This window comes from Esox lucius, chromosome 3, assembly GCF_011004845.1.
Source record: "Esox lucius isolate fEsoLuc1 chromosome 3, fEsoLuc1.pri, whole genome shotgun sequence".
Classification (NCBI taxonomy): Eukaryota; Metazoa; Chordata; class Actinopteri; order Esociformes; family Esocidae; genus Esox; species Esox lucius.
Window position 1 is genome coordinate 12,833,046 of NC_047571.1, and position 72,089 is coordinate 12,905,134.

At 39.3% G+C, this 72,089-nt stretch overlaps 2 protein-coding genes across 3 annotated transcripts; one reads left to right on the top strand and one right to left on the bottom strand.

Annotated features, from left to right (window-relative positions):
• The first annotated feature begins 13,963 nt into the window (after positions 1–13,963).
• On the top strand, positions 13,964–18,991 carry en2b (engrailed homeobox 2b). Its single transcript, XM_010894038.4, has 2 exons — positions 13,964–14,812; positions 16,879–18,991. Exons 1-2 carry the CDS (start codon positions 14,347–14,349, stop codon positions 17,214–17,216), a joined length of 804 nt encoding a protein of 267 aa, XP_010892340.3. The 5' UTR covers positions 13,964–14,346; the 3' UTR covers positions 17,217–18,991.
• Positions 18,992–23,287: 4,296 nt separating this feature from the next.
• Positions 23,288–34,009, bottom strand: cnpy1 (canopy FGF signaling regulator 1). 2 transcript variants are annotated; one of them, XM_010894039.4, is made up of 6 exons: positions 33,696–34,009; positions 30,380–30,482; positions 28,871–28,986; positions 25,541–25,750; positions 24,527–24,623; positions 23,288–23,449 (listed from the first exon to the last, which is right to left on the bottom strand). In XM_010894039.4, the coding sequence occupies exons 1-6, from the start codon at positions 33,870–33,872 to the stop codon at positions 23,409–23,411; spliced, it is 744 nt and encodes a 247-aa protein (XP_010892341.2). In that variant the 5' UTR covers positions 33,873–34,009; the 3' UTR covers positions 23,288–23,408. The 2 variants fall into 2 exon arrangements, with proteins under 2 accessions (XP_010892341.2, XP_010892342.2); XM_010894040.5 differs by lacking the exon at positions 33,696–34,009 and adding an exon at positions 33,496–33,684.
• Positions 34,010–72,089: the final 38,080 nt, after the last annotated feature.

A 72,089-nucleotide genomic window follows, 5' to 3' on the forward strand; every position in this document is an offset into this window, starting at 1 on the left:
TGCCACAGACTTTCCAGGAGCTCACTGATGCCCTGATCCAGGTCTGGGAGGAGATCCCAGAGGACACCATCTGCCGTCTCATTGAGAGTATACCTACAGGTACAGTGCATACAGGCACGTGGGGACCATACACACTACTGAGTCACATTATGACTTGCCATGATGATTTTCACGCAATCTGGAACAGCCTGTGATTTTAATGGTTTACTTTGATTTTCTGAGTTTGAAACCAGCCCTCAATCAGTTGGTGATTTTGGTTTCCATTTACTGTTTTTGCATCATTTTGTTCTCAACGAATTACACAATGTACACTAACTAGTACTGTTTTGATCTTTAATATATAATATATTTATTTAATTGATGCCCAAAGTGTGATTTAAGTGTTCCCTAAATTTTGTTGGGCAGTGTAGTTATTTCCATAATGATTTAGTTTCAGGTAACCATATCCATTTGATCTATTAAAACTGTTGAACTTAAAAATAGACAGAAGAGGAAAAGAAATGAAAGACTACTTGTCTCCATACGATTGTAAGTACATTGGTGGTGGGAAATGTATGTATACTACTTGTTTGTCTACACACTCCTGTTAAAATGCCAGGTTCATGTGATGTAAAAGAATTAGACAAAGATAAATCATGTCAGAACTTTTTCCACCTTTAATGTGACCTATAATGTGAACAATTCAATTGAAAGACAAACTGAACACATTTGGCACATCTTGATGTGGCAATATTTTCCCACTCTTCTTTGCAAAAGTGCTCCAAATCTGTCAGATTGCGAAGACATCTCCTGTGCACAGCCCTCTTCTGATCACCCCACAGATGTTCAATTGGATTCAGGTCTGGTTTCTGGCTGGGCCATTCCAAAACGTTTATCTTCTTTTGGTGAAGCCATGCTTTTGTGGATTTGAATGTGTGCTTTGGGTCATTGTCGTGCTGAAAGTTGAACTTCCTCTTCATCTTCAGCTTTCTAACAGATGACTGAAGGTTTTTGCCAAAATTGCCTGTTATTTGGAACTGTTCATAATTCCCTCCACCCTGAATAAGGCCCTGGTTCCAGCCTGAAGAAAAACAGCCCCAAAGCATGATGCTGCCACCACCATGCTTCACTGTAGGTATGGTGTTCTTTGGATGATGTGCAGTGTTGATTTTGCACCAAACATACCTTTTGGAATTATGGCCAAAAAGTTTAACCTTGGTTTCATCAAACCATAACACATTTTCCCACGTGCTTTCGGGGGACTTGATGTTTTTCTTTGTAAGAAAGGCTTCCGTCTTGCCAACCCACCCCATAGCCCATTCATATGAAGAATACGGGAGATTGTTGTCACATGTAGCACACATCCAATACTTGCCAGAAATGTTATGTAATGTTTAATTTTGCTGTAGGCCTCTTGGAAGCCTCCCTGACCAGCTTTCTTCTCGTCTTTTCATCAATTTTGGAGGGACGTCCAGTTCTTGGTGATGTGTCTGTTATGCCATATGTTCTCCACTTGATGATGACTGTCTTTACTGTGTTTTATGGTGTATCTAATGCCCTTCTCCTTACTGATATCTTTCAACAAAGAGATCCCTCTGAAGCTTTGGAAACTCTCTGCGGGCCATGGCTTTTGCTCTCAGATGCATCTAAGAAAATGTTGAATTTTATTTGTGATTAATCAGAGTCACTTTATGATGGCAGGTGTGTAATGACTTCTATTTAACATGAATTTGAATGTGATTGGTTAATTCTGAATACAGCCACATCCACAGTTATAAGAAGGTGTGCACACCTATTCAACCAGGTTATTGTAAGATTTTTATTTTTCATTTTTCACCCTCAAAGATTTCAGTTTGTTTTTCATGTAAATTGTTCACATTATAGGTCACATTAAAAGTGGAAAAAGGTTCTGACATGATTTATCTTGGTCTCATTCTTTCAGTCCTTCACGGCGTAGTGTGTTACCAATTGTTTTCTTGGTGACTATGGTCCCAGCTGCCTTGAGAACATTGACAAGATCCTCCCGTGTAGTTCTGGGCTGATTCCTCACTGTTCTCATGATCATTGCAACTCCACGAGGTGAGATCTTGCATGGAGCCCCAGATCGAGGGACCTTGAAAGTTATTTTGTGTTCCTTCCATTTGCGAATAATCGCACCAACTGTTATCACCTTCTCACCAAGCTGCTTGGCAATAGTCTTGTAGCCCATTCCAGCCTTGTGTAGGTCTACAATCTTGTCCCTGACATCCATGGACAGCTCTTTGGTCTTGGCTATGGTGGAGAGTTTGGAATCTTATTGATTGATTGCTTCTGTGGACAGGTGTCTTTTATACAGGTAACAAGCTGAGTTTAGGAGCACTCCCTTAAAGAGTGTGCTCCTAATTTTAGCTTGTTACCTGTATAAAAGACATCTGGGAGCCAGAAATCTTTCTGATTGAGATGGGATCAAATACTTATTTCACTCATTAAAATGCTAATCAATTTATAACATTTTTGACATGCGTTTTTCAGATTTTTTGTTGTTATTCTGTCTCTCACTGTTCAAATAAACCTTCCATTAAAATTATAGACTGATCATTTCTTTGTCATGGTCAAACGTACAAAATCAGCAGGGGATCAAATAATTATTTCCAACACTTTACACAAAACGTACCGTTTTCACACTCACAGTATTCAAACTCAATTTAATTTAACAAAATATTCAAATCAGAGTGCTTTCATTGGTTTAACAAAGAAAATATAACAGGGCCTACAATTTTCTTCCTGTATAAATTCTGCACAAATTTCCTGGTGTTAGGAAATATACTTGTTATTTCAAATCATGCTAATCCGAAGCATTGATATAGCATAAATATTGTGAAAATGATATCATGTAGATTTATATCAAGTTAATATCAAGTAAAATATAAAAAGTAATAACCTTACCATTTAGAAAAAGCTTTGTTTTATGCAATGCAACTTACAAGGGAAGTAGCATACAACAACTACAGCACCTACAAAATAGCTCTAAACACCATTAATATTCAATATATATTATTTATTATTATAATTGGCTCACATTCATGGAAATACAGAATATAATATAAACATACTGTATATATTATATCATATTAAATAGATCAAATATCAAACACACGCTGGTAGTTAGAAGCCCTGGTATCGGTTGTGGCGGTTCGGAGCAGTCCCTGTATAAGTTGTGGAGGGACGCTGGTATGGGTTGTAGAGCCGAGGGGCCCGGGTATGGGTTGTGGAGGAGCCTGTTATGGGTTGAGGTGTAGCCCTGGTAGTCAGCAGGCACTTGATGGGCTGAAGGATCCACATATTCAAGCTCTATTGGTCTACATTTTGCATTCACTGTAGGAATGTCCCAGTGGCCTCATAATCGGCCATCGGGGTGCCTTGTAGCCCAAGGCCCCTAATGGTCAGAGACCCCTTGGCACAGGCCCCATTTGCCCGGTCCATTGTCCATCCCTGGACTCAAGTCACAAGATTGTAAATTGAAAACTGAGCAACAATGTACCATGTTGCTTGTTACTAGAAATAATGTTATTCCTTTGGAATCATGACGCAGCATACTCATGGGTTCTATGTGTGACTTTAAAAGTGGGGGTTTGCTGGCAAAATGAGTTGCTGGTAGATTTTTTTTAAGCTTAAGATTTTAACTGCTATGGTATTTTGTAAATGAGAGTAATATATATGGCTATATACAATATTATTGAGACTTCAGCAGGGTTTGCTCATATTTCAGACACATTTAAGTAAATTTTTTTAAGATGTCATCTACTCTAGAATTAATTCCTCCACAGTTCTTAGTTAATTGGCCTAATTACTTCATTAATTAGAAGGTGTCAAATTGAAGTCTTGTCAAACCTGCCACAGCGGCTGTGCAGGAAATAGCCTATAGTTAAATAGCCATAGTGAATTATGGACATCCATGTTAAAATACCTTGACAAACTCTGAAATGCATCCAATTTAACTTGTAATTGGATCACTTCATTGACAGCTACATTACGCATGAAAATGTAACCTTGTGACCCCGGTGTTAAAATTGGACGTCCTTTAGCTGCAGTGTTTGACAAGGTGAGGCATTTTGATTAAAGTCAATTTGACCCAAGTGAGGACATTATCTTTCTCTTTTACAGGTATAGCGTCCTCGAGAGGATTATATTCATCAAGCATGACTATCAAGGAAAGCACCTGTTCAAATATGAGAACTTTAAGGTAATGTCAGTTCATAAATTAAGAAGTATCTAATGGCTCTATTATTTCAGGACAGAGAATCCATCTTAAGGCAACAATCTCTAGACAATACATCAGTGTCCTTGGACATATATTGAACAAGAAAATAATATTTATTGGTTTGGCACATGAGAAACATCAGGTCCTTTACTACGTCCCACAAAATGTTGTCGCTCACAAAAAGGACAACAATGGGAAAGTTTAAAATGGACTGTTGGGTTACCTAGGGCCTCATCAAACATGGTGCAGTAGATATTTCTGTCTGCGCCATCTAAGGTAGGTGGGTGTGATGTTAGACAGGGCTGTGTGCTCTTTGGTGAATGTATCGTCATGCCGGCGTCAATGTGCCAGCTAGTACTTCCTCTGTGAGCAAGCAGATAAGAAGCAGAATAGTTTGGTGAGGTGTACATCAAAAGGACCAAACCTGCTTAGGTGTTGTTGCGATGACGCATCTCCATAAATGTGAACTGGTTGAAATTCTGCCCATTATAGACCAAAAAAGCATATTTTAACCACAAAACAATGGCATTTTTGTTTTTATTTGAGTCATTTAATTTGATGTTTACATGTAGCGTTCTGTTGACCTTTATTAGGAACGTTTAACCCTTTAGAGTGAATAACAAAATGCATGTGGGGATCAAGAAAACATTTTCCATTAGCAACACCATTTATGCAAATAATCAGCAATACATTTGGTATACAGCTCTTATGATTGGTATTTTGGCCATACACTACATCCCCTCTTGTGCCTTATGACATACTTTTGAACCGTCTGGTTTGAATCCGGAATGCTGATTGGCATCTGCCTTTTTTTTAAAGTAGGTATTAATCCGAAGATTACAACCCTGATTTTGGAAGTGGTAATGATATTAATTAATAAGAAGAATGATTTGGATGTGTGTAGCACCTTTCTATTGAAGTACTCCAAGTGTAGCTGCGGGGTGCTGGGGGTGTTGTGGCCCCCTGAGATCCAGCCTCAGCACCCCCGACAAGATTTTGTCTACCATCGATGTGTGCCTTGGTCTGGAAAATGCATTTTCATATCTGTTCAATACACAATGTGATCAACCATTATCAACACCGCAACTATTATCAACACCCCCACAATATTTTCTTTAAGTGTACTAGGATGGAAACTCACTTGATCCACTACCAACATGCAGCACCCACAGCAACCAATATAAAGCCAGGTGAGACTTAAAATATATATATACAAAAATAACCTTTGTTCCTTGAGGGAGAGAACAAGGTGTCACTCTACAGGAAGGAAGCATTGGGCATGCGTAACAGGGATAACAAATCCATTCATGTCTGAGAATTCCCAGCAGCAACACCTTATTTTAACTTATCAACTAATTGAGTTGAGTTGTGATGTTTGCCCAGGGTTTCAACAGAAATATGTGCTGTTGTGGGTACTCCAAGACCAGAGATGGATACCACTGCTCTAGGGGACAGGGGGTAGCCGCTAGGATGAGGGACAGACTCTCTGAGTGATCTATCTCCAATGTAGGCTGGATGTAATCTATGGGTGGGAATGTGTAAAAGAGAATCTGTGGCCACTGGTGGGCCACCTAGAGGAGCTTGCCTCTCCCGTTGAGAAAAACCGTGTGCGTTTTCCCATTAGTCAGAGATCAGCTTGGGCCCTGCCGAACCACTCCCCGATCTTCTCCACACTCGAGGGTTGAAGCCAAATAGGAAGGGATCCTCCTGGAGAAAAGATTGATAAACGGTTGATAAACGGCAGAACTGCTTACACATACACTGGAGAGAACTAGTATTTGATACACTGCCGATTTTGCAGGTTTTCCTACATACAAAGCATTTAGAGGTCTGTATTTTTGCATGAGAGGCTAAAGGGAGGGCCAGGAATTCATGGGCTACAGCCTTGAAAATAAAACCTGAGAAACATCCTGTGTACTGGGTAGATTTTGGTACATGGAGGTAAGTGCCCTCCAGATCAATTGATGTCAACCAATCGTACCCTCCAGGTCAACTGCATTAGTAAACGTATTGTGAGCACCTGATACTTGAGATTACACAAATAGTGGTTGAGAATACGCCAGTCCAGAATGGACCCTCTTGTCTTAACATTCTTGGGCACCAGAAAGTAGCAGGTTTACCAGCTGTACAGAGCCACCATCTGGGGCACGACATCCAATTATTTCTGCGGTAGCAAAGCAAATTTCCGCCTGCACCCAGGTTGTCAATGTTGCAAGAATTCACAGAGGGACCATGCACACCACAAGGCCAACATCGAGGGAGGAAGGACGGGAACAGGGAAGGAGGAGGGGTTCTGTGGTGGGGCTCACATTGAAGCAAACCCCTTGTGCAAGCGAGGGAATGCAGATGAGCAGGGTCACAACAGCTGACATGACAGGTGCCACCCGCCCATGAGGAGATGGAGGAGGGACAACCTGCTCATCTTCCTAGGTTGGTTGTCATGAGTGTCTCTTATGCACTCTCCTTGCAGAGGAGGTGGAGGACACTGCTTCATGTGAGGTAGAGGGCAAAGGAGCCACCAGAGAAGAGAGACAGGAGAACAAAGAGGAATGTACACTAGAGATTCCGGGGTAGGCCTCCCAACCCCTTGACCAGAAGCCTAAGGAGGGCCGAGGGAGGCATGCACAGAATGCTTTCTCCCTAATCTAGATTAATATTAAGGACCCTCGAAACAACACTGAAAAGTGAGGTGGGGGAAATATGCCTGTCCAACAAAACCTTTTTGTCAGGCTCAAGGAGACACTACGGAGGCAATGTTACTTAACAACTTTCAACAACAAGGGATGGAGCAGGGGGTTACCAAGGAGGATGCTACCCAGAGGAACCAGCCAGCAAAATGACATCAACCCCAAATGGAGAGTCAGCTTCTGACAGATCCTTGTCCAAAACGGAGAAGGCCATGACCCTTCTCCCTCGCTGAAGGCTGGAGATGGGATTGGAACCCACAATCCGAGCACTGCAGAGGAGCGCATGTGGGACTGCAAACCATGTAGAAAAGCAATGCGCCTATTGAGAGTGACTGAGCACAGCCTGAGACAGGAGTCACAAGCTCTGACACTCCAGAGCCGCCACACCATGTCCTAGTCCGAGACACACCAAACACACCTTGTGGGGATCCTTGACCGCGACGTAGAAGGTGCATTAGCCAAGTCACAGCAGAGTAGACGGACAACTTGGAAATCTTTGTCAACCTCTTACTCTCACTCATACTGAGCAGGGATGCACTGCCAAAACTTCTAATACAAATGCAGGCCATGGAACGGAACCTCACAAGAGGCTCCAAAATACAACACAAGGAGGGAATTACAGCATGAGAGGCGGGGCTCCTGGCTGCTTTGCTCCTGCCGGGTTTTATTACGTGTGATTGTATTTATTGTCACTGTCACACACGTGCAACTCATCTTTTCTCTAGCACTGAAATTACCAAAAAAAAGGGAACTTCACCATACTCCACTAGAGGCACTTATTTTGCAGAACGAACCAAATATCAGCTGTGCTAGCATATGTGAAATACCTCCTAACTTAAATAATGACAGGTGCAACTCATCTGGACCAACGACGATGATCAGTCGATGATCTGCATCGTACCCAAAAAAGAACAGACCCTGAAACTGAAAAAAGTGATAGAAAAACTAAACTGAATAGTTGGTTCTTTGGTTCCATTCATGTGTTGACTTTTCTTCTCCAGTAATTGGTTTTGACCAGTTGTGTTGTTTTGATAACTAATCACATAATCTTTTCCTAAATTCCATGAATAAAACAACATCCTTCCCAATTCTACATGTCGAAGAGGCATGTTTTTTTGTATATCTGTATATTCTGTAACATACCAACATGCTGAAGGCGCTTAGATCTTTTGCCACAGTAGATCTGATGATGTGTCAAATGACTAATTACTGAAAAAGATTATCAGACTGGGCTGTCTGCCTATAAAGGATATTTTTGTTATTAATTTGATTACACTGAGACATCTATGTTCGCACTAACAGGTCAGCCACCAGGCTCTCACTAGCAGCAATCGTTCTATATCAGTTCCTTCCCATCTGAGGCAGCTTCCTATTGGTGGGGGGCTGACAGTCTGTCTTCTGCCCAGAGATTTCTGGGAGCTGGGCCAGCTTCTTCTCCCTGGATCGATTACCTGGTAAATGTTCAGTTTCTGAAACCTAGTTGAGCCTCAGGTTGTGAAGGCAAGTGTGTATTCCATCGATGAATCATGGATCACATGTAGCTAATTTGGATGTTTGTTTTTTTTTATTATTATATGTTTTACTGTCATGGACAGTTTTACATATCAGATGGTTTGGGGCAATAAGACCATTGTTTTTAGAATGTGGTAAACAAAAAACAACATGTTTACATTTTATATGATTACATTAGAAAAATTAACCGGAGGAAAAAGGGTTGTTTATTTTTAAAGGAATTCCTCAGAATATCTCCATAACCTAACCCAAATGTACCACTAGATAGCACAGTTTCTGCTTAAATACCAACTGGTTATTTAGAATCACCATGAAACAAAAGCAGAGACCTCTGGTGGAATAAAACAACATTGACTATTTAGAAAGTCAACCAGAATAAACATTACAAAAGTACATCCTGACATCTTTGAAGGAAAAGATGATTCACACAAATGCTTGTGTACATACTTCAAGTAACACTTGAAGACGCTTTAAACTGTTTGTTGGGCAAGTAGGTCAGACCATGAACTTTTTTATAGTAGTAGTACACCTACTGAAGAAAGTTCAGTGTGGGGGTAACAGAAATTAAATTATGGACATATTCTCTAAAGAAATAGTGAGCAGATCATCAGGGCCATTACATTTTAATAACATTCTGTTAATTGAAAACCTGAAATTGACCCGCTGGAGCAAAAGTGTTGGAGCCAGTATGTCTAATAAAATATCCCTGGGGTCCAGTTTACTTACACAGGGATTCAATCAGTGGGCTCAGATTAAAAAGGGTGCAACACATTTTTAATTAGGGCATTGTGCCCTGATATTCTATCAGAAGAATATAACTATTTGGTCATGAAATACCACATCACAAAACTACTGTAAATGGGATGGCTTCTAAATGTTATACTGGGTCAAGGTCATAAGGTTATCAATTAATATGAAGTTATTAAAAACACTAAGATAATTCATGGTCATTTATAATGTTTATAAATTGGCATTGTGTTTCTAAGCACAACACTGCTCTGACTATATAAAAAGTTGCATATTTTTAAGCCAGTATGTCAGTGTATTGTTTTGTTTGCATCTTTGTGCTGAGTTAAGCAAATTGTTGACCGTTATGCTATCAAACATTTAAATTCCACAACATAGTGATGTATTGTCAAAATATTTTTACCTCAGGCAAAAGCATTTCATTTTTCTGCACTTTGACTGGGACCTTTTGTGCAAAGCTTTAATCACGTTTCAGCTTTTCACTTTTTCTCATCTTTCCTTGTCTCTGTGGCTTTGAGATAGACAGTAAAGCATTGCTATTATCGGCTACATGAATATGGCAATGCGTTGGGAAGAGTAGTATGTCATCTGTCAAATCCAACTTCAAATGAGCTATAAAAGGTTTTGAAGCATGTCATACTTTATTACACATTTACATCTGAATGTATTTATATGCTATTTCCATGGGCTACATGTTTTCAGACCAAACTTTCTGTAACATATTTCAATCAAAAGTTTAAGGGATAATTGATCAAATATGTCGGTGCATTAAATATTCCGAAATATTATTAATTTGTGATTTTCAATATATCTCTGAAGAAAATAAAAAGTAAAATACTGTGTTTACGCATATTATGCAAAAACACGTTGTAGCTATGTCTACAATTCGGGGCAGAAACTGTGAGTTAAATGCAATTTTACTAAACAAGTGGTCCTAAATTGCTCGGTTGGTTTCTGGTTGGTTTCAGTAAATTAAATTAACATCAAATTCATTATATTTTTCAGTGCAAACGCATTTATTAGGGAGGATATTTCGCTGAATTACATTATGGCTTCTTTTTTTAACTGACCGAAATTAAAATGCAATGGACCAAAACCCTCTTTTGTCGTCGCAACCTGGTAGTTGCTGCAACCATGGCACCCAAAAAACAGAGGAAAAGGCTGGAGTGGAGTTGACTGCATGGAGAAAACCAAACTGGCTCAGTTTTCAAACGCCTATTCAGCTGGGATTTATCCACGCCAGGGCGATCAGGGGGATTAACCAGTAATTAAACCCCATAAACAATCGTCCCCGTGGCCTTTTCAACATCTTGTCACTACTCACTGGTCAACAACACTTGGTCGCTTTGCACATAGGCCGGGGAAAAACAGTGCGGACAGAGGGGCAGTTTACACCAATGATCTAACCAGCACGTACACACAATGGCAGGAGAATACCTACCTTCAAATGTAATCATTGAGAGTACACAAAAGTTTTGAAATAAGGATTTATTTAATCGTTATTCACTTCCCTGGAATATGACAATATGTGACTAGGAAACGTTGGCTTATGGATATCAATAGGCTATACTGGCATAATGACTAAATGACAACACAATTAAATGTAGACAATTGGAGATGTGGTCTTGAGGCCGTTATATAACATATCTAGGCTGCGTAATCTAGGCCTAACGAAAGGAAATCACTGTAAAATGTGGATTTACCGTAGAGAAAATACATTGGGTTGAGACAAGTGTGCCACAGTTTTCGCCAACCGCTTTGCAGAATAAAATAGGAAGTGGTCAGTAACCTTTATCCTCGTCCTCCGGGACCCCCTTAGTGTTTTCTCCCTCCGTTCGTTTTTCAAAGACCAACAGGAAGCGGCAGGATCCCGCATGACCTCTGCTTTGTTACAGAGCACATATCACATCCATTCAATGGGGCACATCTGTGTGCTGGTGATCTGCGGCTATGATCTGTGTGTTGCAGAAAACGCTACGGCTTTCATTCACAAATCTCACTGCCTCTGCGTCTAACAACTTTTGAGGGCAGATAAAACAAATAGAAATGTACCCGAAAGTTGTACCTGGTCAAGGACAATAAGACGCACCAGGTAGCTATAGGCCCAGTTCATCTGATAAAGTTTTTTATTTTATTTTTTTAAATATTATGTTAAGACTGTACACTAAAGTATTCAAACCGTCAAGAGCAATTTATTAAAAGTCAGAAAACAATATCAGTTGGCCTATTACAAAGTCTGTAAAAGAACGACTGAACGATATTTGCTAACAGAATAATTACTTGCACTTCTCTTCAGCAGTGCTTTACAGTGAGTGAAATTCTTCAAATGTCTATTTCTAATATCCATACCTATATCGACATATTCGTTTAGTGTATCTTTCATATTCAAATGCAATTTTGGTTATGATTGCATTTCCTAAATGTTTAGGCTAACTGAATAAGGAATAGTCACCATTGACTATAAGCTTGATGTCAAATGTTTCCCATTGTGTTTATTTATTAGCTGAAGTTACTACTTAAAAGTTAAATATCTTGACTTTTGATGGTGTAAATCCTATGGAATGCTGTTGAATAAAAAGGTCATTGGAAAGTGGATCTACTTTCTCTCACCTGCCCTGATTAAATGTCGGAAAGGCCTGTAGAATGTAATTCTAGGATTGTTGCTTTGCCTGAGAAGTTCAAAGCAGTATGGGGGGAGGGGGCGCTTCTGAAAAAAATAGGCTCAACAAAACATATCTGACATCTGCTTGGACCTCTGACAACTTCAAGCTGTCTTTTCGATTACAGGGTCAAACTTCACCAATGAGTTCTGGTAAAATTGAAAATAAGCATTGCAGAACAGCGTAAATAATTGTTAGTAACATTAACTCGCCTGCGCATCATCATTTTTAATTGAACAATGACTAGAGAATTTTTAAATAAAGTTTTTTAGCAATGTGGAATTGGAAGTTGCCAGTTTTGCTTAGTCGTACACCTCACAGCCTATAAAGTGAGCCTATCAAAAACAGTTCAAAGCATGTTGTCCTTTCCAATGCTTTTTAGAAATATTCACAAGGTATTTTTTGTTGTTGATTTCGAGGTTTTAGACCATAACAACCAATAACACAATGATAGGCATTCGTATGTATCACAACAAACTCAGATACTAGGCCAATTAAACAAAAATCGAAAATGAAAACCTCGAAATTGATTAACATAGCATTTTTATGTTTTTGGTTAATATTCTAAAACCATGTCTTGGGCATTTAACGTATTCTAAGGAGAAGTCCAAAACATTAATTTAGTTACTTCTGATTACTTTAACCATTTTACTCCTATGAAAACGTTATACCATTAAATATCCTTTTTTTTATAAACCAACGCTGAGTAGTTGATAACATTCAAATGCTCCTCATAATTCCGTCATAAGGCCTATAAGCCCTATCCCAACATCTATTTTATATATCATATTTTTGTTAATGCATATGTGCTCAAACAGGGAAAAAAATAAAATAAAGCTGTACAATACTATATTTCGCTAATATTTTGTAAAGCAAGATGCGAGCGTGTTGACCTGAGCTAATTAAGCTCACCATCACAATACGATCCACTTGCATATGACAGTCAAAGGATAAGCATTGCGTACAGATGTTGCTTAATAGTCAAATATTCACTGTTGGACATGTTCTATTATTTTTTACAGATAATGTTATAGTTCATTTTCGTATTCTTACAAAATCGAAAGAACTCATAGCCGCGAATATCTCGCCATGTAGTTATTTTACCATGATACCATTCAATATGGCTATACTGTTTTGGCTAGGCTACTTGATTTAGCCGAAAACTTGACCTGAGGACATTACTCACCGGCTTGGGCCAAAGGGGAAGAGTCTTCAGTTCTTCTGTTTGGAAAGTGAGCAGTCTGTTGGCATTGCCACCTCTTAAAGTGCCACGGACTTTTTTACGCGCAAACAGATTTGGGCTAATAACCGGACTAATGACCACACACTCAAGCAAAAATATGTAAGTGAAACAATTGCCTAGAGTCTGTTAAATATTGTTATTTGTAGTTAGACAACGGTACATATCGCATCTATTAATGTTGGTAACCAAAGACTGGCACATTACTATTTTACGCACTGTCTTTTATTAGGCTACATTGACATACGCGAATATTAAGTTGCCTTCCCATATAATTGGAAATATAGGCTACTTCAAGTGCAATAACCAAAATAAAAACGTAGCCTAGACAACTACTGTCCGCTTAGACAACTAGTGCTTCTTCGGAAAACACAGCTGGAAACATTTTCAGTAGCCTGTGTGGGACTGCTACAGTATTTGGCGGAAAGTTTGCTCGTCGTTATTAATGTTCTAATCGTCCTTATTCTTGTCAAACAACTTATAGACACATGTGAAAACATTTGACGTTTCACACCCTTCCCCCATTCGAGAGTTACCCTTTTAATGGACATGCAGTGTGCGCTCTGAATCACGAACCATCACAATGTGATTTCTCTATATTCTTAAAAAATCATCAGAAAATACTTTGATTTAATTATTTAAAATACGTTCTGTCATAGCTCTCTGAATCAGAAACACTTGTTCAAGTACTTATTATTTTTAAAGGTTACAGCTTTGGGAATTGGGTTAGGTGTTGGGGTGCTGGGAGTGCTGTCAAGGATTCTAGAGTCATCGGTCATGTGATTATATTTCACGAACTCTATTGGACCAAGGCACGTGTCTTGGAGAGCGGACTACTACGTCACTAAGGGAACTCGTAGCCTATTAAAAATGAGGACAAAAATCCATAGTGAAAGTATTTCAGGAGCAGTTAGCGCCTCTTTATCTACTAGTTGAAGCATCAAGATTAGATTGGTTCTGAAAGGGGACCACTACTACTCAGCATTTTAAATGATAGGCCAGTTTCTCAACAAATAGATCAATCAGAGCAAGGCGGAGAAATTCATTTGAAGTATGTTTTCTCTTTGTGAAAAGGCAAGAGGCGGGTTTTTAGTACTACCAGATAGACTAAACTAGATACTGGAGGAGAAATAAATTATTAAATTTTTTCCCCAATTCCGGTTTATTGAATTAAACCGTGATCAAGGAAAAACTAGAACCCTCAAATACCGGATTTCATAGCCTACTTTTGTGTGGGTAAGAAAGGTGCCAGAATTGGACATTGTGTAGGCCTATTTCACTATGGAAGAAAATGATAATCGCAACGGAGAGCGTCAAGATTCGGGCGAAGAGTCCAACAGAGCTATTCTTCCTCTACAAGCACCTGGGAACCAGCAACCGCACCGAATCACCAATTTTTATATTGACAATATTTTAAGACCAGACTTTGGACGGCGAAAAGATGGTACTTTTACTTATGCTGAGAATCTCCTCAATGGACGACAAAACAGTCCTCGCCTTCCCCCAAAATCTGGGCACTTAGGTGGGACGGTGGCAGGGGAAGGAACATCTCATTCTCGTTCTGTAGGTGAACCAAAAAAAGCAGATCTTGTTGGAGATGCGCCTCTTAAGCCTCGAGGAGAAATTGGAGATCAGTGCCTAAGCTCCGACTCGGATAGTTCTCAAGCCAATTCTGTAGCTTCGTCAAAACCTATGCTCTGGCCAGCCTGGGTTTACTGTACACGATATTCAGATAGACCATCATCAGGTAACGTATTTTATTTGTCATAGTAGCTTATTTTGTTAGACTAATGAATACCGTGAACTATTGAATATAATTACATTTGGTAAAAAAAAGAAGTCAAACGATATCCTTAAACCACCTCATGCAACCACAATATACAACCATTAAAGTTTCCCTTTGTGTAGTCTATTTGTGTAGCCCATTTCGAAATGTTTTACTACTTCCAGGAAATTAATAAAAAAATACTGAATATTTTTTTGCTAGTCCATTTCTTTAAATAAATATTCAGAATGTATCCATAACACCAAGGAAGACTTCGATGATCCTAGAATTTTGATTGGATAATAATGGCGGTTACAAACTGAATACTAGGCCTACTAGGCAATGTTATCGTGTGTGTATATATATATATATATATATATATATATATATATATATATATATATATATATATATATATATATATATATAGTTATTATAAGTCTATCACCATAAAAATATTGTGTTAGCCATGGAACTATTATCAAGCAGTCTCTTCCTGAATTATGGAGAAATGTAAAATCATTAAAATAATAGAAACTCAATACTTTTCTTCGAAAAAAAGGATAGAAAGTATTTGAAAGTATTAGAAATATTAAAGCAGTTGTCCTATATTTGTAAAGCAACTTTTGAACCATCACTGAAACCTAGTTTAACGCCATTGTTCCTTACTAGTCTTTGTTAATATTTAATTAGCATATTTTTTTGACAATGGAGCGAAGCAAAAAGTGTATTCCGTATGCGAAATGAGATGCGTGCAATCAGACTTTTGGAGAACGTTTGGAGAGAAAACATGGACGAAGAAAAAAACACGCATTTTGAAGATCGTTTTTGGTATATTATATTTTTAGTTTTCATCTAAAGCGGTTCACACATTTGTATATTTGGCCTAATATAAGCGCTTATTATTACAGACTGTGATTATTAGGCTATGGTCAGGTTTGGCCCAAACCGCCGAATGTTTCTGTTTCATTCAGAGCTTTGGGCTGTTGATTTATTTTCTAAGTAAATTAACATCAAATTGTAACAAAATAACAATTAAGCCTGTATGTATATGTTTATTTATTTAATTTGTAACAGCGATTTAATTTATCATTGTTGGGGGTACTTTCCATACAGCTACATAGAAGCACTTAAATGAAGTCATATGACAATATTCCATCGTGGTATAAATGTAGGGTGTAGATCCTATATGTATATTATTGAATGAATGCATGAACTTATCTGAACAATTTGAAAATAGCAACCTAACAATAGAAAGTTCCATTACAACCAAAAAAGTTTGAAGTGTTTTTTTTTTGTTTATTTATTTTTACGTTGGTCTCTTAACATGTACATGTAACGAAATAAACGGTATAAAAAATGTCATTCCAGAATAGGGAGAATATGTTTTGTGTGCGCGGGGGGGTGTACGAAAAAATATCTTTCGCTGGAAGGTAGACTGTTCATAATAGGCTGACACTGAAATGCTTTTGTGAAGCCAATCAGCGTTTATCTGCGAATCTCTCTTATTTGGTCTAGAATGCATCTAAAAAAAACTGTTGATATTCAATAAATGTTCACGGTATTCATTACACATTTATGGAAAATGCAAGCTTATAATGTAGTTCCTATGGTAACAGCGCGAAAGAGGCACATATACCTCCTCCTTCAAACCCCACCCCCCATCAACACCCACCCATCATCTCCCATGCACACAAAACCCCGCATCCTTTCAGAATACTCTATATTCTTCAATTTGGCCCCACAATAATAGGTTATTGTGACTATATTTGGGTAATATTAATGCCCACACAATTCTTATTCTAATAGCCTGCAACGAAAGGCCCAGCCTCCTTGGTTACTATAGCCTACTGCTATCCTATTAGGCAAATTCTAGCCTGTTAGACTACAACACATAGCCTTCCAGTGACTGAAAGTAAAGATCATCATATCACGTCAAACATTACTGGTCATATATTAATCAAACATTAGTGGTCATTTTGAGGACGTTCAAAGCATAGTTATTGTACGTTTCAAAGTCTGACCACTAATTGGGTTTTAATCTACAGGGCCACGATCTCGTAAACCAAAGAAGTCGACCACAACGCCGACGACTACTCCAAGCAAGGATGACAAGCGTCCCAGAACGGCCTTCACAGCAGAACAGCTCCAGAGACTCAAAACGGAGTTTCAGACTAATCGGTACCTGACTGAACAGAGAAGGCAAAGTCTAGCACAAGAACTCGGCCTAAACGAATCTCAAATTAAAATCTGGTTTCAAAACAAGAGGGCCAAAATAAAGAAGGCTACCGGGAATAAAAACTCGTTAGCCTTGCACCTAATGGCACAGGGACTATACAATCATGCCACATCTTCATCTAAGGATGAAAAATCAGACAGCGATTGATGAAACAGACTACAATGCAATACATAACTTTATAGGGCCATTGTACAAAATACCAGCAAATATTTAAAACTTATGAATGAGACAGGATTTTGCAATATTCTGTGTATATATAGGCCTAGGGGTTAAACATTTTGTGTTGTAACACTTTCGCCATGTTCCCCTGGAACTTGAATGCTTCATAAGCATACAAGTTTCTTTGGTTTTTATTTAGTTTTTATAGCAAGTTTTTTTCCTCGACACATTCGACTGAAATAGTGAAAACATGCTGAAGTCCAAAGATTTTTTCTGCTGCATTTTGGAAACTGTGAATTTATAGTCTGAATTCTTTTTTTATCACACCGTTTCCTTTTTGTATTTTGATGTTCATGTTGAAAATGTCCGAGGTTCCTTTGTTTATTGTAAAAATGCAGCCTGTCTGAGTTTATATGGAGTGAAAATAGGCGTTGAATTATGCGTATTATCTGCTAACAGTGCATTTTTATATTCGAATTCAAGTTCTGCATTAACTATAGATATGTCGTGAACATTACATATCAATGCATTCATCTAAATAGATCAGCTCTGATTAGATGTGTTGTTATGAGACTGAGATTTCATGAAAATAAATACATAATATATTCAATAGCCTAGGCCTATAAATTAGGCTACTTTAAACTTCACCCAATCTATTGAAATAAATTGCATAAAAGGAATGTAGACAAACTGAACTTTCACTAAAGGACCTCTTGTAACAGCTAGCAAGAAAAACAAAGCAGTAGGCTGTTTTGTAAACCGCTACATTTGTCTAGCATGCAAGCGCGTAAGACAAACTTTCATGCAAGTGTTCCATTGGTTACAAATGCTGCAACTCAAAGTTCAAGTTATGCGCGCGTATAGCTCATATCCAATGGTTTAATAGAGGAGAATGGCGGGTGGAGGAAAACATTGTTGAATTGAACAGATAACCATTTGGAATTATTATGGAAATTCAACCGTTTTGGGTCAGTTCCACATACCAACACAATCCAATGTAACCCCGCTCAAATCGGGATTTCAGTGCCAAGCAATGAGTTTTTTTTTTTACAAACCATAGCCGATGTATTCACTTCAACCATTAGCCTACTTTACGGACAATTCCAGCGGTAAAGAAGTGTTATTGGATGTCATAACGGATATACTGTATAAGGTTGGCTTATCAAATAACCCATGCTCTCCATAGTTTTAAATACATTTTGCAATTTGAAGGGGGGAAAAAAATCATATTTATAAACAGTACTCATAGACTAAGCGGCCATATTGTTTCTCGCAATGAAGCACTGGAATGTTTACATAACTTATTTATCTTGCAATAACTTCTTTTTGTGAATGAAACGTTTAGAGGCCTTTGCATGAAAGCTGCAATCTGTCACCTGTATATCATGAGACAAAAGTTGCTGTATCCATACCAAATTGTGGTCTTATGATGTGAATGATCTTTTATTGTTAATCTAAGTGTGTGTAAATTAAAATCCAAACTTAAAACACAATGCCTTAAAAGTTCTGTAAATGAACTTTTCTATGAGTACTGTGCTACAATTAAATAACACATTCAATGTTTATATCAGGAATGGGCTATTGCCATTACAGATGGTATTTGGCTACAACGTGAATTTACATACTTTTTAAGCATATGTATAACGAAGGACAAAGTTTGGGTTGTATTTTTCTTTCAGTATTCTTTCATATGAAACAAATGTAAATAATTTGTATCATAACTGTGTAATTAACCGTAAGTAAATAAACCACAAGAATACTAACACACATTTAAATCCTTTATTTTGTTGTCGTGCTTATAAACAATTAACACGCCAATTATCAGTGCTGTAATAGGCTGACCAACTCTGTTAATTTACAAACAGCTAATTTTGGAATAAAGCATACATGTGATATAGCCAAACCACATGTGCTGAAATAACCGAATATCAATTTGCATAACAATTAGTGGCCTGTCTTGAAGGTAAAATTTACAGCAAGGAGAATTTCATCCAGAAAAAAGTATAGAACAAAATGTGGACAATAAAACCAATTCAAAATAGTGTCTTCCCACGAAGTAATTGGTGTTCATATATGCAAGTTAATTTCCTTGTTACCATGCCTGCCCCATGCGTTTTTTCTGTTGGGCTGGTTCTCAATGGACATATATCTGGCAGTTTATTTTTTTCATACAGAGTATGACTGCATGTTATTTGCTATTGGTAGGTGGTCATCAGTTAAATTAACTTACAATGGAAAATGCAATATTTAATGCACTATGGTAATACTCTATTTTACAGTGTAATAATAAAGTGGTGTTTAAATAGAAATTACATTATAGTAATAATCATAAAGACACTTGCATTTTCCTTTGGGTTTCATTTAAATAAGCAATTTATGGTCCAAGGTACAGTATACTAGATTATCAGAAATGTAAAGTTACTGCGTCATGTCCAAACACCAGGTACAACAGATGACACAGAACAGTAACATAACACTACATATTTATTAAAGTATAGCAGGACTTTCATGTGAATGGTTTAGGGTTCAAATTGCTTTAAAAAAAAGTTTTATTGTTCAAGATTAAATTGTTTTTAAAATTGGTATCTAGGTGAAATATCTGTATAGATGACAATGGACAACGGACAACTTTTCTGTTGGTTTCCCCAGGCAAGCTTACTTTAAAATTATTCAGTAAATGCAAACTACTACACAGTCATTTGGACCACAAAGAAAAGTTTGACATGACCTCGCACCAAGCTTCACCACAACATTGTATTCAGCATAGTTACAGTATATGCAACATAGTATACCTCATTTAAAATGTACCACTCATACCAATGTCATAACATGTTTCCATTACTCAGGTCAGTGGGCCTTGCTTAATGCAAGCCATCAAGATCCAAGTAGAGTTGCTTATGACCTTAACATAAAGAATCAGCATCTCAAATGCTAAAATGTAGGGAAGCTATACCATTCACCCCCCCTCATTTCCCAGAAAGTGCTTAGATGGGCTCTAATGACCTCAAAAGTGTCTCAAGAATCCCACAAACACCATTTCACTCAGTATCCCAATCATTGACCTTGTCAAACATACCCAGAGCAGATAACACATTTAATATTATAATATTATGGAAACATTAAATCTAGCAGGTTCAATAAAATGCACATCCTCATGAATTACATCAGAGACCTTGGTTACAAAAAAGTCAATAACAGTATGCTGAAAACTATTTCATCACCAGTTTCTGCCTACAACAGTCACTTATCAACAATATACTTTTCTTTTAGATACATAAACTAAGGAGCATCCAAAACATCAATACACCCCTTGAATATGATCATACTAAAGTATACAGATGATTTTAAATACATCACATCCAAACAAGTCAGACATCATCCAATAGGCTGAAGTTAGTCACCAAAGTAGGTTGCAACATTCTGCGCTCTAAGTATTACCTGATGCTCTCAAACACGTATAGAAAGTAGCAAAAACCTGAAAAGGATCCAAACAAAACAGGGTGAGCTATCTGTGCGCACCATTCGCAGCATTGACCTGTTCCTCAATGCCCCAGAACCTCATCTGCATTTCTATTCTTGCCCAGCTTGTATGTGGAAGTAACGCCCAACGGTCACTGACTTGATGAGCTCTCTGGGCTGAGAAAAGCCGGTGCCCCCCAGACGCCCAGCTACTCGGTTGGTTCCTCAATAATGGAGTCTGTGGCTGGGAGACCCCGATGAAGGTCAAAGCCCTTGGTCATAGTTGCAGGTGGCTCTTTAACATCACTACTTCTACACCTCAGAATTCAACATGTCCCTGAAAAGGAATTTCATTTAATTAAGTACATTTTGACCAAAATGCCCACCCTGGAAATTGTTCTGTCCGTCAACTTTCCATAGCATCATTAAATATTTATATTTTGCATCAATTACCTGACAGGTTCCTGGATAACTGTTCATGTTGATGAAAGTGAAAGTTTAGATAGAAAGTTCTGCCACATTTTAGTTCTCTGCATCTAGACATGAAAATGCAAATGATTTGACCACTCCATTCTAAAGCCCTTAAAAGTATGTCCACATTCCGATGCTTACAACAGACAATAAAGAAATAGAATGCCCTACATCTTAGTTATCATAAGTTCACATATCCCGTGTCATAAAATTTAACCTCTCCAATTGCCAGAGGCAAAGGGCAGTCTGATTCAAGAATGAAAATACATATCAGAAAGTATTGATGCCTCGTGTGTCTGTTAAACAAAAGATCCATCCTGTCCCTTCCCCCCACAGAGTTATTTATCCAGGGTTTTTAAATGCTTCCTAGTCAAACTTGAATATGGAATGAAGCGCTAGGGCTTTGTGGCGGAAATATAATTAAGCTGGTGAAAGATGTATAAGGTGAAGAATGGGGATGACATCAGGCTAATTTCACACTTGGCACTGGAATGGCTGGGCCCAAGCTAGGCTCTTGCCACGCAACACAGATCAAAGCCCACTACCACTACCGAAAAGGCAAAGGAGGACTTAAGTATGCTAATCTCCAGGACAAATATATTTTAATCTTGTTAGAATACAAGTTAATGCCACAGCTGAGTGACTGAACTTTATAGAGAGTAAGGGAAAGATTCACTTTCCCAACATTTCTGAATGAGATAGTCTTCCTGGACCAGTGCAATTGCATTTGAGAAATTTGACAAAACGGTTTATCATATTGTCCTCATTACCTGTGAGGGGGATGCATTTAATCAGGCAACACCCCTCCAGGAGTCCTCTCAGGCACTAACATGCGTAGGAAATGAGCATTTAGTGGTCCAGTTTGTCCCGCCACTGTGATGCCCCTTGCCAACAGTACCTTGGTAACCCTTGATCTGTCATGAAGTTAAGCTGAAGCCCTAGACATCCAGAGACAGCTATGCACACAAAGAAACACCGACACATTCTTAAGCCAGAAGAAACCACAAACACACAGATTCTATGGAAATGCAACAAGTTAAAGACCTTTGTTTTGAAAGAACTGGAAGTGAAGTAAGGGCAAAATGCTGTCATTCCTGATGATAATGAAAATGAAATATACTGGATGTAACCATCTGCTCAACAGGGTTTTTTCTAATCACACAATGCTTTTGAATGTTTGACCCCTACATTGGTTTTTCAAAACTTTTTACAGAAAAGTTTGAAATGAATGTTGTGTAAAACATTGCCTCCATAAATCCCTAAAATGTGACATGACTAAAGCTGACTAGGCTTTTACTGAATGCCGTAGAGAGGGTCATTACCCAAACATGTACATTGTCTCCCAGGTTTGGCATTACTCTCGCATACAGCACAAATAAGTCATCTCTGGAGGAAGTAATTCAATCAGTACTTCAGAAACATGTTGTAAAATGCAGCTTTTCGACAACAGAGGATTCCCTTTAAATACACTTATCACATGTTCTGATCTATAAAGAAATAGGCCATATCTTCACACAAGTTAAATAAAGTACAAAATAATACATAAAAAAAAATAGATCAATTAAAAAGGGGGTGGGGGATAAATAACATTTGACACACTTGCCCATATTTCAGATCACAAAATAAAGTTTACAAAGACTGGAAATGTTATTGTTGGATAGAAAATGGGACATAAGGGGACTGCTCATATCAAAATGAAGAACCTGCTCCCTCCTCCACCCAGAATGCATGGTGCATATTAAATACAACCCATCAAGCACTTATCCAAAGACTGAATTCTGGACCAAGAGTTGGTTTGTGTAAGTAACCGATTTAGAAGCTACATTACAAGCACTCTACAACTGATCAGCTGATGAAGGTGAAAGGCCAAAAGTGTCAAGAATTGCTGATTCAGCTCATCTTGCCTTTAGGATGGCAGCCCTTTTTTTTTTCCCCCATGGCTGTCTCCTCCTTGTCTCTCAAGGTTGATCACTGCACATTGAGACGTAGCCATTTTATTTTGCACTCATAGTATTATTATTTCAAGTACCACCTCCTCCTCTAGCAGCACCTGTCTGAACGTTCATACGACTAACTAAAGAAATCCACCAGACTTTCTCATGAATGAATTTGACAATGTTAGTCAAGCATCATCATTTACAAAAACTTTATTTCAGTGTATTCAAGTTGACTGACAAAATCCTTTAGGCATAGTTTCTTCATTTAAAATATAAACTGGTCCGATCATCCACGGCAGAGATGCATGTTAAACTATAGTTCATCACTCTGGAATGTGGTATCTCTACAGTGATCTGGAAATTAAATATTGACAGAAATTAGTCTGCCATCTTCTCAGATGGCCTGTTGAAAATAGCTATCAATATTTGCTGACATCTGGTAGGCAACACCATGTATTGCAATGACACTTAATGAAAACACACACACACACACACACACACACACACACACACACACGCACTGAGGTTTTACATTCAAAATATTGATTCCAAATACCCAAGATAATAAAACAGCAGTAAATGTGCCAGTCAAACTATCAGCCTACCCTATCACCACAAACCTGTTTAAAAAAGAAAATGTTATCAAATGAAGTGTCAGAACCATATAGGTTCACAACATTATCTTCTGAGGCTGTAATTATGAAGTCTCAAGAATAACAATAATGGCTTTTTAAGCTGTTCTGTTGAAGAACACTCACTTAAGTGTAGAAACAAAATGGCGGATGAGAGACGACAGTTACATAAGGGAGAAATCATGACACTACAAATAAAGCTGCAATAAAAGGTAGAGTAACAGTTTATTTGGATTGTCTGTAAAGTATTCTACAGATTGCCTGTAATAGTCGATCTACTAACACTAACCTAATACCTTATCCTATCACTAACCTTACTGCTTTCCCTAACTCTTATTTATTGTAAACCTAACCCTAATCTTAAACATAGCAAGCATTTACTTTGTTTTTGATAATTTGTTAATAGTACGAATATCTGTAGCGCATCTACAGTACTTTTGACTATCCAAATAAAGTGTAACCAAAGGTAGTTAGTGATTGATTGTAAACACTTTCATATCCTTTTTTAGGAGACATAATCATTTGTGTATTCCCAGTTAAGTAAACAGGGGGAGAAAAAAAATGCATTTAAATGTCACATTCACAAGACATCTCCTCTATTCTTTAAAGCTATTCAAAGGCCATTACAGTTACTATATGTACATGCAAAAAGACTTAGTAATGGAAACACAATCATACACAGAATATCAAATAGAAACCCAATGGTGGTGTTATAAAGGTTATTTTGCTTAACTGGCGTTAGTAAGGAGCCAACAGGAAGCCTTGTGAAAGAGAAACCACACCATGTCTGAAACCGTACCTGATACTTCATTGCATAACTTGTCGACCACATGGTCAGTCTCTTTGGCAAACAGAGAGAGGATATCATCTTCCAACTCCTCCACAATGCTTTCACACTGTAACAGAAGACGGGATGGGTTGCCACCAGACAGACAGCAAAAACAGGCTCTCCGCACATGAGAGGTTAGCAAGCATGTCTTTTCACACAATAGTGGGCACAACCATGAGGCACACTGCCTCTCGCCATGCCGTTCAGCCATCTTGGATGACTCATGTAACATAGACAGGCGACACGATTGGCGAATCCACACACATGCACATCTATGAGAGCTGTTGGCTTAGGGGTTGGCTAACTTCATCCTAAATATATTAAAGTTACATGCAAGACCGCAAGATCATTGTAAATGGAAAAAAGAAAAATGCATTTGTGCCAGCGTTTTGGATTAACACGTAGACTTAAGCCACTGAATGAAAAACATCCAGATTAAATGTCGAATATTAATAATCATAATAACAGTTACAAAATAATAATAATAATAATAAGAATATTAATGGAAAAAGACGAATGCATACTTATATCTTGTTGTTTCAATAAATGGTTTTATATTTTACAGATTCTGGTGATATCTTAAATATAAAAGATAGTAGTAGAAGGACCTAGGTTTTGAAATTAGTGAAAGGACAATATATGTAAACATATAAGGACTAATATATAAGTCAAGGCACAATTATCACAAATGGAACTGGATTTTCAGATAATAAGCGGTGATATCATTGGCCATAGTATAGGTGTTTCATATGCTTTAAAATCAATGATTTTCCTCGTTTAACCCCCCCCCCCCCCCACCAAAACCAGTTTCTCTTGTACCAATATCATTACACACTTTACAAAAGGTAATACTTGAAAATAACGTGGACATGCAGAAATTGTTTATCTACTTCTAATCTGAAATGTAAAGTACAAACGTAATGGCATATAGCATGAGTGAATATGTTATAGAAACAGGACTAGATGAAATGGTTGCCACCTTACCGCAAACTTTAGGGAATTGGATCCCTCTGGACCATCAAACTTGAAATGGTTAAAATCAGGAAAATCCCCAGTGTCGGAACCTCTTGGAGCAAACCTCTTGTATTGTTTTTTCTTGGTGTCTGGATCCACATGCAGCGCATAGTCACTCATGCTATCACAAACTCCCTCCAGGAGCTCACTCAAGTTGGCCTCAGATCTAGCAAGAGGGACCTGGTAAAAAAAAAATTAAAAAAAACATATAAAAATAAAATCAAGTTTAATCTAATTGTTACAAACAGAGTTTGAGCCCAGTTCGATGATGTTCCTTGGGATGCCTCCGGGTCATGTTGGTGACCCCTAGCTTCCATTCCCATCACACAAACAACCCCTGCTTCCCCTATGCTGGACCGATGACATTTAACCTGTAGAAGTATACCCCTTCCCCTTGGAAACAGGACAAAACATGCAATGGTGTCTAGACAGGTCAAGGTGCACTATGCTCCCACCCCGTGGCCTCCCCGGAAGGAGAGAAGGAAGAGGGTGGTGGCGGGGGGGCATTGAAAGGGGCGGGGGGGGGGGCTGAGCTAAGGAGCAGCCAAGTGCAGGCTAAACAGTTCAGTCTCATCCTCTGGTCCCTTTTGACGGTTCATCTCCTCCACCCTCCGATGATCAAAGCAGGACGTTTTCCTTGTCAGTCCTGGTCAAAAGGTGCTGGGCGAGGGAAGGGGGGGCGCGGATTGCAGATGAACTGGATTTTGTGCAATGTAGATATATCCCTGACCCTATTGTCCCCTTTCAGCCGTGGTACGGACCCTTCCGGCCTCACTGATTACATTATAGAAGCATTTCCCCCCCCACCTCTTTTTCTTTTTTTTTTTTTTTATATATCTGACTCTTAGTGACACAAAGGGGCTCCATGGCTCACTGCCATCTGCTCACAAATAAGATAAAAAGGTACTGCTAAGTTCTTCCTGATCACGGTCGCTCATTTCTATTTTCAATGTAAAGGCCAGGGACCTGGTTGAATGTACAGATATGTAACCAAGTTAACATTGTGGATGGTCTACCACAAAAAAGGAAGGACTTGACCACCTCAACAAGTAAGTCGATTCAAAACTAAAACTGCAATATCAAGTGTTCACTGCAGTCAACCATAGCAGCAATTTGTGTGAACATTTGTGAACCTTATATCTCACTATTCCGATTATTTCTTTACACCATAGGTGTATTTTATGAATATGTATGAGATCTTAACTTAATTGTTACGAAAATTGTGCCTCAAACATAAAAAAATAAATAAATCACCAAATAATAAAAGTCCAACCTCAAGCTGAATCCTTATCATGCTATCCTGAAAATGGTGTGGAATTAAATTCCTTCCTTGCCAGTCTGAGGGGTTTGAAAGGAGCCTGTCAATCACACTTTTCCTGAAGAATGAAGAGGGGACTGCAGGCCTGGCAGAGAAAAGACTTCTCAGGGATGCTATCCTCCATTGAATTCCCATTGGAAAATCAGCCATTATTGTAACACCGCGGAAAGGGCCTTTCAATTTCTGGTGTGAATGATATGGTCCAATGAAAACACAAATTAATCAAAACTAGAACTTATTAATGAAACCGTTTACAGTGAATCATTTTCAAAACAGGAAAAATATGTATTAACAATAAAAAAATAAAATTGCTGCGTGTACCTTTATCGTGACTATCCAGAATCTGTGTCTATTAATGGAGGGGGACAGTAATTATTTCTCTAGGCAGAAACATTCATTGAGGATGAATACATTAATTAAACCCTTTCCATGTACATACACAAATGGAACAACTCGATTCAACTTATTCAACTAAGTTCAATGTCTCTGGGCTGATAATTCATCGTTGCAGGTTTAACTTGGTGCTGGCGTCACTGCCGCCTTCAGGGATCCCCACTGGTTGCTGTGGAGAGCAAAGGAGACTTAAGAGCAGCAAATCTCCAATGATGGCATCTAAGCTCGGTCACCCCCCCCCCCCCCCCCCCCCCCCCCCCGCCTCGATTCAGACGGGGTCAAAAGCCAGTGGGTGCAGCGGAGGTGGGGGAGGGAGCCTTGGGTTATTAAGGAGAAGTTTAAAAAAAAAATGAAAAAGGGCGTTAATTGAGTTCATCAAAAAGGTTGAGCGGCCATGTCTGTAGGCAGTTTCACTCTCAAGTCAGTGTGCTTACTGTTCAGAGCATTGTGATACCGAACCGAGTCATTCGACGCTTAACTCCTCTGCTATGAATGTTCAATTTGATTAGGTAATTACAGTGGAGCTGTATCATTGCATTCTGTCTCTCTCTACTAACAACAACAGGGATATTGCGGAGGCACACCCCCACGGCTGGAGGGCAAACCAAACGGAATATGAACAAGTCTCACTGGGGTATAGGAACTGTAATTAGCATTTCTTTTCAAGTGAACCCTCTTTTAGGAAACACTTGATGGGAGTCTGTGAATATGACATACACAGCTGATGCATAGATTGAGCATAATGGACAGGAAGGAAGGAGACAAGCGGATGTCACAAACTATTATCACGTGGCAAGAGAAGGTCAAGACGATACTTCTAGACTAAAACCACCCAACTCTGAAATGTTTCTAATCCTATGCCTGTGGAAGGTTTGAATGGGACCAACATCAATGGGAGAAGTGGAGTCATATTGGGATTTAGGAAATATAATATCTTAACATCTTTTACTTTAAACTTAACTTTAAATATCCATGGGGTAGAGGGAAAACAACAAGGAGCCTAGCTAAATAAACAGCACGTTGTTAGCTATCAATTACGATCAAAAGGGGATTAACCCCTGAGATCAATAGGGGAGCTGAGCAGCTAATGAAGGTCCCTGGACAGTGAGAATAGGACACTGGAACACTAGCAGGTCTGACCTCTTCACACTAAAACAACACTTGGTTAGGAAAAGAGGAAAAGCTGTGGTTTAAATATCCCCTTTATTCCATAGGGTTAAGCAATAAGAAAACTTTAGATTGAGCATTTGCAGGTGAAACACTTGATTACTGTAAGCCACAGGAACAGTTTAATAAACTGAAATGCATATCGCATAACGCATATCTTTTCTTCTGCCCGGGATGTTTCACAGTCGAGGAAAGCAGGTACAACTATTAAACCATTGGGCCTAGTGTTGCCAAGTATCAATACTAAATATGCTTTCTTTAATGGTATGAATGAGGCTCCCATCAAATCTCAAATTAATAAATTATTAAATATTTTACTTCCAGGATGTACAATCAATAGCCTTGTGTACTAAGAAATGTTTCCTTCAGTGAAGTGCAATGTGGAATATTATTCAAACATGCCTCAACTAAGGTAGCTCTACCTTTTTATCGGTCAGGCTTCCATCAGGGTTGAGTCGGAAACCTCCCACGTGAATGGTCTTCTTTGGATCAATCTGACTGATTGAATAATTGAGCTCATCAACAACAGCCCTGCATGCTAAAAGAAACACACATTAGTAAAATACACTCCTTCACTAGAAAATAAAGCATGTATACCCATAAGTCAAGAAAATTAAAATAAAAAAAGTGTTCAAATGAAATTAGCTTGACAGACGATTAAACGAATGATCACAATTTTGAGGTATGACAGGGTGTACATTAGTAACAAAAAGAAATAAGCCAGGATGTAAACAAAACTGTTGGTAAGATAGAGATATATATATAGATATACATGTACAATGTTTTTTTGTTAAGATTTATTTTCTGGCTATTTATGCAATACTGGATAGTGACAGTGGGGAAATGCAGAGCAGGGTATTTTTGCTGAAAGAGAGGCGGGACAGTAGCCAACCAAAGTAAACATAAAATAATACGTAAAACACTTCTGTTCAGCTAGGTTTTTTTTTTTAACAAAGTAAATCTTAAAAATTCTATAGGTATATGTAAGACTCCTGTAAAAATATAGGTAACTGTTAAAGACATTTTTATGAAGTCCTCCAAATATATAAATAATTATATCAACACAAAAGTAAATGAGCATTTTAACACTGTGAATGGTTTAGTTAGATAGCATCCAGCCATTCTTTCATTCAAAATGGAGGCTTTAGGCTTTTTTTTCTCCAGACCTACAATGGGGGTATTGCCTGACTAAGAATTGTACAGTATTTTCATGCCAGATGTCAGACTGTATGCCTGGAGGGCTTCGAACAGCTTTTTAAATGTAATTGATGCTATGACGCACAGTAGGCTGCACTAATGGCATACTGCGCTGAGAGTTTACACCGGTAGCTTGACAAGTGTTACATAGTCATGCAAGGATGATTCCAAGGTTTGGGAAGACTGCAGTGTTGGTGTCGCTGTTGTGTTCAAAGGACCAAAATGTCTGATAGTGCATCAATGATGGATGAGCTGCCTTTCAGCAAATTTAATTTAGCTTTAAACAACTACTAAGACTGTTTTGAGTTGAAAATTGAAAACACTACAACAACATTGTTTTCCATATTGCTGCACTCTGGTATGTAGATGGAAAACAACCATTGTAAATATCAAATGTTTCTAACCTTTTTACACTTTATCAGTAATGTTTTACATTGCATGTACAAAAACAGCTTTTTCAGATTTTCTATTATTATTATTTTTAAAACAAAATTGGATGATAACACTGATTACTTTTATTTTTTAAGCAACCCCTGACTAAAGAAAAGATAACATCTAGAACTGGACAAAACCGCTTTGGCAGGTCAAATGATAGGAAACAAGCATAGAAGACATTTTGTTTCACAAAATTTCAACTGTTTATTACGGTGCTTCACTATGCAACTTTATAGTCGGAAAAGATTATCAACAGGTGCTGCATTACATATAAGTGGACAAATAAACATCCAACTTACCTGAACAATACAGCACCTTGTCTTTTTTCCCTTCAGCAGTTTCGATTAAGATACTCATTGCCACCATGGCAATTTGAATAATCCATGCTACCATATTCATACCCTGAGGGAAAGAGATATGTATAAAGCAGGCAAGCAAAGCCAATTCATTACTCAAATTAAAAAAGGCATTGCCATTCAGAGCCGGTCAAAGTCAATATAGCAAGAGTAAATTTCTGAAATCAGGGTTGGAGGTAAATTACTGTAAAAGTTGCTTACTTTAACAACAAAAACAAAACAACCAGGGAACTGATTTTCACAAACTGTCAAGAATGTGTTGAGCTCGAAGGAGCTACATGAAGTGAACTGTACAGAGCTTGAGTAAAACAGGTTTTAAAATGGGACAAAAAGAACTGTCTTCCTATTCACAAGGTTTTAAAAGGGTTGGTCACAAGGCACGTCATCAACAGAACTTCAAAACCTAGGTGTTGAGAAGTTTTGTAAAATAGTGAAAGTAAATGGAAGACAACCTGGTTCTGGCAACACCAACAGAATAGAAATGGATGTAAAAAATAAATAAAAAATTACACAACTAAATAATTTATGTAGATGATTTGATAAAAGAAATAATAAAAAAAGTAATTTTCAATTTGTTTCAAGAAAGATACCAAAATCAAATACTGAATAACAACAATGACAAAGTGAGTATGTGTGGCTACCCTAAAACAACATCACCCAAAATGTTCTACTAGAAGGGAAAAAAAACTCCTTGTGATTCAGGTAGATGTTGAACAGAAGAAATTAAGTGACAAAAAGATATACACAACAGAATGTCTGCGGTACATTACATACAAATGGAAAGTTATTTTACAAGTCACATGTGTATTTTTGACCCATTCTGAACATTATCCACAACATTATATTCATTAAGATTCTGTGTGACTGAAGTGTTATCCCTCCAGCTGTGAGGAATGCTGCTAGAATGGATTGATAGGTCTTACTTGAGAAAGTAACAAAATGGAATAGACCTATAACAATGTTTAGAATGACAATGTCATCAGTAGTTTCTAAATGGATGTATAACCAATTGGGTGTTTCCTAAGCCTTAATGTTACTTTTATATTTTGCCCTCACATAGCTAAGCAAGGAAAATATAAACTGTTTGGTTGGGGTAAGTTCCTTAAATATATAAAACATCAAAAATGACACAAAACAAAAAAAATATCAGGACACTTCCATAACGAGCTATTTACATCAAATATAGAGATTTGTTGGTTAAAAATCTGAATTCCCCTGTAAGCCAGTCACACAAGTTCCTTAGGGTATTATTCAATCTTAATATTTCCAGTGATGTATTTTCAGTGAATACTGAATAGGAGAAAACTGTGAATCACCAGTACTGTTATATAGTTGCTAACCTAGCCATAGATAGTGTGAACATGTCAGAAAGAATACAGACACACACACACACACACACACACACACACACACACACACACACACACACACACACACACACACACACACACGTTTGTACAGCTACCCTCAAGGTGAACAGAAAATAGAAATTGCATGCTCCCTTGCCCTAAACTTATCCCTAACCCTAATCTAACCCTTACCCTAAGCTTAACCTAACCCTAATCTAACCCTAAACCTAACCTCAATAAAGTAACATTTATGCCTAAACTTTACCTAGATGTAATACCTAACCTTAACCAACAACGCCTGGACCTTGAAGACACCCCAATTCTAACTATAAAATCAATTGTAAGTTTGACCCTAAACCAGAAATTGATTTTTGCCTCACGAGGACCGGCAAAAGGTCCCAACTAGGTCAATTTTTTCTGGTTTTACTATACTCATTGGGACATTTGGTCCCCATTCGTTCAGTAAGACCTAACACACACACACACACACACACACACACACACACACACACACACACACACACACACACACACACACACACACACACACACACACACACACACACACACACACACACACACACACACGTTGGAGAAGCCAGGAATTTATGGATGCGCATTATGTGATCCATGCACTTCTCAGATTGTAAAGAACATATTTTATAATAAAGCAGAATGATAACTTCTGTTTATGGAGTAAAGAAAAAATGTAAAGCTTTAATGCCACGCTGAAGAGTGTTTGGAGTAAATGTTCTCTTGGATGCAAAACAGTTTGCAACAAATGCAAAAATCTTGCAACAATTTTTTTTTCATGGTATACTTATATTGATTAACTGACCTTAAGGCGTATTAGTGAAGTTTGTTTTGTATTTATTGAATATTTAGAATAGTGCTGGAAAAATAGGCAAGACAGTGCAAGGACGAGTCAAATGGTTGAGGGCTGGTTTCCAAGCCCATGCCGATTCATGCATGTGGTGGAGGTGGTGTCAATGGCTTAGACCACCAGACCATCCACATGTAGTCACTTCCAATAAGCAATAAAGCTTTGGGAAAGGTTTGGGAGAGTCAAAGATCAAGACGTGTCCTACAATGCATACTTCAAGCGTATGTTATCACACTGCCCACTGATTGAGTCTTCCTCAGCCAACAATCACAATTGAGCTTGCAGGCACCCAACCTGCCAAAAGGAGTTGCTAGAGCTAAAAAAACAAGTGAACTGTCTGACATCCACCTCACCAACCTCAGATGGTGCTGATCCAATTTACCTATACAAGACCCCTGTGAATGTTGTATGCTGAGAACTGGATTCTAACTCATTGCTGTAATTATGCAGCTATCAGACCAATTACACCACTGCACCAGTCAGCTCTGAGGCTGATTATTTTTAATACAAATGTATGCAAAACACTGAAAAGTGAATGTAGTACTGTAGTTAAATTAGTTAAAATTGCTCTAATTGACAAACATAGGATTGACACCGTTCTGAAGGCATTACTCTGTAAGTGCTTTGAAAACAGTGAAATGCAAAGCCTATGTGAATACAGCATTGAGAAACAACATACGATATCTGACAGACTTTTTGTAGCGTACGCAGGGCAATACCATTACAAAGCCAGAGTAAGTATGTTACCCTGACATTTTCTAGCAATTTAATCAGTCAGATATCATGTTCCTTGCTTGCAATAAACCGTCGGCTAGACATAAACTTACCTGTTTCAACCAGCAGGTGTGTACGAATGAGGTAAAACTTTTTCAGTATGGTAAAAAGCTTTTTAAGTCAGAAGCGAGGGACAACGATGCGGTTGCTGACAGAACATAAAACCAATGGCTAAACTGAAGTTCGTTTTTTAATCTTCACCTATTTTGAATGAAACACGATCCCATTACCTTAGTGGATAGTGTCTACTTACGTGCTTTGTCCAGACGTTGCCACGTTCAGCCCGGAAACACAACAGTGACAGCTGAGTGAGCCAATGGTATTTATGCTCAATACAGCTATCCAATGCCTGTTCGCTACTGAGAGAACATGGACAGTCTGAGAATACTGACGTAAAGTTGCTTTGAGGTGCGTTCCGGATGAAAACCATAACCTTTTGAGCTGTTAATAAAGCGTGTTCGTGAGTGACAGAACTGAATAATTTGTAGCCTAATTGCAGCGCATTAACTTAATAACCTGCCCTTTTAACTTTCAGTATCTTTAAAGCAGCACTTTCAACATATGCGTGGGTCAGAAGCACCCGAGCGGATATTTGAGAGTACTGTAGGCAAATGTACTCTATGTAGCCCAGTCAAGCCCTTGGGCAGTCCGAGTGTACAGCTGATCAAATTACTCGCGATTTGGCTACATTGTTACATAATTAGCTGTAACCTAATGGAATATACGTAGTCCAGGAATGTGCAGTTGTGCATGTCATTGTTGCCTCTGCATCGTGTGTGTATTTGCATCCAATTTAATCTAAAACCGCTACATTTTCTATATGCCCCATGACATAAGGTGTATAATTGCAGGAAATTGCTTTTAAAACTGAACGTTTTTTCTCTTCACTCCATAGCAGAAAGTCTAGAGCATAGATGCCCAAACTAGGGCCCGCGGGCCAAAGTTGGCCGGTGGTAACCTTTGATTTGGACCACCGAGAGAGAGAGAGGGTCTTCGACACAGATTGTCATTTCTAATTTGACAGAACATTTTTGTTTGTTTTATTGTTGAACTACAACAGAGTAAACTGAAATTAAATGTTTAAATTAAATGTAAATTAATTAGATTTTTTCCTGTGAATGCGCAATTCAAGGTGCAACACCGCATGCTTTGCGACACGACATCAATAAACGTCAACAAATTAAATGCAATAATGGAGTAATCAAGGCAGTGGCAGACAGACAAGAGAAATTTTAAAAAAGCTTGGCAAGATGAGTTTTACAACCATTGACATTACAACCACATGGTTTTATTATTGCTTGTGTATTTGGCATTGAACTGTATTGTACATTGAACACTTGGGGATTGTTGGTTTTATTGTAATAAGTTCATTAAAATGCAAAATAAAACTGCATTAGTTAATCAGATTAAAGTTGTTTTATTTTTATTTTAAACCCATAGCAACTTTAATGTAATACACTTTGATTCATGATGCAAAATTTACTTTTGGCCCACGGCCCTCAATCAAGTTTGATTTTTGGCCCTTCATAGGAAAAGGTTTGGGCACCCCTGGTCTAGAGCATGACATTTTAAAAAAAATAGATACATCTATCATTCAATCATAAACATTTTTAATTTGAGCAGATGTTCTCTATAACTGCAACAATGGTACCATTTCCTGTACTGTGGGCTTTGCTGATTTTGTTAAATGACCCACGAAAAGAAAAAGGGCCCAGGAGAAGTGTAAGCCGAACTCCCCATCAAAACAATAACAATCAAACTTTTAACAAATTCATATAGGCTAGCAATGACATTTCTAAACTTATGATCCCATTCTGAATTAGCCAACAGGTGATGGTCAATAGGCTACCATAGCCCTACTTTATTGTATATTAACCATGGGATTGCTAGTACATATTTGTTTCCTTCAGGCTTTTAGGATTACCCTTTCACCCCAGTCCATTCTATTACAAATGAACAATTAGTCATGTTAGCTTAGCTTAATTGCAACCCTGTGCTTAAGGAGATTTCATTGCTTGTGTTGATTTAAACATAATTGTTTTGCATTAATCAGTAAAAGAATGGGATTAGTGTACTCTTTTTCTACAGGCTACTTAAACTATTGTAATGTGGTGGTTAGTTATTGAAAGTAGAGGCAGTGACTTGGTTTCACATGGTGCCTACAGCTAGTGACAGGTGTTCCCTTCACAGGGGAATTTGACCTGTTTTTTTTCCTCTCCAGTAACTGTATCCACTGATCACCTTCTCATATAGTGGTGGCTTCATAGAGAAGCCCAAATAGAGATCAGACCAAAGGACGTGTTTCTAGATAATAGAGTTCGTTTTTTAATGCTGAAAAAGAATGGTGTGGATTAGTAAAAAGAAATTCACAGTCCCAGAATAGACCTTAGAGCTGTCTGATGACACAGGTAAATATGATTGTCTCCTTGGTCTTTGGTAATGGCTGATAATGATGCTCCCCAGAACTATATGTCAGATGAAGAGCTGAACAATGACCTTTACCACAGTGAGCAGGAGTCCCAAACTAAGAGGTTAGATGAACTTTTCCCCGTTCTGCAGGCGTCAGTGGTAAAGGTAAGCAGTTAGTTGAAAGGTTGCTTTTTGATGTTCCAGAGAGCGTCTGGAGGAGAACAAGGTCAGCGTAAACACAGAACACAAGATGTTATCTACTCCTGACAAATCAGCAAACAGGGATTACGTGAAGGCATTGACCTTTGGGAAAACTTGGAACCAGCTTGCCACCACAACAGAATGCCTATACAGTTTCCACATGGATTGATATTATTGGTTCACATTTAAGGAGTTGAATTACAGCATAATAAACAAGTGTCAGTGGATTTCCTTCTCAGTAAACCTAAGCATTGATACCATAGCCAAGCATAGGTCTTCATAGGATGCTAATAGGACTCCCAGGGAATACATGTAGATGGCTATGGGAACTGGAGATGAGAAGATTCTGGAAAATGCAGAACAATATTGAGATGTGAAAAGGCTGGAGACTAAACTATACAAACTAAAGGACAAAACGTCCAGGCCAGGGTAAAACCCACACAGATACTGTCAAAATCAGTAACTCTCAAGGTAATGCATTTTAAGTGAGTCTTCTTTTCTTTGTATCTCTGAAGATAACGTTGCATTGGCTTTTTACAGAAGGGAAGATTTCAGATCTATTCCAGTCCCTGGGGGTTGACATCTTTTATCTCTCTCTGGCAGTTTATTTGTCTATCTGTGCCCTGACTGACAAAGTTTGTGCTGACAGCTTGTTTGGCAGGAGCCGATGTTTCTCTGTCGTTTTTCTTGATGTGTTCTGTACTGACCTTGGGAGCTGTAGCTCTTTGGAGAGTGATGCATTGTGCTGCGGTGATCCACTGGCAATTACTAGTGACGGCTAATACAACAGCCTCTCTCTACACTAAGGCTAGATCTGATAAAGTTCTTCTCTGGATAAAAGAGTATTGACTTCTTTAGATTGGATATAATGAGGTTGAGGATGTGATAGGATAATTGTTGATTCTCTTATGTTGTTTCTATTTTCTCATGAGACAATTACCCTGCTGGTTTTGGAGGGCTATCATCCCAGTGTGGTCGATTTTCTGTTACTCACATTAGCTGTGGTGCAAGTAAATGGTAAAAAACCCTCTCAGTCTGTCTCTGTTTATCTACACCACAGATAAAGATGTGTCGCTTTGTATAACCAAGATTAGATGTCACTTTTTAATGTGTCTGTCTATGGCAGGCTTACGTCATGGTCATCTAGAAAGTAAATAAACACAGCCATTACGTTGGAGAAACACATAGTTTGCTATCCATTTGATGAACTTATGAATACTATATTCTGTAGTTAATTTCCATACTACAAAGAAAAGTTCATTATTTTGTTTTGTGGCAAGCAGAGGCCATGGCTTAGTTAACTATACATTACGTAATTCTAGGGTCAAAATGCAAAAAGTCTGGCTAAATCTACCATCAATGGACACTGACAGGGTGCCAGTTATAGGCATAAGCAACACAAGTGTTCGCTTATGGCCCACTAAAGGGAGGGGGCCCCAAGTAAAATTTTGCTTAGGTCTCCCAAAACGCTACAGCGGACATGAAACCATAACCGTGCTAGCTAGCGCTAGCTGGAACAATAATATGCGCATTTTGACCAATTTGCACAAGGCCTAATTGAGATAAAAGGCAATATAATTGCTTCTTCCAAGCAATTGTTGCTTATGCATTAGCATGTTAGTTTTTCTTTATCTATTGCAGAGAACACCAGGTTGTAGCTAGTTAAGATTAGCTTATTATCTTGACCAAAGACAAACCTTCGAGAAACCTTCCCAAAACGTATCTGTGCACATAGAAATGAAATAAACAAGAACATTTCATTATTTTCTACGTCAAACAATTGTTTCTCCATCATCATCAATCTAGGAACTTACACATGGCTTTCTTTTACTATTTAACCAACTTGCTAAATTAAGTACCTAATGTAACCTTACTTGTCAAGTAGAAAAGTAGCCAACTCTGTATCACTGTTCATACAAATTACAGGTCTCGTCATCTATTTAATTCCATATTCACCCCCGTTTTACTCCATGCTTTGTCTGATCCTAGCGTTTCTTCTGTATATTTTAATTTCTGGAGTGCTCAATGTAGGCCTACATGAACCCAAACAAAGCTTGTCATTGGCCCTCACTTCACACACCTTCAATGAAGTACACATCTACAAATTACCTGGCCTTCTGTGTTCTATTTGCAACCATGGCAGTGGGGGTAGTGTCATTCCTGACACAGCCAGAGACTGTTTTCTAATGTTAACTAATGAAATGTATTATTATTGGATATTCTAAATGGAAAATGCTGCCTAATGCACCTTTGATTATCAACAGCTAACTGTCTTGTAAAATATACTAGTAAAATATATGTTTTTCAACAGATTAGTGGATTCTCAAAACCGGATGTCATACCAACTGTACATGTGGTGGTCATGGGTTTCACAAGAGTTTCAAAATGTGTAACTTCAATTGCATACACTTTGTTACCACACTTACAAACTGATGAGCCAAATGTTTTTTCCCCCCATCTAGCCTCATGAACTCATAATTGTTATCCTTTTGGGATGCTGCCGTTAAGTGCTGTGGCACTCATTTCGCATCATGAGGGCTATGAAGTAAAATCCTTAGAGAAGGATAGAGGACCCATCCATATTTCCCTTAATGGAGGATTCACACTTCCTGTTAGTAGAGACCATGACAAGTAGACATAACATAGTGTACATCCAAACATTGTTCAGGTAGTTAGGAACTTTCAACACACAGGTTTCTCAAAGACTTGGAAGCAGTCAATCTCTTTTCAACCCTTAACCATAATACTCTGTCATCCATGGCGTTGTTGTTAGATCTGTGTGCACAGTGGAGGTCAATCTCTACTGCTTTGTTTTGAACCAGATGCCGCTTTGCTAGGTACAGTGGGGAGAATAAGTATTTGATACACTGCCGATTTTGCAGGTTTTCCTACTTACAAAGCATGTAGAGGTCCGTAATTTTTATCATAGGTACACTTCAACTGTGAGAGACGGAATCACATTGAATCACATTGTATGATTTTTAAATAATTAATTTGCATTTTACTGCATAACCTAAGTATTTGATCACATACTAACCAGTAAGAATTCCGGCACAGACCTGTTAGTTTTTCTTTAAGAAGCCCTCCTGTTCTCCACTCATTACCTGTACTAACTGCACCTGTTTGAACTTGTTACCTGTATAAAAGACACCTGTCCACACACTCAATCAAACGTACTCCAACCTCTCCACAATGGCCAAGACCAGAGAGCTGTGTAAGGACATCAGGGATAAAATTGTAGACCTGCACAAGGCTGGGATGGGCTACAGGGCACAAGGCTGGGATGGGCTACAGGACAATAGGCAAGCAGCTTGGTGAAAAGGCAACAACTGTTGGCGCAATTATTAGAAATTGGAAGAAGTTCAAGATGACGGTCAATGAGGGATCAGCCCAGAACTACACGGCAAGACCTGATCAATGACCTGAAGAGTGCTGGGACCACAGACTCAAAGAAAACCATTAGTAACACACTACGCTGGCATGGATTAAAATCCTGCAGCGCACGCAAGGTCCCCCTGCTCAAGCCAGCGCATGTCCAGGCCCATCTCAAGTTTGCCAATGACCTTCTGGATGATCCAGAGGAGGAATGGGAGAAGGTCATGTGGTCTGATGAGACAAAAATAGAGCTTTTTGGTCTAAACTCCACTCGCTGTGTTTGGAGGAAGAAGAAGGATAAGTACAACCCCAAGAACACCATCCCAACCGTGAAGCATGGAAACATCATTCTTTGGGGATGCTTTTCTGCAAAGGGGACAGGACGACTGCACCGCTTTGAGGGGAGGATGGATGGGGCCCTATATCGCAAGATCTTGGCCAACAACCTCCTTCCCTCAGTAAGAGCATTGAAGATGGGTCGTTCTGCTTTTCTGATGTATCATATACTTATGTCATGCAATAAAATGCAAATTTATTACTTAAAAATCATACAATGTGATTTTCTGGATTTTAGTTTTAGATTCTATCACTCACAGTTGAAGAGTACCTATGATACATTTTCAGACTTCTACATGCTTTGTAAGTGGGAAAACCTGCAAAATCGGCAGTGTATCAAATACTTGTTCTCCCCACTGTACATGTCCATATTTCCAGACATTAATCAGGGTGGGATAAGAACAAAGCCTGAGCCACAAGTAAAATCAATTTTTATGTCAAAAACAAAGAACATATTTTTATAAAAAAGCACAGTATGGCAATAGAATTGCTTCTTTCTTGTTTGGCACATGCCTTGAGTGTTGCTGATAGCCAGACAGCCTTAGCTTTTTGGATCTTAGAACTATTCAGACATCAGAGAAAGGTAATAATTGACATTTCAAATAAATGTCCCATTCAAGCACTTTCAGGTACGTTCTGACATTTAATGATTCTAATAGCGTGGAAATGTGGAGCATAAAATAACCTTCATTATGTGGGCTATTGAGATAGCTTAATGGACAATACTTGAAGAAGATTATAATTAAATAATCACACTTATTTAAATATTTCTAAATGTTATACATTTTCTTCATAATTTACCCTAACATTGTGAAAACGTCTGAGTCAGACATAAAACCCAGTGTTTATATACACAGCATCTTTGGAAAGTATTGAGACCCCTTCACTTGCCAGATTTTGTGGTGTTATAGACTTAATTTATAATTGATTGCATTATTTTATTTTTCCTAGATTTACACAAAAGTTTTTGGGGGTTTTTTTGTGCCAAATGTCTCTTGTACATATGTATTCAAAACCTATCTATAACACTCCCAATTGAGCTTGGATGCATCTTATGTCCTTATTTCTCTTCAACTTTAATCAAGTAATTGCCTTGATTTAGAAAGGCACACACTTGTCTATGTAAATTTCAACACTTCACAATGCATGTAATGGCAAAACCCACAACATGAAGTCAAATGAAATCTTTGTAGACCTCCAAAAGAGAATTGTTTAGAGGCATAGATCTAGTGAAGTTTATAAAAATGACCAAATCACAAGTTTTCCAGGAGCACAATGGGCTCCATCATTGTGTAATGGAATAGCTTTAGAACCACCCAGAATGTTCCTAGACCTGGCCAAATTAAGTAACAGGATTAGAAGTGCCTTGGTCTGGGGAGGTGACCTAGAACCCATTGGCCACTCTAACACAGCTTTAGAGTTTCTCAGCGGAGATGGGAGAATCTGCCAGAAAGAGAACCATCTCTGCATCACTTTAACAATCAGGTCTCAATGATAGATTGGCTAGACAGAAGCCAATCCTTAAATGCATATGACATGCTGCCTGATAGTCTCAGAGAGCCTGAGGAAAAAGATTAGCTGGTCATGAGAACAAAATGAACTATTAGGCTAAAATGCCAAGTGCCACGCCTGGTAAAAAAAGGTACCATCCATCACGTGGCTAATACCATTCCTACGCTGAAGCAAGGTTTTGGGAGCATCATGCTATAGTGATGCTTCTCAGTGACAGGGACTGGGAGACTGGTCAGGATTGAGTGAAGAACGAACAGTGTAAATTACAGAGGTCCTTGTAGATAACCAAAATCGAATACTTGGATAATTTTGTAAATCAGATATGTCAAGGTTTTTCAATTAATTGGCAAACATCTCTTAAAATGTTTTTTCACTTTGTCATTATGGATAATTTTATTTATATTGATAATAATAAAAAAATAAGTAATTAATTAGAAATTAATTGTGTATAAAGTGAAGAGATCGGAATACTTTCCAATGGTCTTGCCTCATTGTTTACCAACCAACCAAATTTGTGAATGGGGTTTGGTCTGTTTAAAAAAAAAAAAAAAAGGATAATCAATACAAAATAACAGGATGGAAAGTGAAATCAAGTACAGATAGATATTCTCCAGATCAATAATAATCATGATAATTTTGTATGAGATAGATTTGAAGTAATAATTAATATTAGTAATTTGATAGCTTATACACCGATCAGCCATAACATTATGACCACTAACAGGTCAAGTGAATAACACTGATAATCTCGTTATCATGGCACCTGTCAGTGGGTGGGATATATTAGGCAGCAAGTAAAATTTCTGTCCTCAAAGTGGATGTGTTACAAGCAGGATACATGGGCAAGCGTAAGGACCTGAGCGACTTTGACAAGGGCCAAATTGTGATAGTTAGACAGTTCATGGGTGGCCAAGGCTCATTGATGTGCATGGCGAGCAAAGGCTGGTCTGTGTGGTCCGTTCTAAAAGACATGCTACCGAGCTCAAATTACTCAAATGTTAATGCTGGTACTGATAGAAAGGTGTAAAAATAGTGCATAGCGGTTTGTTGTGTATGAGGCTGCGTAGCCGCAGACCAGTTAGGGTGCCCATGTGCCTACAATGGGCACGTGAGCATCAGTGGGCCACGGAGCAATGGAAGAAGATGGCCTGGTCTGATGAATCACATTTTCTTTTACATCACGTGGATGGCCATATGCATGTACGTCGCTTACCTGGAGAACTCATGGCACCAGGATGCACTATGGGAAGAAGGAAAGCCAGTAGAGGCAGTGTCATGCTTTGGGCAATGTTCTGCTGGAAAACCTTGGGTCCTGCCATTCAAGTAGATTTTACTTTGACATATACCGCCTATCTGAGCGTTTAGTGGAGTCCAAGCCTCAAAGGGTCAGGTCTATTTTGGCGGGCAAAAGGGGGACCTACACAATATATGACCACCTACACAGGTGGTCATAATGTTATGTCTGATCGGTGTACATTTCTTATAGAAATTAATATAATAGCATATAAAATACCTACATCCATAAAATGCAAATATGAACATTCACATTTGAGATTTTTGATTTTATGATCAAGGACAACTAACTCGAAAGGTTAAAGCCATTTTTAAACCATATATTTCCGTAAATTAATCATTTATTTTCCTGAGAACAGGAAAGGCACTGCATTGAAGATATCTTTAGATAACTAACCAATTTTATAGACTATTGTTACTGTTATTGTAAATATATCCTACTTAGATAACTAACAAGCAAAATAACAGCAAATAATTGTATACATTTTCCATAATCCCATCCTGCCAGTACTAACACATATTCATATTTTGAGCTTTAATTTTGCTAGCTTGCATATAATTGGTTAGCTAGCTACCTAAAGACATTGCGCTGTCAGCATTTTCATTGATTTATAATGTTAGTATTTGCTACAATAGTGAGAATGTTTTTTTTGTCCAAATGCTTGAAATTGAATAACATATAGGGAGGGATCTTAAACATTTCTCTATACAGGTCCAGGTCCTTGATATACTTCTGTCTGTGCTTATGGACTGCCCTCTTCAATTCAAATCGAAGGTTTTCAAACCTTGAAACTGAGATGCAACTTTTGATTTTGTGTTTAAATATGCTTTTCTTTGTGTATTTTAATGGATTGTAATCTGGAAAATCTTCGGTTGTTCGCTGGAAAATATTGAAACAACACTTACAAGTGCAGGCCTAAAGGCTCGTAACTCTAAATAACTCAACCAAGCAATTGTATTATTATTTTTAGCATGAAAAAATACAGCACTGTTCAAGTAATCACTGTTTTAATCACTGTTGGTCACAAAAAGCATTTGTGAGAGACCTCTTTTAGTGACATACTCTTATCTACCACCCTGATAAACATGTGCAGATGGCTTCTGCAGTTAGATACAGTATGACCATGCTGCAGTATTGATGCCAAGCTAGTTTGCCATCATATGTAGCAGAGAGCCACATTGTTTGTGTCTGGAGTGGGGAACAAAAGGGCAGTGAGAGGGGGATTTTGGAATGGGCGAGGGGGGTTGGTGCCGGTGCTGCATGGATAGAGGGGGACTAGCACGGATGGGTCACATATGAATATTGGCCGCTATACAAATGTGACAGACACATTGGTGTTGTTGATCTACTCAATTGGACTTAAATTATGCCATCCATATCCATGTTAGCATCTCCACTTTGGCTAAAAAAGTATCTGTTAAATTGTGGGGACTATTTCCAGATCTGTCTGAATGAAACCCCATGGTTTTTGTGAGGTAATGACACTTATCTGAACCACAAAGGCTCACCGTTCTTGATGTAGTCGGCAGCTGAAATATAGTGGTAAATCATGATATGTCTTCAGAGAAGACATTACACACAGCTTAATGCAAATGCTATTTCTATTTTGTCATCACTTTAGACTTTATGTGACAGGTTTTTTATGGTCTGGAAGCGCTCCAAGCCCACTGATTGGAGATGTCATCTGAAATCATCTTATTACGCAGGGTAGTGGAATTAATCTTGACATTTAGTACCAGAGAAATAATTGATGATTCACAGTATTAAAGGAGATTGCTTGTCAGTTTTAATAATATGGTATGTTTTTACTATTTATTAAAGCTTCCATCTACGATTCCGGACCAATTCCCATATTTCCACAAATTGCCTGTGTTATTGATTTGAATAGTATTAGCAATACTTCAAGGGAATCTTTTTCTCCTTAGAAGCTGATCTGTGGAATATTACAAACATTTCTTTTCTCCCCTCAATGTATCCTACAGTATAGGATGCTCTTAAATATCTATCTGGGTGCCCCTACATTTCTATCTGGGTATATGTGGTGGGGGCAATGTTTGCCGACCACTTTGAAGTTTCGGGTTTTTCAGGTGGCTCCTGCCCTGCTGTTGACTTATTCTTGTGGGTTGTCTGTATGAGTTTGCTTTTTTAAAAGACAATTAAACCAAGTAATTTGCTTGATTTATCGATGTTGATACTTGGATTATATTTGATGACTTGGCAGACGTCCACTGTGTACAAGAGATGAAATTAAATGTGTGCTCTGCTCGAAATTTTGCATATTTTGCCTATCTTTTAGGAGATGACTTACATCGCTGTTAAAGGGGAGAATGTGCCCATTTGAAAACTTTTTGGGCATTTAATTAAATGTGATGTTTTGAACTTATTAAACATACAGTCATCTCCACTGTTATTGGCACCCTTGATAAAGATAAAAAACATAATAAACGTGTTAATATATAAAAAAAAAACCTGTGTTATTTCATACAGCCATCTTTGCTCATCTTTGACAGGGGTGCCCATCATGTTGGAGGTGACTGAACCCACGCCGCAGAAGTGCATGTGCACCGGAGACAGCAGCCTACACCAGAGGAGCACCCTAGGCCAGTGTGTTCCTATGATATCCACAATAAGTAAGACATATATACATTGGGACCTTGTAGCAGTCAGGGCCCCTTAACATATGTCCTTTTAGTTGATAATCCGGTTAATATTACTTCAAGGTTTGATAGCTTGCTTCCTAAGCAAGACTAAAACAACAAAAGAATCTGGCAAATGGAGTTACTGTGAGGTGAATGACATAACAAATGTAAAACTACTGATGCACAAGCACATTTTGAAATTGGACCATGTGTATTCTACCTTTCTAACTCTTTCAAACGGTGAGGTGAGACCATGAGCTTTTCTTTCCTCTCTTTTTGACAACCATCGGAGTAGCAGCATAGATGAATTATCCACATCTTTACACTCACATACCTTGCCATTATTCAATCTGTGTGCTGCTACTTGTAGAATTAATGTACATATATTTAAAGTAAGGAGCAAGTCAGGGTTGTTGGCTTTCTTCAGTGCGCCTGGTAATGTTCACTCATAACATGTTACAGAAGATTTGACTATCCAGTAATTGATGGTCACACCATTCGTACAGTAGTTCCATTGCAAATTAAGCTTTGCCAATTTATTTAGCTATAACAGCCCATTGTAAACAGTTGGAAGACATGATGGTTGTCCCTCCTTTTACAGCTTGTGTCTGTAATTATGAAGGATGTGATGGTTGTCACTCCTCCTACTGCTAGTGTCTGTTATCATCGAGCATGTGATGGTTGTCCCTTCGTCTACAGCTTGCATCTGTGCTGATGGAGGATGTGATGGTTTTCATTCCATCTATAGCTTGTGTCTGTGCTGATGGTCCACTGATGAGTCATTATGCTCTGTCTTGCCTCCTGAGTATTGTCCTGCTCCTGAGTTCAGTTCAGGCCTCGTCTCCAATCACAGCTTTAATATACAGAGACAGCCGAGGGGCTAGTTCCGCATGTCAGGCCAAAACGTGCCCCCACTCCCTCACCCCTCAATGGGCTTAATTTAAGCACTGGTTTGTGTCTTCTCCTACCTGCCCCGGGGTATTTTCAAATGTCTAAAGTCCTGTTCTTTGACTTTCTATGTATGATCTGACTGTGATCGTAACCGTTAGGAATATTGTTGTTTATCACCAGACAACACAGCACACAGACATAAACATTCCACAATATGAGCAGACAAGTTTAGTGATGAGGGTTGCTTCAGGGAGAGTCTGAAAGGGACCAGCGGAAAGGTGAATGAAACGGGACAGTATTGAAAATATTGTACTGCAGAGATATTGAAAGAGTATTGAAGTTTATGGGACAATGTTTACTCCCCCGCATCTATGTTGCCTCTGCTCTGTTACGACACAGTGTTAGATTCACAAGCGCATAACGTAAAAGACCGTTTCTGTAGCCGTTGCCTCAGAGGAATGCATGGCAAACCTATCCGTCTCTCAGGTGAAACAGGCGATATGTATTGTAGGCCTCTAGTCATTACAGCCCCTCTATGCTTTACCAGAGAGAAATGTTCTGTTCGTCGTACCTAATGGTCTTCTTCCTCACATTGGTGTGCCCTTGATGTGCTCACAAAGCAAACACAGGCCTGCTGTGGGTCCCCAAAGACACCCAGAGAGTAGCAGCTGCTCGCCCTTTCTCCACACCGACATGGGCAGCGCACATACGGGGGAGGGGGGGGGGTTTGGTTTGGGGGTAGCAGATGAGGGGGGACTATTTAACGCTCTGCCGTGGCTAAACACTGTTGGAGAATCGGTAAACATTGATAGGCATCCCTGCACAACTGGAAATGTTTGATATGAGCTTCAGGGATTTAATGATTCATTTCATTTAGAGGGCGAGGGGTTTTACTGTGAAGGGTGAAGTCATGGGTTTAGCATATCAAGTTGTACCCCAATGACTTCTCACTAAAAAGGGTCTTGAAAGTAGTATGGTTTCGGCATATTGCTGTCTTTTGGTTTTCTTCCTATGAGCTTTTCCATTTATGTCTAAAAAGAGGTGTGAACAAAAACTCTGAAAAATGTAATCAACATAAAACACATTTTAAGATATAGCTAGCCCTGGTTCAGTAAAGTGATTAATTACAACCTTGTATATTCTTTAAATGGTCTTTGACTCTGGCTCTCCCCTTCAGCATGTTGTAGGCTAGGTTGCACCTCTATGGTATCAGGTGGCATTGATTGACACATTGTGGGGCAAGCTGATTAATGCTAAAGGAGGCTAGAGAAAATGTGGTTCCAGTCTGGGTCCCAGCCTAGCTATGTATGCCAAGCCAAAAGCTCAGGCATTTAAACCTATCAGGGATGAGGGGATGTTTCTCCAATTTGAACATTTTATTCCCCCCATGTATGTGAGTGAAGCTGGCAATACAGTGACTATGCTATATGTTTTATTCCAGAGTAGAACTGTAAGGAAAGTGTGACCGGAAAATATTGCTGTCTGATCCGATTGTGAAATTATGCAGACAGCATAAAGCTCAATTGCAGTTAATTTCTCTCAGAATCAATTCATTGTAATGCAAGCCAATTTCAAGATGTGAATGATTTGAGAGCATTGCTCTAACAGAAACCTTTCTCTCCATACAAATTGCTCGAATTTCGTCTCAGCCCATCCCTCACCTCATCCCTCAGAGTCCCATTGAACAGTTTATCTTTTGGTAAATGGTGGATTAGCCATCAGGAGGGCATGCTTGGTTATCACATTTTCACAAGCAGCTCTTTCCTGCATTGTTGTGGCTCTTCTAATTAAATCTTTCTGCGGGTTGGAGCTGACCTTTTTAAAAGGGGTGATTATGCCCATAATGACGCGGTGCTCCTCCTGTCTGTCAGATGCATAGAGTGGCTGATTAACTCTCTGTTAATAGGGTCCACGCTGGAGGCTGGAGGCTAGATTTGTTCAGCGCATAGGTGTTTTTCTTCAATCACCATCTCAGATCACTCCTGTCATCCATTTGCCTGCTGTGGATTACGATGAATAATGGTGATTCTTTTGGATTTTTCTGTTGCATGTAAGATATTCACCTGTGTTTTAGCTGTTGATCGACTACACAGTTTTTTACCCCCCCGCCCCCCCCCCCCCCCCCCCCCCCGCTCTATCTGCCAAAGATACTTAATTATTTTCATGTATATATTGGATTAGGATTTGGAAAAAACTATTTGAAAAATCTGAATCAGAGTGTGTACGAGCATGTTTGGTCAGTGTATCATTGAAATGTTATGAGAATAGTCAACTGGTCAATTTAACACTGTATTCTACTGATTTGTCCCATTGTGGCCCTATACATATACCGATGTCCTGGTGAGTGTTGTCCCATACCCAAGGTGCAACAGAAGTAGAGATGTCACATCAGATCAGCGGAAGTGTAGCAATATGGCGCCTCATGTTCACTTCCCCTCTTTTTATCTCGTCCGGCATTCAGAGAGCCAAGGTTCCCAGGACAGCATATGTTTGATCAGCAGACCCCAGCTCCACTCATGAATAGTAATGTCCCCCTCCCTGGCCAGGGTCCCATAGCTTTTAGCCAACCTGGGACTTGGGTTTTACTCAAAGGGCCAGCCCCCATGCTCCACGGGGGCACCAGTTATCAGCCTAAGAGGCCCGTCAACATCAAGCCCCACTGTCTAAGGCCATCCTCAGTCTGAGTGGGGCTGCAGTGGCCAACCCCTGGCTCTGTCTCCCCCTGGACATGGTAGCATACGCCGCCAGCCAGACCCTGCCTTCTGTCCCATAACACAGGATCATGGCGGAGGTATAATGACAAAACTCTGTCATTTTGCGTTTTGTCAATGCTTTCGTTTTGTTTATTTTTCGTTATGTTATGATGTTGGGGGCATTGGCACAAACACATGGCTCAAATGTAACTCATCAGAATGAAAGCGCTTTACTATGTCATGGTGTGTTTTAAAGCGGTTTAACCTACTGAGGACTAGTTGATGTGGGGTTTACCTTATTCAGGGTGTATTTTAAACATGTTTAACATATTAAGATCTATTTTAATAATATGTAAAAAATAGGCTTTGTTTTGTAATCATGGCTATAGTATATACCTCATATTACAAGGATAGGAGCTGTACTGCCCTCTAGTGCTGCCTTGAAATACACTTATTTTCTTCGATGCAAGAAGAGTAGTTATACTTAACACAATTTGAAGACAGAGTACCAGCTTCATAACTGCCCATGTTCTTGTAAAAAAAAATTTGCAATAATTTAGTGTTTTTTGGGTAATTGCACCCACTGAGGTTTGAACTCACCACCACACCACAGCTGAAGACTGAGTTTGCGTTGCTGGTCGGGAAGGTGATGGCCGTCGGGAAGGTGATGGCCCATCATGCTTAGAGTCCATCATGCAGGCTCCCTCCTACCCTCCTGCAAGCCAGGTCAGGCCCAGTGCCAGGCCAGACCATAGTCTTTGCCAGGGGAATGCCCATATAATGGGCAGCCGCCCTCCACCCACGCCATAACACTCTGCCAAGGCACTAGCTGTCAGAGCCCAAAGTGGCAGAGTGGAACTGGGTTCAAACAGTCAAGGAGGAGTGAGGGCTATTGTCTTAACAGCCTTAAGCATGACTTCCCTTCTAAGCATTCAAGTCCTGGAACAATAAAATCATTATGTTCCATTTTAATTGAAGTGCAGTAATAAGTCACTCATAATAAAAATGTTTTATCTCTTGATAAAGAACAGGGTACTGTAATGGATATTTGTGCCAAAACAAACCATCTTAATTTTTGTAAGATCACCATGGCAGCATAAACAGTAGCATGGTTAACTGTGAGCCTCTAATTTAATGGAAGAGTGAAGATGTCTTCTTCATACTAACGAGACAGACGTTTTCTCAGCACACAGCCCTATAGCTCAAGGTCAAAGGATTCAATGGGAGCTTATCATTAGAGGCAATTATTAGGTCTGACAATGCATTGGAAACAAATCAATAGCCCTAGTCAAAGCTTTCAGAGAGTGGGACTTCTAATCAATCTCGCTCACTGCTTGACACATCTTTACTCCCTTTTTGATGTTGGAAATTGATTTAACCCTTATTCCCCCTAATCATCTGAAAGACTACATGTCAGTTTTCAGACTGTGAAGAAAATTCACTCAGCACTATAACAACACAACAATTAGCCTTTTCCTGGCATACTAGACTATTTTAGGAGATGGTCTAAGAATAAGGATGACTTCTTTATCAGTATCAAATCCAACACCACAGCATGTGAAAGTAACATCTAAGAAATGTTCTGGAATATTCCAGGCCAGTGTGGCAGTGCCCCCTGGCATCATCATGGGTATCAGGGCTCCTGCCATCACAGAGTGGTTGGGGAGGACCCTTTACCCAGCCCTGGAGTACCAAGATTTGACCAAATGTTATGCTCTTTTTCACATCTTATATAATGCAAGAACATATCACGTCAGATCAAATTAGGCATGGATGCCTAAACACACTGCTTTATCTAGAATTTTACTATTCTGAATCCTAATGGAACAATTCTCTCTCACAGAAAGATGTTGATTATCATATGCATCTCAGTTCAATGCAATCACCTAAAATAAGTCAAATATCCTAGAGAGTAAAGCAGTGAAAGACTTTGCGCATTTGACTGGCAATGAAGATAACAGTGTCAGTCTTTGGACTGGTGCATGTCTGTGCACAGAGAAATATCTGCAGACAGACAAATCAATGGGGTTTCCTTTGACATGGAGGTGTAGGCCTTCTGAACGGCAGATCTGAGATGCCGCTACCTTGGGACATTGTTCTCCTGTCAGTCTTGAGCACCTAACAATGTTATCTCTCTCTCCTCCTCTTCTCTCTTCTTCGCCTCTCTCCTGACAAGCAAATACCCTTCAGGTAAACAGCAATACATATCATCGCCCGAAGATGTGCAATTGATATTTTGTGTGTGTCTGTGTGTACTTACAAAGAGCTGCAATCATGTGGACTTTGGATTGTGAGGCTTAGCTGCAGATAAGAGAAATTAATTTTTCATCAGGAATAATATGATGCTTATAGAAGGCACAAAGCGTAGGTGAAAGCGGACGTGGAATTTGTCAGGTGTTGTCACTCCAAGATAATGCTGCTTAGCATATGATTGGTGTAATCAAGGGGTATGATGACTAAGGATGAGGGATTAAATATGTTTTCACTGGGCTGATTGAGAGCTGGTTGATTGCTGCCTTTTCACTGGGCTCCATGGAATTCACAGTCATTTTGTGTCTGATGTCTCTGGGCATGTTAGTGTATTTTTTGTGTCTTTCCAACGGATGTGATTGTCAGCTTATCTTAAAACTATCCAGTATCGTACTAAACAAAACATGCATCTAAGCCGTTTAGTTGTATGATTCAAGACAGAGGTTAAAAAAAGACCGATGTTGTAATGCATTATGAATGGAATTCATCTGCTTTTCCTAAAAACTCTGTATATTATTTTTTTGCTGTAGTTTTTTTTTTGCTGTAGCTGAGACCAGCTTCACAGTGGTCTTTTTGAAACGCCTTTTCCTAATGTCTCCCTGAATGTTTACAAACAGAGTCAACAACTTGTTGTCTGGCTTATGTGGTACAGAGTTCCGTAGCCTGGTGTGATGGCTTGATTCTTCCTTGGAGTCCTCCATAATTTGTTTCTGCTCCAAGGGTTCTCATTAAAGATCTGTGGTGGGAGGGCTCACAGCAAGAGAAGGAGAGGCCATGCAGTTCCGGAAGGTCACAAGGACAACAGGACATTCAGGTTACTGGCTGTCCGGTAGCCATAGAATGCTGAGGAAGATAGTGTTCTTTTTTTCGACTACATTTCAATAAGACTTGATGAGAAGTAGTGCACTATGAAGGGATGATGGTACTATTTGGGGCACAGGATAATGAACAAATGAACAAAATATAATGATGAAAAATATAACGATGAAATATCATGTGTTGCATTGCTCTTGAGAATTCAGTGCATGGTTGTCTTTATTTTATTCCTGTTTTAAATAGCTGGGCTTTCTGCAGCTGCCAACTGCGACAACCTGAGGGCAGAAAACACCCAAACCACAGGAGCTGAAATATCACCCGCTGAGAACCCCAGGGTTCGTTTTCATGGAGAGAGGTGATAGACATTAAAATGTGATACAAAACAAACGCTTGTGGTGCTACCAGCCTTCTATTTCCTTCAAAATGGATGGGAGTAAGTGTATTTTTAATTGTTCATTTTAACTCTGTAAATAAATGTTCCAAACAAATCTAATGAGTGTGTAACCTACAGGGATGTTGATTCTTTTGCCCCTTTCTTATCTTGCGTGTATTGAAACATCACAAGAAGCCAGAAGGGCAAACTAAATTGGTTGGCACAGTCCTGGCTTTCACGGCAGGTCGTTGTTCAGGGGCGCGGCAGTGCCGGAGCGGGCCAGATGGGCCGTAGCCCCCCCTGTGCCAAACAAACAGACGAGAGTGAGGGATGGAGCAGAGGGGGGCAGCAGCAGACATTCGCGCGTCCGCCGTGTCAATTGAAGGGCTTTCTTCGTCAGCTGCTGATGTCCAACTGAAAAACCTGCTGATGTCAGTCGGACCCATTCAGGTAGGTCAAACCTGCTCTGCGAGTCATGCTGTCAGCCTGTCTTTTCACTCAAGAAGGGTGATACGATCAGTGCAATTTACTGTGAAAAAGGTTAACCCTTCTGATTAAAGATCTCCTGTTTGGAAATAGAGTGGGACATTGAGAATGGTGTGTATGTGTATGTTTGTGTGTGGACAATCAGGCCATTGCGAAAGACCTCAATTACCTGTTCAACCAGACTGGAGCACAGCTCAGATGGACATGGACTGACATGCAAAGTGAGCCAGTGACTGTCTCTGATGTAGTTGTGACTGACCCCTGTGTGGTGATGGAGGATTCTGTCTCTGATGTAGTTGTGACTGACCCCTGTGTGGTGGTTGAGGATTCTGTCTCTGATGTAGTTGTGACTGACCCCTGTGTGGTGGAGGAGGATTCTGTCTGTGATGTAGTTGTGACTGACCCCTGTGTGGTGGTGGAGGATTCTGTCTCTGATGTAGTTGTGACTGACCCCTGTGTGGTGGTGGAGGATTCTGTCTCTGATGTATTTGTGACTGACCCCTGTGTGGTGGAGGAGGATTCTGTCTGTGATGTAGTTGTGACTGACCCCTGTGTGGTGATGGAGGATTCTGTCTCTGATGTAGTTGTGACTGACCCCTGTGTGGTGGTGGAGGATTCTGTCTCTGATGTAGTTGTGACTGACCCCCGTGTGGTGGTGGAGGATTCTGTCTGTGATGTAGTTGTGACTGACCCCTGTGTGGTGGTGGAGGATTCTGTCTGTGATGTAGTTGTGACTGACCCCTGTGTGGTGGTTGAGGATTCTGTCTGTGATGTAGTTGTGACTGACCCCTGTGTGGTGGAGGAGGATTCTGTCTCTGATGTAGTTGTGACTGACCCCTGTGTGGTGATGGAGGATTCTGTCTCTGATGTAGTTGTGACTGACACCTGTGTGGTGGTGGAGGATTCTGTCTCTGATGTAGTTGTGACTGACCCCTGTGTGGTGGTGGAGGATTCTGTCTGTGATGTAGTTGTGACTGACCCCTGTGTGGTGGTGGAGGATTCTGTCTGTGATGTAGTTGTGACTGACACTTGTGTGGTGGTGGAGGAGGATTATGTCTCTGATGTAGTTGTGACTGACCCCTGTGTGGTGGTGGAGGATTCTGTCTGTGATGTAGTTGTGACTGACCCCTGTGTGGTGGTGGAGGATTCTGTCTCTGATGTAGTTGTGACTGACCCCTGTGTGGTGGAGGAGGATTCTGTCTGTGATGTAGTTGTGACTGACCCCTGTGTGGTGGTGGAGGATTCTGTCTCTGATGTAGTTGTGACTGACCCCTGTGTGGTGGTGGAGGATTCTGTCTGTGATGTAGTTGTGACTGACCCCTGTGTGGTGGTGGAGGATTCTGTCTGTGATGTAGTTGTGACTGACCCCTGTGTGGTGGAGGAGGATTCTGTCTGTGATGTAGTTGTGACTGACACCTGTGTGGTGGTGGAGGATTCTGTCTCTGATGTAGTTGTGACTGACCCCTGTGTGGTGGAGGAGGATTCTGTCTGTGATGTAGTTGTGACTGACCCCTGTGTGGTGGTGGAGGATTCTCTCACCCATCTCTCTCTACACTGAAGACATCAGTCCTCATTATGGGGCAGATGCAACAATGGCAGCCCAGGATGCTGATTATACTGTTTTCTGGTATACCAAATAGTTGTGGTTGGGGAAGACCAGCAGGGGGGGCTCATCTTCAAAATGGGCCGCCCTTTTGACCACTTCATGAAGCAGACTTTTGATTACAAGAATATAAAATACCAGTCCCTGTTTCTCCCTGTGGCTTCCCACTTGTGACAGTTTGGGGAGTCTTGTTCTCCTCCTTTGTTTTTTCTTCTCAACTGTAAATTCTTGTTGTTGTGGGTTAGGATCGTCCCAGTGTCTTCTGTTTGTTCCTCTCTATCCTGTGTGCTATCATGTCTCAGATGTGTGAACATCCCGTTCATGTACTCCTTATAATCGTTTATGTGTCTTTGGCCAGCTCCGGGGGAAAGTCAATTAACTTTGACTGTGGACCATCGGGGTGGAAGTGATTTGTACTGAAGAGATGGTGGTTTGTGTGCTAGGAGCAACACTGAGCAACCAACATCCTGTGGGCACAGGACAAACACGGAGGTGGCGGAGGATCTGCATTAACCAAGACCTCCACGGAGAGACTGAAGGTTTTGAGAATAGTTTCTTTCCATGGATTCCGGTATGCCAAATATTATTTGACAAGGCCTGCAAATATGCAAATATGCCTCTTTTTTCATCTTTACAGTTGTTAGAGTAGTATTTGGAAATAATGTAGAGGTCAGTGATTTGCTGATTATGAGAGGCAGAAGTAGTGGCGATGGTGTAAATTTTAGACTTCAGCCCTGCAGTAGACCTATTGAATTCCCCCACCACAGAGCAGCAGTTACACCGGCCTGTGTTAAAGGCTCCTTGTGTGGTTAATCCAACATGGAGGCAACATGCTTCTGGACAATAGCTCAAAAAGTCTTATCATTGGACGTTTGCACAAAAAAAACATTTTAATTCAGAAGAAATACTTGCTGCAGTAGGAGTAAGACAGAATGTTTAGGACTTTTATTAAAGGGAATAGGAAGTTTTCAAGAGATAAGTGTATGGGTTTTGGGCTATGTATTGTGAATTGAATTTGCTATTTATTATCGGATTAGTAGGGCAATCATCACTGTGCCAGCTAGCTACAGTATGAAGTCATGCATCACTGGCAAGCTGTCATACTGAGTGGTAGAGGACAGACATGGAGCAGCAGTGTAGTGAAAGCACATCTCTGACATTTTGGAGAAAGTTCCCAAAATCCTGGAGGGGTTCAAACCTTTTACAGATTATGTTCTGCTGTGTAAAGAAACAGTCAACAACCATACATGAAAGTGTGTGACAAATGTGGGTGAAAGAGGTTTATGTAAGATGATGACCTTGATTAATTCTTTGTACTAGACAGGATACAGTAAAACTTGGCTACAGTTCTATGATGTATTGAGGGCTGAAAATAAAGGATTGACTTGGATTTTTCTACTGTTGATTGCATTTCTATTTTTGCTCAAAACTATAGACTGGTGGCTACAAAAACTATTTGGACAGTTAGGCTTCACAGCTGCTTGTGATGAAGCAGGTATGAGTTGTCAATGTCTAATCTTCATTCTGGGCTTTGCTTTTGGAGTCTGTTGCTGATGTCTGACAACATGAGGACCAAAGAAGGTTCAATGCAAGTCAATCTGGCCATCATAAAGCATATCAATAAGAATAAATCAATCAAACAGCCAAAACACTAGCCAAAACATGTGAAAATCATCTGTTTGAAAAATAAAGAAGGAAACAACTGGTGGACTCTTCTTGCTAAAATACTTAGCAAGATGCAAACATGTAAGCTTAAAGAACAGAATGGACAGGTTGGAGTTTGCTAAATATCCCAGGAATTACCTAGTAGTGTTGTAATATTTATTTTATGGACAGACAAAAATCTGTATCAGAGTGATGGAAAGAGGAAAGTTTGGAGAGAAAAAAAGAAACTGCCCATGATCTACCTCTGTGAAACCTTCCTGCTTAATCCAGTGATGGAGCATTCACATTCACTCTGGATGTTACTGTTATTACAACTATTGAAAGGGGAGGGACCACATAGTCAATGTCTTGAACCCGCCCCTCACTTCAAACCTGAGAGGCTGACAGGTGTTAGATTCTGTCCAAGTTTGATCCATGAACAAAATAAATGCAACCATAAGTCAGGGGAGAGCCATCTTTATTCAGCATGAGTCTATGATGTTTTCCTTCCATTTCTCATTTCTCTCTCTCCAAAATTACAGAGGCAACACTGTTTTTATGCCAGAATACATAGGAGGTGACCAGTGGTCATTACCAACCATTACACATTCCAATACCCTCCAATAAGAAAGGTTTATCCTACAAAAGACCCTTGTATGGTATGTTCCAACCTATGGTCAATGGACCTATCCATATAGCCTATGTCAGTCACATGGGCAACTCCTAGCAGGAGGAATGGACAGAATGTATGGACAGGATGTGTGGGGCCCATCAGTAACAGGCAACACGTCCTGTCTATGGTCCTTCTTTCAGAGTTAGTCAGCACATCTGTGTTGTGTTAAGTTTCTCATGCCAATTTCCCATCAGTTCCCCCTTCAAACATGTGATAACTAATCATTACATGTTGATTAAATTAACAAAATAAAGGTACAATCCAATTCCTAATGAACTGAAAAGGTCTAAACACTTCTGTTAAAAAAACAATAAAGAAAAATAATAAAAAGGATTATCTGGCCTATAAGGCTTTATTATTCCTTAAATGAAATGAAAATAAGATGCAATGGACACAGCTTGCCCTGACACATAGCACTGTATGGTACTGCAATCATACTGACCATCATGATCAATCTTTACCAAACACATCAAGTCCCAGGCTACTATCAGTCTAACCAGTGTCCAACAGAAACAGACCTAACATGACATATTAATGAAATGCATAATTAATTCCCAATAAACCCTTTAAACAATCAAAGTCCCCCCTTGTCCATATCATGAGTCATGCATCAACATCATAGCAACAACCCAACATATCCTGAACGTAACACAACACTCAACTCCAATGAATGTACTAGTGACAGTTTCTACCTTTGAAACGGAATATGGCACTATTAAACATATCAGGATAGTTGTTGTAATTATGACTATTAAGCAACTTCACAAAAAAACAAGTATCAATGACAAATGTTTGGGTATTAATCATATGTAGTCCTCTACCTGCCTTGTGAGGAATGAACATACATAAAAGATCAAAATACCAGTTACTTTAGGAAAACTATTGATTGTTAGGAATGACCCTAGATTCTCATCAAATGTCCTTTAGTTCTTGTCTTCAGTCTTCTCTGTCTTGCATCAGTGATATAAAGTTCCAATATCAGTTATTGCAGTCAGTGTGATGTGGACCCAGCAAATTGCCTGGTTGTCCTAACAAGTCAGTGTAGGTGTATAATGGAACAGTGAGTCTCCAAAACTTCACTAATTCAAGATAAACACCACAACAGTGTCTTCCACTGTGATGGGACCATGTGACCTTTCCAGTCAACTGGCCCGTGGTACTCTGACCTGTAGTATGTGGAGTCCCTCAGGACTCTCCTCTCATCTTGCTGTCGAAGATTCATCTGGAAATGCAATGTGAAGCCAAGTGATCTGACCCTGGCATCGTTCTGCCATGTAAGTGGTCAGGAGGATTTGGAACAGATGCGACCCATGTGGTTGTAGAAATCCTTCTTGAACATCCTTCTTGCTGGTACTCACACACTCAGTTGTCTGTGTCCAGTCAGTGACATGATGTATCATCAGAAAAGGGTTTGTGATGTCCTGATCTGTTGAAAGTATAACTACAAAACAACGATTAGTGTGGTTCAACAGTCCATCGGACTTTCATCCACTGGGTATGGTTCTGTCAACTCCTAACAATGAAGACAATAGATCAGTCCTGAAAACTTGTGGATCTCAGAAGTTCCATCATCAGAGTGAAGCATACACCCTATTCAGACAAGTTTCCAAAAAGTCTATGTCAAATTTCCTTTTCCATCCAGAACTGGCTTGGTTGATGTTTCATTCAATGTGCTATATTTATGCTCGAATAGCACCTGGCAGTGGAATGAGATTCCGTTGTCTGATCAGACTTGACTTTGCTTAGCCAAATCAAAAATGTTTACATCTATGCCATTCCACCATTAAAATGTTAGACCTTACGTCAAACAAACAGTTTCCAAATAAACAATTAAAACAAATGCTAAGAATAGAATATGTTAAACATAGCAGATTCCAATGCACCATTATAACTATGCAAACAGAAAAAAAAACAAATGTTCATGTAACTCCTTTTAAGTACCAATTTGATTTGCTTTGAGCCCTAAGCTCAACTCTTTCCAATCATAATCAATTATCAGATCATACATCCCCCCTGCTTTCACTTCATTAAGCCAACGGAAAGCGACACCATGAGTGAAAGCAGAATCATGGCGAATATGGCCACAGGAGGCGCCATCCTGAGCCCACACTGGCCATCATTTTGGGATGGACATGTAAAAATAGAGAACTGGTAACAGGGATGGATCTAGAATCCATTCAATATGGAGTTGCATACTGTATATTCATCATAAACAAAGTGAAAATGTTAAAAACACAAACATTCACTAACATAATCAAAGACATCAATGTGCATCAGTCTTGTGCGAAGGAATTATAAACCATATAACCCAGTGACACATTTGTCTTACAGAGCTAAACAGCTCTCATGTTCTTTAAATGGCTATCATGAATTTAGAATACCCTGAAGTTTCTTGGCACATGCCTAACTAAATTGGTTTGCCCACTAGGGGATAAGCTGCGCACCTAAATTGTAGGAGAAAAAACTCCAGCACATGTTCCAGTGGTATACCTACTGCAACCACCAGGGCAATTGTATTATCATATCTACAGCACCCAAATTTAGCATTTTCAAAGGCAACGACCAAACTACCTTGTGACAAACAATGTCTTGATTAACCTTCTACATTTAAGTAAAATTCTCCAACTTTGATTCATTTTTATTCCAAATAGTTGCATTCAGCCAAACACTAAATCACAACTTATATTTTGACCACTTCTGTGGTTCTATTGACATCAAAATTATTCATCAACAATGGAGGATGACTTTTGGTCAAAAGTCATACATTTCAATGTTAAAGCTATTGAGTAGAAAATGTCTCTAACCTCTACTCAATGTTTAATCATCCCAAAACTGAATTTTTATTACGTTGAGGAAATTACCACAGTTGAGACCAGTCTGAACATTCAACTTTAACCCCCAGAAATAGGCTACCTTGATTTAATGGGAGAGGTTGTTTGGGGTCATCCTAGGGGTCTGCCCCCCTTCCTGGAGCCCTTGGTTTCACCCATTAATGACTAGCCATAAATAAAGGCCAAATGGATTATTTAAAATGTATATAAAATTTAGGTTTCCACATATTAAAAATCCGTACATGGTCCTCAGACTGTCTGTAGCAACATATGTTATTCTTTCAACTTAGCCGATATCCTTTGTTAAGTGAAGGTTTAAATTTACTGTCCTACCCATCTCTAGTTTTGTGTGCAGTTTGTAAAAATATGCTTGTCATATCTATACAATAACTTAACATTCTGGTGGACATTCCAAACATTGGTGAAAATTATGACTAAACCAAAAACAGACATGACCACCCAAGTAAGCCTATGTTACTCTCGCTATCCCAGGGTGTGGGAGTTTGTGGGGGTGTTGGCTCAAGCACTCCTCCCCCCTGTGCTGCTCTCTGAACCAAGGGACCATTTTAGTCAGTCAACTCTTTAGTATCTAACTTGTTCTATAAAACACAAATGTCATCTTAGTTGTAAGAGAAACACAAAAACTGACAAATTAAAATGTTCCTAATTAACCAAAGCCAATTCAACATTCAAAATAAAATATAACATTTTATTGTAGGGGATAAACTCCCTTTTGGCAGTTTTCACCCTTTTTGTCATAATTTGAGACTTTAATCTCAATCTTTTGTCTAAAACCAATGTATAACATATATTAGAATCAAATTCAGTGCACATGGAAAGCCATGTGTCTACTTAAAAAATTATTACCCTATGTGTATTGTTTCCCTCTCACCAGTTGTCCTGTGACAAGGCAGAGAGAGAGAGAGAACACACACACATTCCAACTTGGGGGAAACCCTCTGTAAAGGCTTATGGCTGTTTTGGATTCATATTCAGTCCTCATGGGACACAGCGTGTCTTCTTAACGTTAAAGATTATCACCATGTGGATTCTTGATTCTATCACTGATATAATATATAAGGAAAGAGAACACACAATATTTTAACCTTTTTTAAGAAAACCATGAGACTATTTTACCAGATTACAAAATCATCATTGTACCAATTTCTAATTTATCACTAGGGTTAGATGTACCCACGTGTTAAAGCCGGTAGTGAGACCCTCCTTGAGGCCTTACGGTTTTAAACATTATCATCAATGCAATAAATACGTTTGATTTAAATTTACATAGTGAACATGACAAAGCACAACAAAACAGGCTATTCCTTGAATACCTATTAAAACATGTTCAAGCATGACAGAACAGAACAGGCTATTTCAAATGCTTTTTAAAACATGCTATATAACATCAAAGTGCTTTCGAATTAATATTCACTTGAATAAGCATGGTCATTTTCAAGGGAAGTGATCAGGTTTCCTTGATAAGTTCCAGCTCTACTCAATATTTAGGTTTGATACATTTTTGTAAACATATTTAAAACTCTTAATCAATGATTATAAGCTCACGTCAGTTCCCGGTATCACCAGGAAATCCTCTGTCTTTGATTCCTGAATTCCATACATGGGAGATCTTTCCTTGCTGCTTATCGGAATGTGGGTAGAATGTCCCATGTTCCAACTGTCTGTGCATCCTGTCCTTTTCCTTTGGTTCTTCTTCTTCTTCTTGCGACACTCATCCTGCCAATGTCCAATGATTCCACAATAGTGAAATGATCCTGGTTTCTTTTTCAATGGGCTTTGAGTGTCTTTAGATGTTGTTCCTGCTTTCAACATTTCCAGTTCCTTTTTCCATCTTATCCAGTTCAGCCATTTGTTCAGCCGACGCCCAAACACATTCTTTCTCATTCTATCTTTGAGAAATTTATCATTTCATTTTTCAATTTCTGATAACACAATCAACGACCAATGTGTTTTTTGTAATTCATCAGGCATTCTTTGAATTTCTTCCCATATTTTCTGTATATCAAAAAAAACTCCAAAAATCTTCTTCTGGAACAATGGCATATTTTTGAATTATCTCTTGGTGACAGTCATCTATTTTCAAACTCTTTTTAATCTCATAGGCCAAGGATTTCACCATTTTCTAAATTACAACGGGAGGGCTGCAGTCCCTGTATTTACCACGTTGTTTAAAGATGTCTTTTTCTTCCCCTTACTTGTACAAGATTTAAATTATTACTACATACGCGTCAACCTGCTATCCAAATAACAAGGACTTCTAGATGAAGACCGAAGCTTTGCACTAAACAGTGGCCTATATTAGGACTTTACACATGTGTCACTTACTACTCAGTCTAGTAAGCACTTCCCATCACAACAAGGAAGATTTAGCAAGAACTTCTAGATGACTTAACAAAGATTTATCTTCTTCTGTGGAATCTCTGGACTAAGACTAAGAACACATCTTTCAGTGTCAACGTAAGTCTTGCATGTCCTCACCACAGGTTTCCATTGCCTAAAAAAATGACATTTCTAGGTCTTCTTATTGTTCCAGATGTGTTCATCTGGATACTCATGCTGATTGAACTGACTTGTTCTTTTAGAGTGGTTTGACTCACCATTCAGAGTGCAAATCCATCTATCCGGGTCACGGCACCATGCTGTTAGATTCTGTCCAAGTTTGATCCATGAACAAAATAAATGCAACCATAAGTCAGGGGAGAGCCATCTTTATTCAGCATGAGTCTATGATGTTTTCCTTCCATTTCTCATTTCTCTCTCTCCAAAATTACAGAGGCAACACTGTTTTTATGCCAGAATACATAGGAGGTGACCAGTGGTCATTACCAACCATTACACATTCCAATACCCTCCAATAAGAAAGGTTTATCCTACAAAAGACCCTTGTATGGTATGTTCCAACCTATGGTCAATGGACCTATCCATATAGCCTATGTCAGTCACATGGGCAACTCCTAGCAGGAGGAATGGACAGAATGTATGGACAGGATGTGTGGGGCCCATCAGTAACAGGCAACACGTCCTGTCTATGGTCCTTCTTTCAGAGTTAGTCAGCACATCTGTGTTGTGTTAAGTTTCTCATGCCAATTTCCCATCACAGGGCCTGACCTATGGGTTGTGTGCCTATTTAAAATCAATGCAGAGCAAAGAGCGAGGTACTGCTCTGGGTCAGTACCTGGTCATGGGCAGCCTGGCGAGATAGAGGAGAAAGTCCTCCCTGCACCCATATATGTATCTAGATGGCTGGTACCTTTTAAATGGTTTGAGTTTTTTCAACTTCAATTTGATGTGTGGATTCAAATAAAGTAAAAAAAAAAAATCTGATTAGGACATTTTGCAAAAACTTCTTTTGTAACAATGTAGTCATGTGTTTTGCATATTGTAATTCTAGTGTGTACATTTTAGGTTTTCCCCTAAATCAACCAACTGTGAAAGCATTATCTTAATTTGTTGTGTTAAGAACGTACATTTATAATTCATGAGTGTTTTGGGTCATTGTCATGCAGAAAGATTCATCTTAGCCATAGACTAGGATCTATTGTGCTCTGGATCAGGTTTTCAAGGACCTCTCTTTATTTTTCTCGGCTCTTCCTTACCTCAATACCAAACAGTCCCAGCCACTGAGATGCATCCCATTAGTGTGCTGATTCTACCACCATGCTTCACCGTAGGGATGGTATTAGCCAGGTGATGAGTGGTACCTGGTTTTTGCCAGACATAGCGCTTGGCATTCAGGTGAAATAGTTCAACTAAGGTCTCTTCAGACCAGGGAATCTTTTTCTTCACATTGCAGGATGCATTTCATATGCCTTTTACTGAGGAGTGGTTTCGGTCTAGCTCCCCGATCATAAAGGCCTGACTGATGGATTGCTGCAGAGATGATTGTCCTTCTGGTAGGTTTGAAGAAGGGCCTGACCAAGGCCCTTCTTGCCCGGTTACTTAGTTTTCCCAGACAGCCAGATCTAGGAAGAGTCTTGGTGGTTCCAAATTTCTTTCATTTCACAATGATGGAGCCCACTGTGCTCTTGGGAACTTAATGTTATAACCTTCCTCTGATCTATGTCTGGACACAATTTTTGAAGGTCAGTCGAAGAGTTCCTTGAACTTCATGGCTTGGTTTTTGCTCTTGATATGCCTTATGAAATGTGTGCCTTTGTAAATTTGCAAAAAAATACATACAGTATATTTCATCAATTAAGAATGAGTCTGTTACACAACAAGATGTAGAGATCGTGAAGGGGCCTGAACATTTTCTGTAGGCTCTGTATGTACCCGCCATCTAGTGGCCTCAGCAGTGCTGCCCATAGTCTGACAGATTACATAATTGCACAGCCCAAAGATGAGATCACTGTCCATCTCTGTTGGCATATCAAGTGAATTGATTTGCAGTTGTCAGAGCGTATGTCTACTTCACTTGAAAAATTCACTCATGGTGTCCCAAAAATTAACAAAATGAGACATTGCAGACTCTGTTTGGTTTCTGGTGGACGTGTGATCTTTGTTCAGCTATGCCCTCCACCCTTGTTTTTACTCCCTCAGAGCAAGTCTGCATGGCTGTACACTCATCAGGCTGAAACTGCCCAGAATGCACTAGGATCACTGTCTACGTAGCACTGTGAGATTGACAAGCTGAGGGAATAGTGACAAATCCAGCCTATAAATCAAGTAAGCAAATGAACGGGGCTTAATCTCCAGACATCCATTTTCACATTGTGCAAAGTAAATCCTGAATCCTCTGTCCTCTCTTTTCAGTAACCCAGTAAAGAAGGGATCAAGTAGTCAATTCATTATTAGGCTTGTGATATAGCCTTTTCCTCGCATTGATAGCACCCTTTAGTCAAGTACAGTATACTCATGTATCCTGCTACAGAATCTGCATTAGCATATATTTTGTGGAAAGATAAAGTCATGCACTTATGCATAAACAATATCATTCAATTAAAATGTATTGCACAACCTGTATATATTTCTTATATACATTTTATGAATGTATTTTTTGGAGTGAACTCCAACTCTGAGAAAGAAAGAGGTGAGGAAATATTTTTTAAACAAAAGTAGCAGACCATTTTCAGATCATGTGGTTATTACTATCACACACACTGATCAAAGTTGTTCCACATGTTACTTCTTTTGTTCAATATTTGCAATAAATTGGAACATCACCTAACTAAGCAGATACATATGGGGGGGGGGAACTTCCATCATGCCACAAGATACTTCACATCTTAGAGTCCCCTGTAACACAGGTTTGGGGCTTGATTTCTGTGTGAGGCCAATGTGAAAATATTTGCACTCACTTTCGGTAAGGTGCTCTGGATAATTTTTTCATAGAATGACTGCTGAATAGAACAAGCAATATTTTTTTTTTTACAGTGCTTGCTGTAATTAGATCTTTCTTCAGTGACAATGCCCATTGCCCCCAGGAAAGGAGATCTAACACATCCATTTGGCGTCTATTAAACTCACAACTAAATTGCTCCCTGGACAACTTTATGTTTAGTGCATAGCACCATCTTGTGGGCAGTACTGCGTGGTACTGAACACTAAATCCTTGTGAATGCACACCCTGGTGTTTCACGGAACACAAAATAAATGTGTATAAAAAGGAACGTTCTTGACAAATATGATGCTCACAACACTGATATGTCTGATTGCGATTATGGTAGTAGCTGGTGCTAGTTACCTTTACTATCATTGTAAACAACTGGCCCCTCAATGTATTATGTGCTGCCCACCAAACAACACTGCTTTAATAACATACAACATGCCCTCTTGACCTCCTTCAACTTTCATACAAAAAAGATAAAACTAAATGTTTTAATGTACGTATTATCCTCAACATCAATTGGACAGATTATGTTGACAGCTACAAAAACATGTTTGATATATGGCTTAACTGCCCACTCTCATTCAACACCCACCTTAAAGTTATTCTAGTTCTAGTTCAGCAACAACCATTCTTATTGCCAACTGTAATCCCTTGTAAATATGACCATCCTGACAATCCTCATTTACTGCAAAGTAATCTGTTGGCTTGTCTCTACAAAGCTGAGCTATAAGTTAGTTGTCATTTACCACACTGACATCTGGTTTGTCAACAGCGCCCCCTTCGACAATCATCACTGTGATGTTTCCCCTTTTGGTGAAATGGCCCTGTGTCTTGCAAAACTCATGCCATTTTGGGTGTTATCACACTGCTTGCTCAATCTGGAAGTGTAGACCATCATCTTTCTTAGATAGTCTGGCAAAGACCTCGAGGTTGAAACTTTCATCACACCTCAATCCTTCACTAAAGTCACTAAAAAAGCTGCTATCTGATCATTGCACCTGCTGAATCCACCAAAGCTATGTGTATATTTATCTTCTGAAAATGCTTTCATGTTGTTATTTTTATCCATTACCACCACAGTCCTTCAGGAGGATCTTCAAATACATGCTTTTAAAAACTTGTTAACTACAACTAACAAAGCTATCATCTTATATAGTAAGTCCAGCAAAGTGTATCAACCAGTCACAGTACATTTGGAGATGATGAGGCACTGACTTATTAAGTGAGCTGGGATTTTGGGGGATTATATTATTTCAGTGGACAAAATACTACATCAGAATCACTGTTAGTTGCTAAATACATTGACATATATTCAGAAATCCCCTTATAATGGTGATGCTAGTGGTACTAGAAAATATATTCTGCGGCCCTGTCTGATTTGTTTTAGCATTTTTGCATATATTTGCCCCTGAACGCTATCAACCATTCAGGGAATAGTTGATAATGTCCAAATATGTAATATGTTCCAACCAAAAACCTAATATTACATACAAGGGAACCTGAGTGAACAAACAAAACACAGTGTTGATACTCATTTCATTTGTTTATTTAAGGAACTGACCCAATGCCCTCATATAAAAAGCAATCTCCCCCATCGACTCAAAAACATTCTCCTCCATGCCAAACTGTTTGAACTCAGTGAACATTTGTGGGTTTTCTAGGATGAACTTCTCATTTCAGGTCTTGGCACTAAATCTCAATTGGGTTAAGGTATGGCATTTCTGACTCTAGCCTTTTTGGGGGCCCTAAGCAAACTTTGATTTGGGGCCCCCTCTCCCCTATGGAGGCTCCATAGCGGTCATAAAACATCCTATTGTAGAATTATCTGACACAGATTCAGAATTCATGGTTCCTTCATTGATGACTTCCACCCCAATTCTTGCCTGTTAGTATATGGAATGCAGTGTTCGGTTTTCGTTAAACATAATGGTATTTGTGTTGCCGAAAAAGTTTCTCTTTTGACTGATCTGTCCAAAGAACTTTCTTCCAAAATGAATATGGATCATCCAGGTGCTTTTTTGGAAACTCAAGATGTGCATTCATTTTCTTCTTAGTGAGCAGTGATTTACCCTTGCTACTCTGCCATGAATCTCAGTTTGGCCCAGTGCCTTTCTAATTGTGGAGTCAGGTACACTGGAATTAACTGAGGTGAGAGAGGACTGTAGATCCGTGATTTTGTTCTTCCGTTCTTTGTGACTTCCTAGATCAGTGTTTCTCAACCCTGCTCCTGGGCACCCCCCTGCCCTGCATGTTTTTGATCTCTCCCTGCTATGTCAGGGGAGATTCACTTCTGTCCATAACTTTCTGTGTGTGGACTATATAATTGTGGTTTGTTGGTAGGCCCAGAGCATTAGAAATGACTTTGTAACTTTTTGCAGACAAACAGACATTAACAAGTTTTTTTCTGCAGGTTTTCAGGAATATCTTTAGAGCGTGTCATAATGTGGATTTGAAAGCAATGTGTTGACAACTGCAATCTGATGACAATAGCCAACGTTAGATTTATACTTGACCCTAATCATTATTTGGTTCCAGTTAATTAGGGGAGAAATCACTTTACTACCATAAAGAATGCATGTTTAATTTCCAACCAGACCAAACAAATGAGGCACCAAACGTTGGTATACTTTTTTTCTCTCAGACTCCCTTTATATATTACTAAAACCCAGAAAAATATCAGTTCAATGTGAAAACGTTATACAGATTCTAAGAATCTGACTGGGGCACATTCTTTTTCACAGCACTGTGGACAGAATACCCGAAATCCCCCCAAAAATTACCTAAAGTATAAATATTGTATGTACAATGTTTGGTGGGCAAATAGGACCATGAGATATGAGGTGTGATATACGATTCACAGTTGATGTACCTATTTGCGGTATGAATATAGTATATCCAGATGCATGGAGATGAGGAGAGTTTGAGGGCAACATAGTGCAGCTATGTATGTTACATTTTGGTGATAGTTAAAGGTGGTATGATTCTTTCAGTAAAATATCCCTTTAACAAGTCTTAATTGAAAAAAAAATGGATTATTAGGCCAAGTCAGTTGAGTGATTTCTGCCGGTTAAGAAAATGTGTCTGCCCATGTTTTTGTTAAGCATGTTGGATTTGGGGGGTCATGGTGGGGGTGGGGGTGGTTGAGTATAGACTGAGCAGTTATTGATTAAGTTCTGTGATGTATAGATAGAGTGACATCTGTTTGACCAACTGCCAAGTGTGCCAAAAGGAAACAGTACTTTAGTGTGTAAGCTGGCCTAAATGACCATGACTGTCTAGGGAATGTAGCCAAGGCTGGCAGTCTGGGCCAGGGGTTTTTCTGACTTCTTAAGCCAACCAGTTGAAGATAATAGTTGGGCTATTGGGGGCCCCATTCTATCAGTCATTAATTGCCTTTATTTATTATTTATGTGACCATTTGAGTGTAATCAAGATTTAGAAAATAACAAACTATGATAGACAAAATTTAACGTACTGTAAACAATATCAGTATTCTGAAAAAGATTCTCCAGAATTGATTAAGTGGTGTGGCAATTTGTAAATCTAAACCTAGATAGCCCTGAAATGATGTTTTCAGTGGAAAGCGAGTGAAGCCTAGGGGGCAAAACCTAGGAAAGGAGGTGGGCAGAGTACAACATGTACTTTGGAGATTCTGTAAAGCAATTCTGTTGCATTCAAGCCTTTTTTTTTTTTTTAGGAAACTGCTATATCTGTGCGTGTGCAATAACCAATTATTTAAAATAAAAAAGGAAATCTTCTACTTTTGCGCACAGCAAACTTCATTTTAAATGTTTTCTATTAAAACATTGCAGAATGTTGTTTCCACTTGGCTCCCTAGGCTTCCTGCCCAGCCACTGGGCTTCCTCTCCCTGTGGGAGAGGAAGCTTTTTTTTTATTATTTTTTTTTGATGACTGGATGCTTTTTATGTATACATCGGGTAGGCTATCTGGCTCTGTGTCCATCTGTCCTTCTAGCTTGGCCCAGGTGGGCCGGCCCACTCTCCTTTAGTGTTCCATTCACTGACCTTTAGCCACTTGCAATTTGAGTGACATCTAGCAAAATGCTAATTGACAAGTTGCACAGTGAAAGAGGAAGGCTGGCGCAGGCCTTCCCAGCATTATTCAATGTGATTGAATAGCAGCTTAGTGGCAGAGTACAGAAAAAGTGTGTTCCTCTGCTAAGACATTGCAGATTTTTGACAGATCTAAAACAATTTGGATGGGCATTTTAAGTAGCTGCTAACCACATCATAAGCTCAGTTAATGACAAGGTCAATCATTGATGGTTGATGATACATGCAACATCTGAGCAGGGGAACGTAACCAATCAGAGAAACAGAGAGACAAAGTGAAAGAGAGAGCAATGATGTAATTCACATGTCTGTATATAATAATACTTGGTATGCATTTCTGAGTACTCTTCTGGCTCTCATGTGCTAATTTCAGAACTAAAAATATATCAAAGTTCAGAAAAGCCACTTTAAGTATAACAGATGTGTTTGGCAGGGTCAAAGGGGTAACTTTTATCAAATCAGATGAAAAGTGGTCCATGGCCAACAGAAGCTCCAGGTACTCCATGATTTCATGTAGGAAATGCAGACAGATTTTGCCACATTGTATGAGGTCAGCATTTGAGCTACGAATGTATGGATATACTGAATTATAAACAAGGCTTCATCTGAATGATATTTGGCAACATAAGTCTGCTTTAAGACTTGGGATTGCATCCTACCGGGCTGGCCATTCCTGTCAGGTGACATGGAGAGGAAGATGCCCCACTTTCACTCATTACTGGTGTTCTCCATGGCTTGGTTCTAGGCCCTCTCCTCTTCTCTCTATACGACAAGTGGCTTGGCTCTGTCATATGGCTTGGCTCAGTCACATGGTCTCTCCTATCATTGCTATGCAAATCACACAATTATGACACAATTCTCCTTCTCTCCTATTGACACACAAGTGGTGAAACACATTTGCCTGTCTGTCTGACATCTGGGCTTGGATGTCAGCCCACCACCCCAAACTCATCATCAACAAGATGGAGCAGCTCTTCTTCCATGGAAAGGCCTGTCTGCTCCAAGTCATCCGCTTCATCACAATTGACAGCAACTTTCCATGATTGTAGAAGACACTTTGTTGTGCTTTGCCAACATAAAGGTGGTGACTAACTCCTACAAGTTCATGCTCTACAACATTTGTATAGTACAAACTTACCTCACAGAGGAGGCAGCACAGGTTGTAATCCAGGCACTTGTAAGCTCAGCTGGATTACTGCAACTCACTGATTGTATGGCTTTTGGCACAAGCCACCAAACCTCTACAACTTGTCCAGAATGCTACGCGCCTGGTGTTCAAAGCAAGTTCTCCCATGTCACCCTGCTCCTCTTCTCACTCCACTTGCTTCCAATTGAAGCTTGCATCCGGGTATACAGTAAGCCAGCTCTTCTCTGTCCTGGCACCCCAATGGTTTAACTAGCTTCCATTTGAGGTTAGGATAGTAGAGTCTCTGCCCATTCTCTAAACCATCTGACATTCTACATTTTCAAAGAGTAGTGAAATAAACTTGACGGCCACCCCCTCTGTTGCCTTTTTTTAACTAACGCTTGCTATGTTTATTATTTCTATTGTCTCCTTTCTAGCATTGACTTGGTTTTTGGGTTGTTCCACCTAACTTTTTAAAATGAATGCACTAAGTGTACAGTCTACACACCCCTGTTAAAATGCCAGATTCTTGTGATGTAAAAGAATGAGACAAATGATAAATCATGTCAGAACATTTTCCACCTTTAATGTCACCTATAACGTGAACAATAAAATTGAAAAACAAACTGAAATCTTTGAGGGGGAAAAATTTTAAACTCACAATAACCTGGTTGCATAAGTGTGTACACCCTTAAACTAATACTTTGTTGAAGCACCTTTTGATTTTGTAACAGCACTCAGTATTTTTGGGTAGGAGTCTATTAGCATGGCACATATTGACGTGGTAATATTTGCCCACTCTTGTTTGCAAAAGCGCTCCAAATCTGTCAGATTGCGAGGACATCTCCTGTGCACAGCCCTCTTCAGATCACCCCACAGATGTTCAATTGGATTCAGGTCTGGGCTCTGGCTGGGCCATTCCAAAACGTTAATCTTCTTCTGGTGAATCCATGCTTTTGTGGATTTGGATGTGTGCTTTGGGTCGTTGTCGTGCTGAAAGGTGAACTTCCTCTTCAGCTTTCTAACGGACACCTAAAGGTTTTGTGCCAAAATTGCCTGGTATTTGGAACTGTTAAAAATTCCCTCCACCCTGACTAAGGCTCCGGTTCCGGCTGAAATAAAACAGTCCTAAAGCATGATGCTGCCACCACCATGCTTCACTGTGGGTATGGTGTTCTTTGGGTGATGTGCGGTGTTGTTTTTGCCTCAAACATACCTTTTGGAATTATGGCCAAAAAGTTGAACCTTGGTTTCATCAGACCATAACACATTTTCCCATGTGCTTTTGGGAGACTTGATGTTTGTTTTTGCAAACTACCGCCAGGCTTGGATGTTTTTGTTTGTAAGAAAATGCTTCCGTCTTACCACCCTACCCCATAGCCCATTCATTTGAAGAATACGGGAGATTGTTGTAGCACACAACCAGTACTTGCCAGAAATTCCTGCAGTTCCTTTGATGTTGCTCTAGGCCTCTTGGAAGCCTCCCTGACCAGTTTTCTTCTCGTCTTTTCATCAATTTTGGAGGGACGTCCAGTTCTTGGTAATGTCTCTGTTGTGCCATATTTTCTCCACTTGATGATGACTGTCTTCACTCTGTTCCATGGTATATCTAATGCTTTGGAAATTATTTTGTACCCTTCTCCTGACTGATATCTTTCAACAATGAGATCCCATTGATGCTTTGGAAGCTCTCTGCGGACAGCTGAACTTTATATGTAATTAAACAGAGTCACTTTAAAAGATGGCAGGTTTGTAGTGTCTTCTATTTAATGAGTTTGAATGTGATTGGTTAATTCTGAACACAGCCACATCCCCAGTTAAAAGAGGGTGTGCACACTAATGCAACCAGGTTATTGTGAGTTATTTATTTTTAATTTTTCCCCCTCAAAGATTTCATTTTGTTTTTCAATTGAATTGTTCACATAATAGGTCACATTAAAAGTGGAAACATTTCTGACATGATTTATCATTGTCTAATTTTTTACTCACCCATTCAAATATAAACTTGTCTATGATTTCTTGACACATTTTCATAGACACTTTTTTTTTCACCTGATCTTCACAGGTTGCCA

Bases quoted from the DNA above. Each gene is read 5' to 3' on its own strand.
- en2b (XM_010894038.4), top strand. From the start codon at position 14,347: ATGGAAGAAAATGATAATCGCAACGGAGAGCGTCAAGATTCGGGCGAA. The intron at 14,813-16,878 runs GTAACGTATTTT...TTTAATCTACAG, and splicing joins TTCAGATAGACCATCATCAG to GGCCACGATCTCGTAAACCA.
- cnpy1 (XM_010894039.4), bottom strand. From the start codon at position 33,872: ATGGTTTTCATCCGGAACGCACCTCAAAGCAACTTTACGTCAGTATTC. The intron at 30,483-33,695 runs GTAAGTAGACAC...TCTTTCCCTCAG, and splicing joins GCAACGTCTGGACAAAGCAC to GGTATGAATATGGTAGCATG. The intron at 23,450-24,526 runs GTACGGTTTCAG...TTTAATTTCCAG, and splicing joins GTTATGCAATGAAGTATCAG to ATCACTGTAGAGATACCACA.